Genomic DNA, 65,936 nt, shown 5'->3' with positions numbered 1-65,936 from the left:
TTTATGTACGCATTCCAGAGATGGGAAGGGGGAGGTAATTATTTACTGGCTTGGGGAGGCAGGGAGCTGAGCTGGCAGCTCTGCAGTGGGTCGGCACAGGGGCAAGGATGGGACCTCACAGGTGCAAAACAAATGACACCCCATAGCCCCCACCAAAGGTGGGAGCTCCTTCCCTGGCTAGGGAGGAGGAGAACGTGACTACCAGTTCCTGGCTCCTGGTCAAATTCCTCCCAGCATAAATCACCTGATTAGATATCCTTATCGTTTCAGAGCTGCCAATATTCTGGGACCATTTCAGCCTGAAAAATAAAAATGACACCAGGTGACAGCAGGGTAGCACATGGCTCAGATCCAATTCATTTTCCACTTTGCAGGCCCAGAGAATCAAAGTTGAAGGGAAGACTCAGAGGCTGGGCCAGCCACTGGGGCCAGTTGAAGGGGCTGGGGGAATGTGGTGAAGAATGAAGCCATTGTGATCCCCTTTCCTCTTCTCCTGGAGCTGCCACACTGGCGACTCTGCAGGGATCACTGCCCCTGTGTCATGGTCACTCTCGTGCTGCTGACCCTGACTGGCAAATCAGCCACAGGCTCCTGGTATTTGGGAAGGGTCTGGGCACTAATGGAGCTCCCACTAAATGGGTGGTGTGGGAGGGAGAACTCTGTGGTAGGAACAGGTGAACGTGTGTTATTGACATCATTTACGATTCAAAGTGCTCTACAGTGTCAGGAAAACATTTTCCCCCATTAAACAAACAATCTGCCAGACAGTTTCAGGCTCTGTCACTCCCTGTCAGTCTCCCCAGCAGCAGTGTGGCAGGTTCTGGCACACTCCCTCCACTTTGATCTTGCAAAAAGAAGCCTAGCTCTCCAGGAGAGGAGGTGGCCATCCCTGTTCTGTGACAAGCCTTCACTCACTGTGGTCAGCAGGAAGTCAGAGGGATGCTCTGTCAAAAAGCAAGGACATGATCTGCACTGGATTCCTGGAGCAATACCTGGCCCATGGCAAAGGCACATGAGCAAGCCCAGGGAAGCAGTACACAAAGAGAAAAGGATTGACTACCAGGATAAGATGTCCCTCCCTGTATCTCGGGGCTGATGAGGCTTCAGTGACAGGAGCACGGGTCTTAATCCCAGCTCTGGCACTTACTCTGTGCATGACCCCACACTGCTGCCTGTGTTTCCATGCCCTGTCTCTACAGCCTGTTCAGGGCAAGTGCTGGCACACGCTGGTGTTTGCCTGGCAGGGCGGAGCCCCACTGCCTCCAGGCAATACCTCTGCTGGGGGCCAGGCAGGGCAGCAGAAGGGGTGGGCATGCTCTGAGGGGACACCCAGCAAGGCTTGTCCTCTGCAAAGGGATGGTGATGCAGCAGATGAAGTGGTTTTTCTGCAAGGACACAGCATCCTTTCAAAAAGTAGCAAATACTTTCTATGAGTTATTCAGTTACAGGTTCCAAACTCCCAAACGACACAAATCTCCTGAGAAAATGCAAGTCAGTCAGAGAGGAATCTTGGAGCCACTTCAAACGTTTTGCCAATAATTCATGCAATGAGATTAAAAAAGCCATTTCTTCCTTTGCCAAGTACACAGAGAGCAGAGTGTTCTCTATTGTGTAGGAACATCACAGCCTGTAGCATTTGACAAGGAAAGGTCACTGGGGAGGGGCCACAACTCCTTTTTTAAGAGGTTGCTACCGGTGTCCTTTGGAAAAACTGGTTTTACTCTGTAGCAAAGGCCATAATTGAATGCCCAGCTAACTGGGCTGAAATACCGGCCTGTGGTTTAATTTAAGGAACTCTGTTGGAGGGTTCTCTGCTCTCAATCCAACTCAGGCCCAGTTGTTTAGTAGGTATATCAGTGTGGATTTATCACATCTGAGTACTTCAGTGCTCAGCTCCAAACTGCAGCTCAGGAAAAATACCAGGAAGCAGAAATGAGCTGAGAGCAGAGGACTGGATTCAAAGAAATCTCAGGGAATAATACTCCTGATTTCCCCACACTTCAAGGGACATACAGCATCTTTTTCAAGGGACTAAGAAAGCTGCTGGGATCTAACCCTTAGTCTGATGCAGTAGTACAAGGAAAGAGCAAAATAGGAGCCACAAGAAAATGGCCCCAAATCTAGTCATGCTTCCTAAACTACTACTTCTCTTGCACTGACAGGTGGATGAGGAGCAAATTCTAGCCATGCTAGTCTTCACTAGATGATCTATCACTTTCCTCATTCTCTTACACAACAATTGTGGCCCCACAAAAATCCAGCCAAGCAAACAGGCTGCTACAAGATGCAACAGGAAGGTCTTCTCTGGAAATGCTCAGAAAACCCCTGAAAACTGTTTGCTGAATCTAGTGCCAGGATACAGGATGGAACAGGAGACTTCAAAATACCATTGGAAATTTTTGGCAAAAAGCCACTGGTGTAAGCACAGCTCCTGAGACAACACAACAGAAACATAGATCCAAAATCCCATCCCGCTGTAATAAAATTGGAGCCATTTCATCATGACCGATTTCATTGTGTCATTATCAATTTATCCCATGTAAAGTGAGAGATGACCCTCGGCCCCAGGGAATTTAGAAAATGCTACAGGAGTGTGAGGAGCAAATCAGGGGGCTCTGAAAATACCACTAGAATCTGTCTGCAGAATTCCCCCGACAATCTCAGACACAGACCATCCTCGCAGTGAGACACAATAGCAGGACAAAGCCAGGCAGCAGGGCTATTAGAGGATCTGTGTTAGTAAGAATGCAGGAAATACCAGGCTGTCCAGGCAGTGGTCTGTCTAAGCCCATAACCTGTCTCCAACAGTGACTGTAATTCAGAAAAAAACCCACACTCTGCAAGAGGTAATTATAAAACAAGGTACAAGTAACAAGATTTTCATGCAACTTCCTCCCAAGCACTGGCAGTTTCCAGCTGGCTCCCCCACAGAGCAAATCCCATCCCAGAGCTGACTGTACCTTTATAATTCAGGATTTCCTCATGATCTGCCTGAAACAGCCCATCTCTTTTTGCATCTTTCCAAGATCATGGCCTCATCAAATCATTGTGCTACAGAGTTTCATCACTAACAGTGCACTGGGCTGAAATAAAAAACAAAAAAGTATTTTTTCTACCAGTGGTGAGCTACTGCTAATTCAATTTCAGTGGCTGCCAATCACTGGTTTCTAGAAAGGGCCATGAAAGGCTACTTGTTTTGTTACCAAGCAGACAGAAGGCATTCTGGTAGTTGTTAAAGAGTTTCTAGGAAATGGCAGGAGAATTAGAAAACCTATAGCAATAGCAGGATGACTTCCATTTGTGTGTGTCACTGGAGGGACAGTCTGGTGACTGCAATTGACATTAGACCCCCTGGCATGTAGGGAAGGCCTGTTTGCTTCATAGCTGTGAGCACAATTAATGCGTGGGATTTGTTCTCACTTGTGAACCTAATGAGCTGGGCTAATGCAGGGGTGTCAGTAAATCCCACCAACTTCTCTGATAGTTACAAAAAAGCCACTTCTTCACCTGAATCAGTGAAGCTTGCACAAGTCCTGTTTGCACCAACATCCGAGCATCCTTCCCACTGCAGCTCACACTGTTTCATTTTTTGTGGGGCGTTATGGAAATTCCCAGTGGAAATACTCATGATTATATTGTGGGAGGTGACTGATTCCTGAGAGACAGAAAACAGATCCCCCATTAAAAATTATAATTTTCACCTTCATGAGGAACTTTCTTAAGATGCACTGCAATGAAAGAAGATACTGCAGGACCATTCATAAAATCTGTAATCTGACGTCTAATTTCTAAAGGTACGTGGTGGCAAAGTCTCCCATGAAGCTAATGAAATTTTAATGCTTATGGCATGTACTTGTCACTGCTGGCCAGCAAATTCTAAAGGTAAAATGCACCTCAAATTCCAGAATTTCACTTGATGGCAAAGTTTTTCAAAGCTCCAACAATAGCTTGTGGCATGATACAAAATGGCAAAAGGATCAGACCCGGTGTAGGGATTATGAAGTGGAGAGTGGATGAAAAAAGCCCACAGAACTGCAAAGGACCTCTCTTTTTTTGTATCTGTGGATATTGTGTATTGTGGGACCTGCAGCGCACATAGGGAAGGACTTGCAGGACTCTTGGAAGATACCATTTATTATTCAGCTGGAAACACAGTTAACACCAGTGGGATTTGGTCTCCCTCATAAATGTGAGCAATTTTTACTTAGAGCAGTCAAGTGACCAAGGGCTCCTTCAGCATGTGGGACTACAGAGTACAGTTTTAAGCAGTTTTATTAACTTTAGTTTAAATCACTTCCAGTACTGATCCCCCTAAAGATCAAAGCTGCTCCATCATTTATACCTGGCAGGCAGTAAAATCCTTACGTAAATCTGTAAGTCCCCTTGTTAAGTTTAACATTCATCACTTAACACCACTTAGCAGCCAACCAGGGAAGAGTGTGCCTTCCAGGCCCAGCCAGTGCCATCTGCATCTTGTGCAGCAAGGATCCAAGGAGTCAAAAAGGAGTCAAAGGCTTTGTCCGATATCTGCTCCTGCAAAAGACACAGATGGGAGACGGCCCTTGGAGAGCACATCTCTGCTCCCCGTTTCATCTGTGCCCCCACAGTAGCTATGTCTGAATTCCTTAAGTTACCAGGAAATCTCAGAGAGCTGCAGAAAACATTTTGTGCCTAATGATGCCTTCTTGGACCACAGTGTCATCAGACACTACCATGTCCTGCTAATGAGCTTCTCTCTGTGCAGCATGGAGCTGCACTGAACTGAACTCTCCCCATAGGACAGCACGGCATGAACTGGCAGATTAAACTTTCCACTGGACCAGGGACAGTTGCAAGGCACTGGGATGGCATCCAACTTCAGCTAAGTGGAGTAGGGATAGAGAACATGAATTTATAACCAGCAACCATCAATGAGGCGTAGGGAGCCATGTGTACAGCATACACTTGGGGAAGAAGACTGGGGACTAGGGAAGAGTTGATTTCACCTAATGTAGGGCAGACAGGACATGAAAGGCCATATCCATCCACTAGAAAATAGTGTAGGAAAATACAGAGGCAAGACCATTATGACTAGAAGAAAAAAACCCAAAACCAGTCAGAAAATAGGTATGTCTGACTAATACTTGAAAGCAATGCTTCCCCACCTTGGATTTAGAAAATGCATCCTGTTAAGCCAAGGATGTTCAGAAGGAGATCCAGCAGCCATAGGCAGGAGCTGTAGTAGCAATAAGCTAAATGGTCCATCCCTAAGAGATGGCAAGTCTGGAATGCAAACTCTAAGAGGGAGCAATGAAAGACAGTGATCTTTAGAGAGTGTAGCAGGAACTACACAAGATAACACGAGAAAAATTACAAGATGAAGAGATGGATACCTTCCAGAAGAAAACTGCAGCTACCTCATACAACAGTTTCCAGTCCACTTGGACTGGTACAAGTGTAGAGTCTCTGCTATGCAATGAGCCAAGCCTTTTTATTTTTGGGAAACACTTTTTCTTGAAGTTCTCCTCTTCTTTTTATGTCTCACTTTGCCTTCCTTCCTCTCTGCCACTCCCTGCCTCCCTCCAGGCAGAGATATGTTTCTCTCAGCTGCTTCTGCGCCTGTGACTTTACTGCATGGGGGAAGTCAGTCCGGAAGGTCACCTCTTTCATCAAGTATTCTATTTGCATCCAAAATTGTATGTACATGAAAAATGTGGTCGTGTGTTGCACCTAGCTGCAGACGCAGATGAAATTCTGTGGAAAGCCTGATGCACACTAACCTTTGCAGATGGTGCAGCTATTGCTGAAAAATGGATTGCTTAATAAAGCATATCATCCGACATATTTGCTGCTTGGCTAGCCAAATAGAAGTTGTTTTTTGCACAAATTTCCTTGTCAAATTTGTCAATGTTCATGTCATTTTTGCTTTAGGTCACAGAGCAAGGTGCAAATTCTTGGCATCTTTACTAGTTGCAAGCCAATTTTGGCTATTTCTAACAATGAAGTGAATTTCTCTGAGGATAAGACACTTGCTTTATGGGGAGGAAAGGAAAACTGCAGGAAGTGGATAAATTCTTTTCTGGGATTTTTTTTTTTGTTCTTTTCTTTTTTCCTTTTTTTCTCTTTCCTTCTGAGGGATAATGTTTGCATTCATTTGTGGACCTTGTTTAAATTCACAGCAGAAAGAGGCCTTTTAGCCCATTAAATCATTTATTTTGCTGGACTATTTGGTGCATGATGCACAGAGATTTTTTGAACTGGTGCAGAGAAAATTTATCCCTTTTTGTAGGAAAACTTGGAAAAGAAGAAAAGATCCATACCTTTGGCATTCTTAAATGTGGAAGTCAGGGGATTCTCTGCTTCCAACTGTCTGCTTGAAGAGTAATGTTTTTAAGTCTCACAACAGCTTAGACTTGAAGAAACATAATATATTTTTATTGTTTGTTCTTCTACATCCTTTGGCTCTGCCTACAGACACATCCTGTTCCCTGCTCAGGTTTTCAAGACTATTCCCTTCTTCCTGGGTTTCAGATGTTTTTGCCACATGGTGCCTTCCAGACATAGTCACCACAAGCTGCTCTACTCAGAAGCAAAAGTAAAGATTGTCATTTCCATGTTTGCTACGATAACAACCTCAGCAGGGGCAGCTTTTAAAAATGCGCTGCACTGCCACGAGGAAACAGTACCAGCCTCAGGCACTGGGGCACAGTTCACCAGGAGAGCCACAGGGAACATGGGCATGAAAGCAAATACAGAGCATGTGTGAAAGGGCTGGAGCCCCATTCAAGCCTTTCCTCCACACCGAGTCAGGTCGAAGGGAACAGGGTGCTTCTAGGCCTCAAAGATCCCTCAGAAGACCAGACCCTACTCCTTCAGAGGTGCTGCATATGCAGTGTTGGCAGCATCCACTTTGGGGTACAGAGCCCTACATCCAGTCATCCACCTCAATATACCACCATATGTACACCAATATAGCAGTTTATCCAGCCCTCTACAAGGACGGCTGCAATTTTGGTGTCCAGCATGCTGTTTAGTTTGCATTTCCATTCTTGTTCAGTCACTCACTGGATATGGTGTTTTCCATTTACTAGTAACAGATGCATTCCTCTCTGGGCTGTACTGCAGCAATTACCTTTCTCTTTGGAGGATTCATTTCTCCCTTTATTCCCACACTGTACTAAGTCCTTTATCAGGCATACCTTTTCCAAAGATGCACCATTTGCCAAGTGCATCCTCCAATGATCTATTCCTGTAAAAAGAGGACTTTGCTGCAGGACATAGCCATTTGACATAATCCCATTTGCCCCCCATAAGATCCCCTTTCAAAAAGAACATTCTTCTGCAAGGAACAGTTTGTTTACAAGGTTTGTTTTGTTAGCAGGTGTATTCCCACTAGTAACTTTTCCACTGCACCATTTTTTTTTAAAGGTCTTGTTTGGTAGCCAGATAGCCGAGACTGCCTGTGATAAAGCCAGCACAAGTGATTAATAGCAAAGTCTCTGCCATTTTATTATTAATAGCAGTGTGTTGACTCAATTAAATCCAGCCTGCTTTTTTTGGCAGGCCTTCGCAATTATACATATCATTATGGGCTGCAGCCCAAATGCATCCTGGGAGCAGACCAGAACTCCACATTAACTTTTTCTGGCTCGCTCTTTGCAGGTTGGCCACTGTAACATGTGGGCTATAACCAGTCCAGGCTGCTTCAGGGATGGCAGAATGGAGGAAGAAAGACAAATGGTGGAGGTGAGGATCACACCTACAAAGGGCACGCTCCCCTACAGCCATAAACAGCCTGGCAAGGATGTCCTGTATCCACCCCTCCACACTGAACCCCATAAACACAATGTAATCTGTCTGGACAGTACCTGTTACGAGCAGGGGTGATTTTCCAGCACACTGAGGGGTGTGTTCAGTAATCCCTTCCAAAACAGACCTGCAAGCAGCTTGGCCTAGCTTGAAGAGGCACTGAACTGAGGGACAACCCTTTATTTTGAGAAAGGCTCCTGTAGATTGTGTTTCCTGGTGTGAGCGACTGATCTCCTGGTAGAGCTGGAATACTCTACATTCAAAGTACTCCAAAGCATGCAGTAGGCATATTCTAGTGCTGAACATACTTGCTTCTACCTTTTGAAAAATTCCAGCTAGACTGTTGGGAGGAAAGCCAGTCATGGAACTAAGGCATAACACTAGGACCAAGTTAAATTCTCAGCACTGATAATGGACTCCATGTATGATTCCAAGTGATCCTATATATACAAAGTCCTGGGGCATTTTCTGTAGCCTTCAAACTCAAGAGATCCATGAGTTATTCAGGTCACTTGTTATTTGGGGGCACCAAACTTGGGGTGCCTAAATTGTCAACAGAGATGCACAGACAAGGGTAGGTTGCCTTACCTTGAGTTTTGAAAAGAGCTGGAGTCTGGAGACCCTGAACTGCTGGTGAAATTAAGCCTTGTGGTTTTCTCAGAGCCTTTTGAGATAGCCTGTCCAGAAATAGATGTTCTGTTAATGGGAGAAATCTGTTAATGGGAGAAGGCTCTTTTTGGACCTGAATCTCACCAGACTTGTACATAAAGCTCTTAGCACAAAGATAGTCTGATCTGAGTTGTAGGCCTTGCCATCACTCAGGTAACAAATCACAGACATGAAGTGCTAGAGGAATAGCCAGGTCTGGCCCTTGCAAGAGCAGCATATGTTGATCAGAGGCACTGACCCATCACTGTCCTGTGCAGACTGGGTGGGCTTTATCTTTCTGCAACCTGCTAACCAGAACAGGCAACTGCAGTGATACACTCTAGCATGCATACGGTCTGTGATAGCTCTCACTATGACTGCTGGGTTTTTCTTCCCAAACATGCTGTTCTTTGCACTTGTAGGTCTGGATTCTTCTCTCCAGGGAAGCCTGGAAATATCCCACTTTCCTGTAGGCACCAAAGACATCACCCTTCATCCTGTGGTGTTACAGGAGACCCCAACAAGCCACATCTGAAGTCCCACAAAAAAGAGTAGGCCCTGTTTCCCATTACCTGAACACAGGGAGCTTTGCAGCTGAAGGCTCTTTCCAGCTTGTGCTACTTCATCTTTCAGAAGCCCATTAAGACAGGAGGGCACACTATGCTTTCCATCCCAGCTTGGCCTGTCTCCATCCTTGTCATCCATCTGGTTTATTTGCTGGCATCAGACAATCCACAGCTGTGGAGCTCCTGCTAACCAAGGTGGAAGAGTTTAAGTGCTTGGCCTATAATCTCCTCCCAGTGCCTACAGTGCAGTTCTGGAAATAATTCTGCTGCTGGACAAGGGTGTGTGGAGGAGCTCTGCTCTCTATATTGCCTGTAAAGCTCTCAGCAGTACAGAGGGGATTTGTTTGTACCCAGCTCCAGGCAGTGCTGGAGCTGTAGCTGCAGAGTGGCACTGCAGCACTAAATATGGGTAACAGACCACACACGACCCACAGATCTATAGGTCTAACAGATCCTCAAGGAAAGTTCCCTCCCCACTCTGTACAGATGCTGAGCTCTAGAAGCTGTCCCAAACAAGTAACAATGCAACTGGCACCCACAACTGAATCTTCCTTCGTGAAGGGGGGCATGTATTGCTATTTCTGCAGACCCAGATGGTGGTGGCTTCCCACCATCTCCTCCCTTGCTTCTTCCATCTCAGAGGATCAATTTGCCAAACCAAAACTAAGCTTTGGAAAACTCTCACCTGCTTTTCTGAGGACCAAAGTGAAGCTTATGACAAGCGCTTCCCTGAGGAACCTCAGCAACATAAGCAAAGCCACTTGTGACAACACTGGGTTTAACTACCCTCAGCATGCCTGGGAAAGAAACCAGGGAATTCTGCCAGGTAGGATGAGATGTACACATAGCAGTGGGGAAGGGGGGACCAAGAGGATTGATGGAGATATTTGAGCGTTTTGTACAAACTTGCTTTCTTCCCAGACAGAAGAGGTTGCAGATCCATGGCTTGCAGAAGTGCCTGTCCTAGCAGAATGCCTGCTTGGCTTATGCCTATAAGTGTAAGAAGGATAAACATAACTCTGGATGATGGTGTTCAGAAACCTGCTTTAAAATAATGCACCTTTCATGGACTAGATGGACACATCCACAAACGGCCTGGGCAATGTCACTTTCTTTAAAAATACATTAAAAATCTAAGATATTTGTACTCTTCTTGTTTCAACAAGAATGTAATTTTGATTTTTAGGTAGCACAAAGGAAGGCAATGAAGATGGTGAAGAGTCTAGAGGTGAAGCCACCTGAGGAGCAGCTGAGGTCACTTGGTCTGTTCAGCCTGGACAAGAGGAGACTGAGGACAGACCACACTGCAGTTACAGCTTCCTCTGACGGGAAGAGGAGGGGCAGGCAATGGTCTCTGCTCTGGGGTGACAGTGACAGGACACAAGAGAATGGCCTGAAGTTGTCAGGGGAGGTTTAGGTTGGATATTAGAAAAAGACTCTTCACCTGGAGGGTGATCAGGTACTGGAACAGAGTCCCCAGGGAAGTGGTGACAGCACCAGCCTGACAGAATGGGACTGGAGCATTATTCCAGAGAACCAAGCCACGGTTCAGTACAACACAGTTTAATTCTCTAGAACAGCACATATCTTGTTCTAGAGATTGGACTACTGACTTCCAGTGTGATGTCAGCAGTACCCTCACTTCAGGGCCTTTTTATTTTTAAGGGCAATTCCAGAGATTTAGAGAGGCTAAAATTAAGCCTACTGATTACAAACAAGTGCTTATTACCTCAGTGACTAAGTGTGCTTTCCTCTGAGATTTCCCTTAACCCCAGGATGAGTGACCACCTCAGAGGAGAGGGTGACCTCTCCTGAGAGAGATGATCAGACATTAGTAAGGCTTGTGGCTGTCGCCTCAGGACCAGTTAGGGAACTGAGCTGTTATTGCTCCCCTGTTATCAGTTACGGCAGGAGATTCCTTGCCTTGTGGCTGAGACTGCTTTGTACCAATGACTCACAGAACATAACTAAACCGTGTAAAATGTCATCCCGTGTTTGCCATTAATAAGCTTTCAATTAATAACACAAATTTCCAAGAATACCCCAAGCTTGAAACTCTGTGCTGTGCTGCCTAGCAGAGCCAATCAGGGCACTCTTAAAGCCAAGCCTTAATAAAGCAATTTTGCTTTCCAGGAAAGATCACTCCTTGCAGCTGCAGCTGGAAAACCCCAGCTCATGCACACATGCAGACCATACTACCCCATATGGGAAAAAACATCCTGTTACTTGGAGGATTGCAGGAAAACTTTCAAACTGAGGAACAAAGCTTTTCTTTTTAAATATCACAAGACCTGATTCTGCTTACTTGCTGATATAAGTTACCCCCTGAGGTACATGGGGCTGATCAGCTGTACAATAAGGAAGACAACTGGACCTATGTTTAGGAGGGCCATAGTCAAAATCAGAGGTACTAATGTGATTCCAGCTGACACCAGTTTTTCCACCACATGTGCAGTTTTTCAACAATCATTGTGTACACATAAGCTTTTTCCTGTTGTAAAGACAAGTACACAGGAAACCATGGGAAGGTTTAGGCTTTTATTAAACATATATCAACTTTTCTGGAGGTAGATCTAACGAACATGACAAGTCTGGCCATGCATACGTCCCTCACACAAATAAAGGCAAAGACAAGGCATTGCCACCTACCCAGGCCCTGCACCCTCTACTACCTGTACACAGCTGATCTGCCTGAAAGAAAATACTTCTCTTTCTGGTATGCAAAGCCACTCAGCGTCGCCAAGGCCACTCTCTTTCACAGACACACAGAGCAGGGCATCTTCCTTATTTCTGCATTATTTGTGCAATTCCTTCCCTGTATCTGCAGTCAGGTACAATCTCTTGCATCTGTGTCCACAACACACCATGTTGATACACAGGCAGACAGACAAGCTTGCTCTCTCTCTCTCTCTCTCTCTCACTCACACACCTCTCCCATTCCCAGCAGGAACTCCAGGTATTGAAAGGTAATCCTCTCAGCTCACAGAGCCTGCTGAATGGAATAATTAATTTTCTGATGAGCATGAATATCACGCAAAGGCAGTCACACGGATATGGTGGAATGCTTCCAGCCAATATCCATGCAATCCGGATATTTGGATTCACCCATCCTCAGCCTCTGCTCTCAGCAGTGCTGACGGCAGCAAAGCTGAGCTTGCTGTGCTGATTGGGAAGGCCTCACAGATCTGGCTGGCTGGCCTGGGTGCTAGAAGACAGCTGAGCTGTCGTGCATAGCCTGCTCCTCCTCACCACCAAAGACAGGGAGACCTTCCCAGCTCCCATTCCTTAACCTGCTGTTCCCACAGGAAGTTGGCACCAACTGCCTACAAACACCCAGCCCCTCCCTGGTCTCTGGGGCTGGGGAGAGAATTGCATGAGCAGCACCAGTCTGCTCAAACCTAACAGTCCTTCCCAGTGGTGAAGTAAGGGCAAATCCCTGATGCAAGGACACTAATTCTACAGATCAAACTTCTCTCACTCCTAATCTCCACTCAACCTTAAGTCAACTTGTTCTCTTCTGTTTTATAGTTCAGGGTTAAAAATGCTTGTGGAGAACAAGAGCAGCTGCAGACACGAATTCTAGGGAATAGAGGAAAGGGAGCTTAAAGAACAGGGGATGCGAGGCAGAACAGTATTCTTAGACAGTGCTTCAAACTGCACCCAAACCCAGAGGATTCCCAGTTCCAGAGCTGTGATACTCCTAGAAACTAAGATATAGAGCTATATGCTTCTGTGCAAATGTTCAGCCAGTGTTGCTTTAGCATAACTGACCAGTCTAGACAAACAGAAATAATGAGCTTTCCATGCTGGACATGTGAATCCCATTCCCAGCTCTGTCTTCAGCTTTGCACATGTCAGGGAGATCTGTTCGACGGCTGTAAGATTAACACAGAAATATTTGGCTTGACTGTTTTGCCTGTAAGCTCAGATCACAAGCTCATCAAGAACTGTGATCAAGAGAAAGACCAAGACAGTGCAAGTTGCCATATAAATCAAAGGATCCCTTGCTGCAGCAGCAAAAACACAAGCATGTGTGGCTAGAGACTAGCAGGCATGGGTTTTTGCACATTGCATGTGTATCTATGCTCCTTGCATGGTGCCACACCACATCAGCAGTCTCTGCACATATCCCACCTCTTAAGTGCTTTTATCTTGGAATTCCCATCAGGGAAGAAAATATCTGGCACAACTCTTTCCAGAAACTTAACTATATAGTCTTAGATGGGAATTTGCTGAGGATTTTCACAAGAGTTGAAGTCTGAGTTAAACTTCAATGTGATAAAATCAACTTTCCATTGCATAGGTTTGGGTTCTAATAACCTTGTGGCTCTGATCCTTCCCAGTACACTTGGTTCTTTGAATTTTTTCATCTACAGTCATGATGCTTAGAAACAGTGCTGGGAACTGGCAAGTCTAACTCTTCTTTGTAGGTATGAGAAATCTTCTAATCTTCTGTTTTTTCTCTAAGAGGAGATAGGAAAAGAACCTAGGGGAATAATCTTACTGTAAAATTGAGGCTTACAAGTAAAAGCAGAGTCATGAAATGAAACGGTAAAGGCCCTTAGTCATGCTGAACTTGCTTTTTCAGCTCCCAGGCTTGTTGCCCATCCACAAGAGCTCAGTATGTCACTATTTATATTTGCTAATAGGTCCCACAAAAGAGAGAAAGGATTGTTGTGTAAGTCATTGCCCCAGTCCAGAACATACTGAGAAATTCCCACAGATATATACAATACAGAAGCAAACAATGACATCCAAATATCTGCCTAGTAAAAGATACATCTAGCTTTCCAAAGGATGACATACAAAAGTGATGAGGAATTAGTCAAAACCCTGGATTAGATATGGGTTCAAACTCCACTCTCCACATGCTAACAAAATTTCCCAGCCTTGCATGGATGGGTTTGCCCTTCCCAAGACACTGGGATTAAAAATAAAACAACAAAACAAACACAAAAAACCCCAAGCAAGGAAACAAACAAACACCCCTCCACCCCCCCACCCCAAATCCCACAAAACAAAACAAAAAACGAAGGAGAAAAAACCCCCACCAATTAAACAAACCCCACAAAGGTGGAGTTTTCAAGCATACCAAGAAGGCTTAGGGGTGCAAGTCAGTCAGATGGGTGCTTCTTAGTCCCTCCACTGCTTTGGAAGACTTCCAGCCCTAGTAGTAAAATAAAAGGCCGGGGATATATAAGGCTGGTAGGCTAATGAAGCTTAATTTTATCCAGCTTCTATTTGTTCTTTGGTTTCGCTTCAGAGCATTGATTTCACATTCCTGCACCTTTTACATATGCATATATATTTCATAAATAGGCAAATGTATATACACAGACCTGAGCATGGGAGTATGTTTATACATGTAAAGCAACTGGGTATTTACAAGCTGTTTCTAAGGTTATAATATCCATTGCTATTATGAACTGCTTCATTAACCTGTCAATCACATTGCTTTCTCCCTTTCAGCCCTCTCCCGTGTTACTCTGTGTGTTGGAAGTGAAGCATGTGTGTTTGTGTCAAGTGTATTATTTCAGACAGTACAGACACACAGACACACATGGACGCACGCCCAGAAATTAATATGGTTTCATTGCTGCCTCCCCAGAAGCCTGGCTCTGGCTGACCCTCTGGACTCTGCTAGCCATGGAGATGCCTCATGCAGTCATTTATCACCCAGCCCCTGGCCAGTGGCACTGGGCTCCTGGCGTTGCATCCCCAGGCAGCCTGGTTGCCGTGCAGGAGGAGGGGCATGTCTGCAGCGTGGTTGCAGTTTGGAAGCACTGCTGATGGACTAGTCCCCAATAAACCCCCCAAAAGTGCTGATGTGCTGAAAGCAGCTGACACTGATGGATCTGCTCTCATCTTGCCTTTCAGTCGGCTGCAAGAGAGAAGAGAGAGAGGAAGAGAAACAAAGGCAGAGATTAACTCTTTTGTCACAGAGCTCTGCAGTTTTACAAGGCAAGATAAAGCTGCTGTCCAGGTTGGGTGCAGATGGGACCAGCTCAGCACAGTCTGTCTGATTCTCTGTGGAATCCAATAGGGGAAAAAACAGCCTGAACTGCACAATGATTTACTGGCAGGGCCCGTGCTGCCTAACTGAGCCTTATAACTTTCCTTGCAGTTGCAACCACAGCCAGGAGACCAGCAGGGATGCCTGGACATGGTCCTGGGCAACTGGCTCTGGGTGGCCCTGCCTGGGCAGGAGGCCTGGACAAGATGACCTCCAGAGGTCCCTTCCCACCTGAACCATTCTGTAATTGTATGATTGTCCCAGACCTGCACACCAGCCATTAAACCAACACTGCTTTAAGCACCACACTGCAGCATCAAGTTCCCCCAGTGCTGACTCCTGAGGTGTGACACAAGCTGCTCAGCCAGCAAGGCACACTCCTGTGGGTGCAAGCTCAATAAACACAAATGTCCAGGGGGATTAGTACACTCCTGCATATGAAATCATGGGATGAATTTTGTCTGTGATGCCAGGCATCAGAATCCCCAGATCAAGTCTCAATCTGCCACTTGTGATACTCCTCACTAGAACCAGTCAGAATGTTTTAATATAATTTCATTTAATCAAACCGAGTTTCACCCAAATTGAGTTATCTGGGGAATTAGATCCATTTGGCTTAAGTTTTTCTCGAGAATACCTTGGTTCCAAGGGGCTCAGATATGAACCTCCAGTCTGCATTGTTATGTCATTCAACTGCACAAGAATTTGGAAGGTTTCCTTCTTCTCTCACTGTGCTAGAAACTTCAGCAGCTGCTGAGGAGCTTCCAGATCTCCTCTCTGAAGGACTAGTGAAGTATCCACATGGATGTGTCCCCATCCAGTCACATACAGAGTTCAATGCAAATACAGTCAGAGATTCACCCAACTCTTTCAATGCCTTTGCATCGTTGAGTTTAGCACTGACGATGTCACAGGTACAACAGGACCCCAAATTCTCACATGCCCAGCTGGAGGGCCAAACGTCCTCAGAAAGGCAGTCTATGTGACATTAAGCCTAAGCACACAAGGAGACACAGTTAAAAATACTTCTAACAAGAGGCTAACAACAATACTACTGATGCTAATCCTTATTAATAAAAATGTTAACAACATTCTTGTTCCTATGCAAAATGTCATTTCATTTGTAATCTCAATTGTCCTTGATTTGAAGAGAGGAGGTAGGATCTTTTTCTAGGTAATTCTAAAAACATATTCCAAAACCCATATTGACAACTTGATCATTTTCCAGTTACAAGAGAAACTTCCAAATATCATATTTCACAAACAAAGTTCATATTTTCAATCAAGAGAAAGAAAGACACCTTGTCATCAGAGAACCATTTTACAATTGGGAAACAGTGCTCTAACTCTGCACAACACCAATTCTTGCCTGGATTTTTTCAAGCCTGGTTTATCATGCATTTGTGTGACACAGTTCACAAGGGTTCCCAGGTAAACAAGCCACCAGGTGAAGTACAAATTACCATGAATAAAGGCAGGAGCCAGCCCCAGCTGAATGTTAGGGTTGTTCCAGGGATTTTGTCAAGACTGGGGTCTTCTAGTGCTGAGCCCTATGCAGCTTTACAAACACACAGAGAGAGCCTGTCAGAGGTGCAATCCAGCATCATAAAGCATATCAGTAAAGACAAGTACATTACATTTGGACATGGGCACACTCCAAAACACAGGCACATCACCACAGCACAAACTCCTGCTCTCACATACACTCTGCTGAACATGCAATCCTTCCTGAAATACAAACAAGATCTCCAAGTCAACAAATGGAAAATGCGGGGCTGGAGGGGGAAGAGTCTTGAGATTTACCTTTTTTTTTTTCCCTTTCTAATTCCTAGAGAAAAAAAGGGCCTTTTAAAATAAATTAATAGCAAATGCAATGTTTCCTGAGGAAATCCTGATGTGTTTTTTGCCACATCATTTCAGTTTTTGCCTATTGCCCTCCATTTCCTTTTAATGAAAAACTGTAAAAGCTAAGTCAGATTCCCAGACTCTAAACTTGGCTTGCAGAATACTTTTCCTGTCCAGAGAATGATTTAAAATGAAACCTGAAGTAGAGATCTGCTCTAAAGTCTGAAAACAACTTTGAAATGTAAAGTTTTCCACCACACACAAATAACAATAATAATGTCACCATGCCAAATGCAGACAGTCTTGGAAACAAACCCACCAAGGTATTATCGATCATTTCTTCACATGTCCTTAATAAAATCTTGGTCTAAAATCTATCCACAATATGCCATCTGCCACACACTGAGATGAAATATGGTGTGTGCTCTTGGCATCTAACACTCTGATGAGCCATTTGTGAAATCTCTGCAGAATTTCACATTCTCAGTAGCACACTTTTCTAGAGAACTGATTTTCAACTTTAATTTTATCTGTGTGCCCCTAAAAAATATATCTGTCTCTGAAGGGCCTAAAAGGCAATCTATAGATTGTTATACAGCTGGTTTGAGCTTGCCTTCCTCAGTAACTTGTGCAGACTCAGGAACAGCTCAAATTCCCCAGGGAGTTCTGTGAACGCTGTAACCCAGATTTGGTGCTTTAGGGAAGAGCTACAGGGACTGCCTAAATTAAGGTCATGGAGGCTTCCAGTGCCAGGGTTAGCCAGCTCCTGGCTATAAACACCTCTGAGCAAAACCTGTCTTCCTCTCCATCTCAGAGTGCTGACAGGTGCTGAGAGGTGCTTAAGCAGGACACTTGAGCAAGTGTTTGCTTTCAAGCACCTGAGGACTGTTGGTGGGATTCCTCATATGCGGCAAGTCAAGCACGTTCACAGGCTGTGGAGAAGTGAAGCCCTTGGCAGCCACCTCAAAGCTGCTCCTGCCAGTGAGCACTGCCCAGGCACCAGAGCTCTGGGTCCAAGGAGTGCATCCAGGCAGGAGAGGACTCAGCTTCCCAGCCCATGCACCCACCTCAGTGCCCTCCACTCCCAGTGAGTCCACAAGGGCCCATTTATTCTAAGATATGAAATTTGTGTTGTTTCTTTATTGTTCTTTAATGAAACCCTGTTTATTCTAGGCTTTTAATTCTTTCCATCTATTATGTTTAGACAACTCATTAACAATCATTTGTTATCATTAGACTTCAATTTTAAGCTCCTTTTCCCAGAGGAGGCAAGGCAGTACTTTTAAACATATTTGCATCATAAACAATTTCTGGGCCCCGTGTGCCATCTATTACCCCAGCCTTTCCTCCCTTCTTACTTGTGCTGGAAGGTGCTGAAAGACCCTTAGCAAGATTTTGGTGGAGTCCAGGGTAATTAATGTTTCCCCCAGTCCTGGAGCCATGGAGGGTTCTGCATTAGGACAGCAACCCGGGGCATTAATAGCAAACTCTTGAAATCCTAGGTCATGTAATGGTGAGCTGCTCCTTCCACTGGGATTAATGACTACAAGCTGCAGCTGAATTCATTAGGGCCTGCTAAAGATAGCATGCTAGCCCGGGATAATGCTTGGGCCTCATTCTGCTCATTTATGGTTGTTCAGCTCCACTGGATTTAGTGAAGTCATTCCTGATTTGCAGCAGGGTCCCTCGTGTGCATGCTAGATAAGCACTACGTCACACTTTGCATTCATTGACAGTTCCCAGTAGGCAAAAATCTGATCCCTGTTATGTTGGTTAAATCCAGATCAACATTCACTGAGGCTGCAAGGCATCTTTTGGATATGAAGTAGCATCAGCATGCATGGAGTGTGGCCTGCATGATGCAATTTTCTGTGGTAGAAGGGAGGTCCCTTAAGTTGCATAGAAAGCAGGAAAATAGTAGCTGTTCTCCTCATGGTTTTCCTAAGTTTTGCTTGGAGCTATATTCATCACATACTGGTGTCACAGTTTGACATGGGAGGTATTTAGGGAAGAGATGCAAAGCCACCGAGTGATCTAAAACCACTACAACTGGTCAGCACCAACCTTGACCAGTAAAATGCAGAAGAAAAAAGAAAACACTAAGGTGGCATCTTTTAATGTATGTTTCGATCTCCAAAATCTCATTCCAAATTATGCTCAAAAAATGTTGGACGTGGCAGCCATGTCTCCTGTTTCCCACATCCCCATGAGAAAGCCAATGACACATCTGTTCAGAAGAGGTTTAGCTCTTTATTAGTAGCATTGCTAGATAATCTCTGTCAGTGCCAAGCCTTGTGTTGGTGCTAATGCATTGTCATTGTCTTGATACCCTAGTTTTTAAAGTTCATCTGGTGGGGCTACCCCAGGCCCAGTAACATGACAGGAATGCACATTTTGGAGCTGCTGTCTTTCACTACAGCCTCTGCACCCTTGAATGGTAGTTAAAAAAACAAATCTGCTGTTCAAAGGCCTCAGTTCTGCATAGCTCTAAGCTTGTGCTCAGCTTCAGGGACTTGGAGGCCTTTCATTCACAGGCATTTCGCTTGTCCAAAAACCCTTTCACACCACCAAGTGCAAAGGAGGTATTACATGCAGCCAAATTTTGCTGGCTAGAGCACACACACAAGAGAACGGCAGGCTAGACTACCACACCTATTACAGCTTTCCATATGGATGCTTGCAGTTTATAAGGTGAAAAAACTTCACACGTATTATTGTGGACTGTTCATGATGTTTTTACACCTCCAATGAACTCTACTGCCTCTACAGTGCTAGAGATCATGATGATCCTTGCTGCAAGGCTCTACCCTGCATGCTAAGTAAATTCCCGTAATTTTCTATTCTTCCTTTGTTATTCTGATCCAATTAAAGTCACTGCAGCTAAGTGAAAAGTCATGATTGGCTAATTGGATTTGGGAAAGCAGAACACCCATCAGGGGCCAGGTTTAATTTAGGTTCCCTCAAAATTTTTAAGGCCACTGGTAGGCTAGAAGAGGCAGCTACACCGTTGGCTGGCTGTGGCTCGGGATTAGCTGGTTGCTGAGTGAGCTCCCTGCTGCCTCGTGTCCATGGAGCTCTCCAATTCCAATGCCTGTGTCAGAGCCTTTTTTTTTTAAATCCAATGCAATGGTCCTTTATATATCTCTCCCATGCCCCTTCTGAGTCTCTTGTCCTCAGCCTCATCCTGCACCAGTCACCAACTCTCGTGACTACTCCACACATCAGTGCAGTCCCCACCCCAAAAATGAGCCTGCCATGGTCCTGAGGGGCACTGCTGTGAAAGGCGCGTACGTGACTGGACCTGTGCTCCTGGGTGTGGTGTGGGACATAAACTTCTCTGAAGTCAAGTGGAAGTTTTACCAGTAAGGTTGAAGTCAAGTGGAAGTTTTACCAGTAAGGTTGAAGAGGTTCAACACATGGAGAGCTCTAAATACTTCTCCAAACACCAAGTGGCCAACTCCTTGCAGCTGCCCTGGATGCAGACCCCCTGGGATTCCAGTCACACAGTGATATGAATACAATAAAAGTTCCATTTTCATGAGCATTTATAAGTGTCCAGAAGCCTATCTGTGATATTTCCAGCATAAGCCATTAAAAAATGGTGTGCCATATCTGCTAAAATCAGAAGTTTCACTGAAATTCATTAAAATAATTAATCATACCATAGATTCTAAATACCATCTGACTTTTAAGCTTCTAATAAATTCTTAGCCTATTTATTCTGATTTAATGCTCATCTTAGACACAGAAACATTGAAAAGATAACAAACTGAATGGACAACTGATATTGTCATATGCTTACCTGATTCTAAGAGCTTCAGAAACTTCATAAAATGTGTAATAAAAACAAGAGTTACTAACACTACTACCCAAATGCACAGTAAGCCACTTGCATATGACCAATAACAGTCAAGAAATGTATCCTAACAAACATTATACAAAAAAACCACAATATTCAAGGTGGACTCTAAATTATTGGGTTTGGGACCCTTTCAAAATACTTTATATTTTGGCTTGTCCATTTTACTTTTCATTCTTTTTTTCTCTCTCTCTCTTTTTTTTTTTTTTTTTAATAAAGTCATGCCTGACAATTTAGAAAATCTCATGTATTTCCAACCTGGCACCCAAAACACCAGACTAGCAAGATCACTGGGCATGTTAAGAAGCCTGTCTATTAATATTTGTAAGCATTTGCAGCATCAAATACTTGGAAGAATCACTTGAGCCATCACCTGACATACTTCTGCTCCTACTGAAGTAGAAGAATCAAAGAGCATCAGTCAAAGAAACAAATTCTTTCTCTCCTGCCTGTTACTTATTGGGTTTTTTTGTTGGTTTGTTGTTTTTGGTTTTTTTTTAAGGAATCGTTGTTTTTACTTTGTTTGTCAACTGCAGGGAAACATACTCCCTGTTCCACTATTTCTAACCTCCCTGAGGACTTTTCAGGCCCTATTTTAACTCAAACCTGTTTTGCAAGTCTGGCCCTTCCCCCCAATAATGTTGCTACTGAAAAAAAATGTTGTGTCATCACTGTTTTTACACAAATGCCTAACACTTGTTTCTTTCCCTATGGTCTTGTCAATACTGGACCATGAACTAGAAGTTGCCAGGACCTGAGTTCCCAGTGTCTCCAGATCTTGGCATTGACTGGCTTTCAGAATCTGGCCCCTGAGGCTTTGAAGTTGGCTCAGAAAAAGAAAAAGGGCCCGTCCTTAAAATCACAGTCCGTGCAAGTCTGTGTCTTCCATGAAAATTAACATGCTGGACAGCAGATGGGACAAACACATGCTAGAGGCCAGATCCTTATGCTGGTTACACCAACATCATCTGCAAACTTGAGGGAACAAGGGCAAACAACAGAACTAAAGCAATTTACATGAGCAGTAGGTCTGCCTTCCTGCTGGCTAACAGTAACAGTTTGGATTTTTGGGCAGAGGCAGGGATAAAGAGAGAAATAACTACATTTATACAAAATTTTAGCCTGCTCCAAAGCTGTCCTAACAGGGCCCTTGCTGTGACACTTGACATCCAATTCAAATGCTCTAAGAAACCCAAAGAACAACACACCACCACATTACTCTGCCAAGCAACAGGCTTCACAACTGCCTTTGGAGAGGCAAACAGCCCACATGGATGCAGAGGTGACTTAATTTTCCCCTCTCTTCTCCCAGTCCCTCACTTATACCTCCTCAAAATGCCCGTGGTGAAATAATGACAGTGCAGTCTCACGGAAGATTCTGGCAGCATCCTGCAAAAGAGCAAAGCCCATGGTGTTCAAACAGTGCACAGAAGAATGATGTGTAACACTTTGCAAAGCACTGCCTCCTTGGAAAGTCGTGGCCTCTTTGAATGGAAGACGCAGATCCTGAACCAATTTTCTTCCCCTGACCCAACTGTCCCCTTGATTCCTGGCCTCTTTGATTTGAGGACTCAATCTTTCATACCATTCCTCTTTCCTAGCCACTGTCTGGTGATTCTCTGGGCGAGAAGGACCGTGCAACATTGTGGTTCTACCCGAGTCTTCCTTTTCTGATAAAGTTTTCACACATCCTTCTCTTTAGGGTACAAAGTTCCTTCCAGTAGAGTTACACATAAGCAGTTTTTATGCCACTGTTCTTTTCAAATGGAATTGGCACTTAACTTCCTGAGGATGCTGTGAAAATTCCAACTGTACCCTAGGAGCAGCAGGGATTGTGAGTCTGTACAGTCAAACCTAAGAGATACTCGTGGATTTCTGACAACAGTAAATTCAGAACAAGCACCTCTGCTTTTGGATCCTTCAGCAAGTACAGCACAAAGATTTCTGTGCTCCCAGGTCAAATGAGTCTCCTTCATGGAAAGGCTCTCTGGACACATCTGGCATGTTATCAGATTAATTTCCACTGAGCTTGATCCAATGTTCATCAAAGTCAATAGTGACATTTCCTGGGTCATGCCAGAGGTCCAGTAATACTTCATACCTTCCCATATGTAATCATTTAATTACTTCCCGCTAATTACTTCTGCAGGGAGCTTTAAGATTTTCATTTCTGCAACACCTTTTCCTGATGGTCTCTGGATCAAGCCTTTGCCCACCAGAAGGTGACTGGCCGGACTCATGTTAGAGGAAGGACTCTGCAGGCCCCTCTTTGATCCACAAGAGGCTCAAGTGCAAACAAGGGGAAAATACATTCATCATTCCTTCTCTTGATCAGGATCTATTTCCTGCAGGACTCTCAATCAGGAAAATCCAGTCCCATCTCTGTGCATACACATGCATGTCTGTACATATGTGCAAAGACAACTGACCCCAAAGGTCAAACAGGACTGCCACTCCAAAATACAATAAAGCTCTCAGCTTAACTTCAAGGAAGAGGAAAAAGCAAATGATCAGAGAGAGCAAGAAAGCAAGAAAGACAGAGATAAAGAGAAAAAACCAAGGGGAAGATGATTTTCTATCAACAAAACAGCAGGGATAAATTCTAGTTCATCTCATCGGAAACATCTCCTTCGTGTGCAAACACTGCCTGGAGCCAACACTAATCTCCCAGATTAAAGCCTTTTAATAGCAATTAGTCCTCTCTGCACTAACCCACTGGACACTCCACTGCATATTTGGGAAAGGGGGGAGCTGAAGGAAGTGTCACCAACAGTTTAACTCATAAGTCCCCTGATCCGTCTAAATCCTTATCCTACGTACACATTTGTGCACAGGCCAGGAAACCGTGGCAGTGAAACCTGTTTGGCTTGCAGCAGAGGATGAGACCATGACAGCTAGATGTGGGTGTTACATGTGTAAATACTTGGGTGAGCTGGATTAAGCCCAGACCCAGGAGGTGGAATTTCAGAATGGCATTATGGCAAGCCAGAAGCATTAGCCAGCTACAGTCAGAAGCACTGACTTACCACCAGCTCCAAGAGCTATTCCAGCTGGCAACAAGAGACAACCACAGACAATAAGGTGTCCTTAGAGCTACCTTCATGCTACCAGCCTGCTGAACAGCCTTGGTACTGCTCCTCCCTGAGACACCTTCCAGCATCCCTGGAGAAAAGGAAGAGAGGAGACTTAGAAAAATTGTTTTTGTTTGATTCATCTCCATATCCCGTCAAAGGTGTGGGATCTCTCTGTGAGTGCTTACAGGAAACACGAGCTGCTGCCCCATCTGGGTCTGGCAGAGGGAGCAGTTCCCACCTCCTGCACAGATTACTACACCAAGAAAGGCAGATCCTACAGAAAAGAACATCAGATTGCATACGAGTCCCTATTAACAAAGTTAGCAGCTTGGCTGAAATGGCTGAGAGGGGGAAGAGGAAAGCAGAGGACACTGGTGCGAAACAATAGTCTCTGCACAGAGACTCTGAACTTCCCAAATGGCAAGCCAAGCAGAATTTCTTGGAAGGAGCCACATCAGCTGCCCTTCGAGCTATTAGACCACACAAACAGGACAGAGGAAAACCTTCCATAAGGTGACCGTAGAGAGAGGAGGAAAAACTATTTTGAGTGGCTATTATCCCTTCCCCTTCTCTTCCCAGCAGTTGGAGCTGCCAAAACCCCTGCACAACCCTGTGGTGCCCCCCGCCCTGTAACACACACACACACACACACACACACACACACACACACACCCCATCCATAGGGGTAGTGCAATTACTATTCAGGCTGGGGGCTGAAGATAGTCTCCTGGCCCTTCTTCTAATGTAAGGTTATTGTAATTGATATGAAGGTAATTGATAATGTGTTACGGTGAATAATGTCTTCAATTTTCTGCTAAATCCCATTTTTGTAGCCATCTGGGCTCCTCCAACTGCCCCCCTGGGACGCAGAGTAATAGATAGTAATTATTCTCAAGTCATTTACTTTTTCAAAGTGTTTAGTGCTTATCTGTTTTACAATTAAAATGGAAACGACCCTGATTCACTTCCTTTCTTTTTTATTTAAATAGCATTCACACACACTCACACACACACACACACACACACACACACACACACACTCCCCTACACGCCCTGGAGCCTGGAGGGTGTGTGCATATTATTGTGTGAGTGCATGTGTGCATGCATATAATTGTCATGCAGAAACACACACATGGAGGTATGTACTTCATCATGCACCTTCACTCTGAGGTACTGTGAAAGCACACAACACTAAGAAATACAAACTGTATTCTTTTCCACCACCCCCCTTGTCCCCATGGTGATGCAGTGTGAATGCCTCAAAACACCCCACAGAAACACCCCTAGGGAGTGATGCATCCAGCACACAACAATGCACACCTCAACACACCCAGAAACTACACACAACACTACACACTTACCTGACCTTATCTGGGAACAAGATATTTCCACAGGACCAGCCAGTGAACAAGAAATCAACTGTAAGTACATCAAAGTGATAGCATTTTACCCCAATACTGGGAATCTGTACGAAGTTTTAACAACACAGACACAGTTACACCTAGAAGAACACAGCTAATCATATAAATGCAGAGCCCGATATACAGTACATTCCAGAATATACATGTAAATAAGGTAATGCAAGCTATTAAGGGCACCACCAATGAAAACTCTGCTTTGCACAGCAGCTAAACCTATTTCAGTATATGATCCAAACCTTCCCAGTGAGTTCTACCCTTTTGAGTTCTTCCTCAGCTCGTGGTGCACCAAGTGAGACATAAACGAGCAAATCCACCATGTTCATGGGGATCCACTGTGCTAGATTTAAGGATTTTTGCAACAGTTGTAGCCTAAGCCTTGGTAACTGATGCACAGGAACATCTGCAGCTACAAACTACCTCAGTGAGAGCCTAACAAGGAGGGCTAATAGGAAAATGGTCCAAGAGCTTTCCTGAGGCCAATCTTTGGGTGAGAAAATCCAACTCATCTGAAGCATGCAGAAATAAACCCAGAGGAAACGCTGCTGTTTGTGTGATGGTTTGAGAAGGAACCTGAACCAGTGACTGTGTCAGACCCAGGCAAGTGTGTGGCCCGTAGGGCTTCAGAATGAGATTCTTCAACTAATCTCTGCCAGCCTCTCCCATCACCATCTCTGTCCCCAGCCTACAGGCCATTCTCACTGCAGCAAAAATTACCTCACTGCTATCTGAAAGTTTCTGCCTTTGCCCCAGTCCTAAAAGGACATGTTCAGGCAGGTACAGACTGCCATTGAAGCAGAAGCTGAGGGAAATTAAGATGGTGAGGATCTTGGGACAACCCTCCACAGAATTTTACCGGCTCCAGGTTGCAAGCACCCATCCAGAACTCAAATATCAAGCCTTTTAAAGGTGATTGACCATGTCCAGTCATGATTCAGAACAAATGAGTGGCTGGCCTCTGAAAGAGCCTAGACTTCTGGATCTCAATACAGATTCAAAATTTAGGCAACTATTTGGTGAAAACCTTTATGGTACTGAATTTGGATTATAAACCAGATCTTCCCAGACCAGTCACAACTCCATAACCTTGGAAGGCAAATCCTCCTGAGAGACAGGACAGGAGGAACCAGGTGCTCTATCCCATTATTTTGCTCCCCAGAACAGTTGCTAACAGAGGCTGATACTTTCCCACAGCAAAACGGAGGGCAGGCACTGCCCCCCAGGATGGCATCTTAGATATTATTCCCTCTCGAAAAGCCAGGATACCAAGCCATTGCCAATTTCACCAGATGGATGAGTCAACCATGTGTAATTAATTTAATTCTCTCTATATATTTTTTTTTCCACATCTGAACAATTGGATGACAGCTTTCATAACCAGCCCTGCAACCCATATCACTACCATCCCAGGAGAAATACAGCCAAAGCGTTCTTCCATTCTCCCAGTGGCTGGAGCACTGCTGTCCTTCACAGTCAAGGGTGGCCCAGGGCTTTGAGCAGAAAGATCCTGTTGTTCTTTTGTTCAAGTTTATAACTGTTTGGGGCTGTGGTTTTTTCCCCCCTTCCGTCTCTTTCTGTTTCCTTTTTAATTCTTTCTAATGACTTTCCCGATGCAATCGGCAGAGGACCACGCAGAGACTGCTTCCCCCTGCTGAGAGGGAAACAAGAGTGAGGGAAAAGGGCACCAAGGGAACTGTTCATATCCTCTATTCATCTCTGCCAGCCTCTTTTCCCTGGTGACTAGCCCCACACAGCCCAGCTGGGTGGAGTTAACATGGAACAAAGCAGAACCTGAAGGAGGCAAATCTCATCCAGCACCACAGGATCTGGCTGTGCCAGCCATGTAAAAGAAATCTGGGCTATCCGACCCATGAGTGTGGCCCATATGGTCCTACCACAAGGGCAGCAGTGTGGGCTGAGGAGAGGAAAAATTGTGGTTTCCATGAGTCCAGCAGAAGTCTCCCAGACAGGGAGAGTGGCTGGAGCCCACTGCTCAGCTATCAGAGAACACACATGAGAGCTGCAGCTTGGGAAACCTGCTGCTGGGAAGCCAATGAGCATGAAAGAAGCAAGTTTAGGACTCCTACAGTACTCACAAACTCTCTAGTCCAGGCACTCCCAAGCAATGCCATCCTTTGTTCCAGCAGCTCCCCCAGCTCCAGCCTGGGAACGAGCTCGGTAGAAGCCAGATGGCACTTCCTCCATCTGCTCCCTGGCACTTGGCTGTGTGAACATCAGGGAGCAGGGTGACTGGCTGGACAGGCTGGACTGCAAGGTGGAAGCACTTTGCAAGGAAGAAAAATTTGCTCCAGCTGGTTGCTTTTGGTGAGGACCTACCCCTTCTCCCACAGGCTCCATCTCAGCCTGCAGGGAGTGCCTCACCTTGGCAAAGAGCCTCTGGGCTGCACTGTGCCTGGGACAGCTCTGGAAAAGCAGCTGCTGCCATAGCAGGCTCTCCGGATTGCCAGGCTGCTGCTAACAAGCCATGCCCATTCCAGGGTTGCAGGGAGAGGGGGAGAGCTCTGAGCTGCCAGTGGCCTGGGCTGGAACACCAGGAGCTGGTGGCTGCTGAAAGCATCATGTGTTTACTGTACTACCTCTCTGCAAGGGACACCTGTCCCAAAGCATCCCTCCTTTAGGAGGTGCAGGTTTAATCCTTAGATTTTCCAGCACTGAATGGGAGCTATGATCTCTGTTGCACAGTATAACTGTTGTTTGATAATCAATTACCTTCCAATTAGGAAATTTCAAACATTTTGTTTCCAATAGCTTGCTGCATTGCTTTCTCTTGGGGGAATACATAGCATATGCTATATGTTTTCATTGATTATGGAGGTTTTCCATGGGGAAAAAGGAAAATCCTCAAAGTACTAATTCCTTTGAAGTTCCTACTGCCCTGACAGCTTTCAGGCAGATGAAATGGGTGGAGAGAAATGTATAAATGTAGGCTGTGAAAAGCAATGCAATGACCCAGGTACATCCCTGTTGAGACAGACACATCCAGCCCATCTCTGTCTGAGGTATCTTCTGCAGCACCTCCAGCCAAGATCCCAGCAGCTGCATGGTGATCTCTGCTGGTGCTTCTATGCTCCATGAGTTAGCAAAGACTTTTACTACATTATTTCCCTCCATTCCAGCAATACTTGTTTCTTTCTGTTTGTTAGCAGGTGGGCACAGAAATCAGCTGTTTACCTGCTTCTTGGTAGCATTTGTTTGTACACTGAGAAACAGCATTTGTGCACCCATAGTGCTCTCTACTTTCACATAAACCAGTTCTTTAACCTTTCCTCACAGGCCATGGCTTCCAGCTCTACGTCAGCCTTCAGCACTACACAAGACTCCACTGCAGGCCAGAGAGCTGCTGGGATCTCTTGTGTCTCAGCAGTGACCCTGGCATTGATAAAAAAGCAGACCCAAACATTTTCTTACTGCAAGGGTGTGACATTACTGACTCCCACTCAGTTTGAGATCTGCCCTCCCCTTAGGCATTGCACTAGTTCCTTAGTCACACTGAGCCTTTGCATCTACTGATTATTACTCACCTAAATTTAGTTTATTTCTCCAGAATACCTACTTAAATGTTTTGAGGAGCAACCTTGATCTCCAAAGGGCTTGCAACCTTCTTCCAGTTTGCTACCTCTCAGGTAGTTTTTAATTTTATTGTCAAAATCTCTAAAATATTGATCAGAAGCAGTTTCAGGCCAATTCCTTGCAAAAACTCCTCCCTTTCCAAGCAATAACTGTATCATAGTTTAGAGACATGTTGTGTCCAGACAGCAGTAACCAGCACAAGTTAACCAGCACAAGGGAACATCTCCTGACACAACTACACCCCACATGCAAAGGAGGCATTATAAGGGGAGCAGGCAGTGGAAATTAAGCTCTGGAAAATCAGAATATAAGTTCAGTCAAGAATGACTGATAGCTGGAAACTGGTCTTAAGCTCAAGCTGGGGTAAAATTCTAGGGAAATCCCAGGGCTACACTTCCAGATGAAACACTTGTTGATAGCCATTCTCTTTCTGACCTAATGGACTGGAAGAGAGGAACAGAGAATCTGAAACCCTCAGCAGATTGCTTCCAGGTCTTGCTTTTCTTTTGCACTACACAGTATGTGTGGATGCCAAGCAGCAGCAGGGGAGAATCAGGGTGGTTAGATGATGTGCTTTCCTTCTGCTCTGCCATCCTACAGCAACTCATCCTGGTGAAAGAAACCAAGGAAAAATCTGAGGTTGACAAAAGACAAAATAGAAATGTGATATAGCAAAAGCTGTATTTCTTGAAATAGTCTTGAGTAGAAGTGTTCTTAACACTTGAAAAAAGACATTGGCTTTATCAGAAGCTCTCTTCACAATATCTTAATTAATAAATCACATTTTTCGTTTTTAAAAGTATTGGACATTTCAGAGGAATCCTCCATAAAAGAAATTCAGGAACTGCCAGATGTACAGAAAGGAAGTACCTTGAAAAAAAAATCCCAGTGCAGAAGCCTCTCTGCAAAGATAGTTACAGAACTGGGTTGAAATAGCAGCACCACAACAAAACATAGAAGAGTATTTACACAAGTGACTATTTTCTGCTTACTGCAATATATTTATCAGTCAGTCTTTTCCTTGATATGTGATGCAATCTCCTGGTCTCCTGCAGGAGTTTTGGGGTTGCAGATTGACAGACTGTTCTAGGTGCAAAGCCAAAACAATTACATCAAGGTGGACACTGCACAGACTCAGAGTTGCACAACCCCATGGCCCTGTCCAAAGGGAGCAGAGACAACGGCAGTGCAAAAGTCCAGGGAACAAAGCAGCAGGGAGATCTGGCAGATACTGGGGCAGTGACATGCTGGCTGTTAGCCACAGGGTCCATGAGCCTGGCAGCTCTGGTCTATGCAGCACAGCAGTGACCACTCACACCCACGGAAGTGCTGAGGCCTTTGAGCCAGGACAAGGCTCTCAGCATAACTGTTGCTCTCAGTGCCCTCAAGCAGAAAGTAACACCAAAACTTGAGTGTTCTTAGCACCATGGAACAGGCCAACCAGGACTGCTGCACAGCAACCTGCCACTTCCAGGCACTCCAGACCTATCCTAAGCAAAAACATCCCACATCTTTGTTGTCCTTTCTATTGGAAGTTCCTCTAGTGAGTAACTTCTGTTTTCAGCATGTCACAGATCACAAGGCAGAACAAGATCAAGCTGAGAAGTCAGTGCATACCTTGGCATCCTGATTAACAAGACCCATAGTGGGTACGACAGCCATACATCGACCTACCAAAAGCCACTTGTCCAGCATTACACAGTCAGAGACTGAAGGGCCATGGACAAGCTTAAATAAGCCTTGGGTCCATGGGTGGAGCTTGCAGGACATTCTCCTCAGGCTGGTTAAGGCCTATAAATGTACAAAAAATGTTACCAAGGATGGATACCTTTGCTGAACTTTACCAGGAATTCAAGTGAAACTCAAAAAGGACCAAGAAACCTGAGATTGTTGCTTTCTAGTGTCAAGAGCTGGACCAACAGATATCCACCTTGGAAGGTATTGGGGACTTCAGAAGCTGTGAAATAATCACAAAAAAAGTGGCAGTCTCCAAGATACCCAAGTTTTGGGTACAGTCCCATCCTTTTACCTGTTCTTCGGTTTCCACAGCCTAGCAAATAGGCTGCTAACACTGACTTTAGGGGTTGCTGTTGGAGTTATAGTTCCCCAATACTGCTTCAGAGAGAAATGAATGGTAACCACATGTGCCAAACCAGACCCATGTGGCCTAGGAAGGATGAAAGTCTTGGCAATGCCACCTGCTCCATTCTGGTGGGAAGGGTGAGGCATAAGGAAAGCTGAGACAAAGTGCAGCAGTGAATTTGTGCTCCTGCCATGTGTCATTCCACCCAGGACATCCCCATTCCATGTTCCCTGAGAGATGGGTTGTCTGCTGAAGTACCTTCATGATGAAGGGATGGCAGCATGAACACAAACTTGGTCTCTCTTGTCACTTGTAAAGAGCAATACATTCCTCAGAGTTATGTCCAGCCCTGGAGCAATATTCAGAGTCCTCCCTTTGCCAGTATGATTCCAACTCTCTCCCTCAGGAGCCTAATGAAGCCCATATTTATCTTGGGAACACATCCCAAATCCAGCTGAAGGCCACACCTTCTGCTCTGCTCTATCACTTGATGGAGCAGGGCAGCGGCGGCCAAGAGTCAGGGCATTGCACTGGGGTCAGCCGAGGTGAGGCGGGAACAGAGATAGAGCGGGGCCCCCTTCCCCTGTCAAGGTCTGCACACGTCTCTGCTCTCCTCCTGGCAGAGCAGACCCAGAGGTCAAGGGGCTCTCTCTCAATCCCTTTTCCCTGACCTCCATCCTCCTCCACACCTGCCCGGCCCTGGACACCCCTTCCGGCTCACGCCGGGGGCAGCGCAGGGTGGGGATCTGTCCCGCTCCTGCAGCCGGGGGAGCCCGCTCCAGCCTGCCCAGCCATGGATCACCCGGGGCGGGGGCTGAGGCGTGTCCCCCGAAGATGACTTCAGATGCATTCCAGCGAGCCTGGCAACCTCCCGCACACACAAATAAAAGGAAATGAGAAACTTGGCAACAAAGAAACTGGCAGGGAAGCCACAGAGGCACACAGGAACGGGAAAAGAGATTAAACACAGGCTCAAGAGCCCCAGCGTGCTGAGCCTTCCTCTCTAAAGCCTCCCTTTAGCTTTGATGGGGGGGCACAGGAGTCTTCTTTTCACTTGAAAGGGCAAGAGGAGGGGCTGGATAAAAGGGGTCCAGCATTATCCGGAATTGAGAGCACAAGAACGCGCTACAAAGCTTAGAAAAAGAAAAGTGCAGGCACACAGCTTCCCTGTATACTTTCCTTGGTGGAAATCAGGAGCTGAGATCTGAATCTGGCCAGAGAAGACATCAAAGTGGAGATGTTACAGGAGGAAGTTTAATAATGCAAAGTAGTTTGCTGAATGCTCTTCCCAAGTTCTTGCCTTTTTTTCCTTTTTTCAACAATACAACAACATGTATTTGAGGCCCTCCAATTTATAATGGCAGACACTGACTTATATTGATACTACCTGCTATCTAGGAGTCCATCCCAATATATTAGACCACATAACTGTGTTTCTTTGTGTTAGGATAACTCATAAACCTGCTGTGGTACTTAGAGTTTTGTCTGGCAGTGGAACCATTTAAATCAATCCACTGCAATACTGAGACAGAATTCACCTGCAGGTTGTACCCCAGAGTCTACAGCGTACTTTGACTCCTGCGTTAAGACCAAGGGAAAAGCCCATGCTTTGTACCTCATGAGCTGTGTGGTTTCCTGTATGGAGTATATATGTTGTGGAGCTGACGGACCACAGATGTAACATCTACCTTGCTCTTCATGTATCATTAAACTTCAGGCACTTAGCTGGATCTGGAGCAGGGAAGAAGACAACCCTTGCTATCAAACATATAGAGCCTTTCAGAAAGTAAATGGGAAACACCCACAAAATCGCCACACAAACCCTTCCCTCCGGATGAGAAAGGACACACAGCAGTACAGAACTACAGGTTAAGTATTTGCATCAGGCCTGAGAAAAGCCCAAAGCAGTTGTTCTTCCAGAGCTAAAGTCTGATTCCTTGGATGAGCTAGTTTCCTTTTCTGGAAAACAATGGGATGACAAAGTATTGTTAGTAGAGAATCAACTAATTCCTTCCAGACACACAGACATCAGGCACTTGGAAGATGATCTTTTTTTCTTATTCCTTAAACAATCACAGCTGGTAGAAACAAAATGTCAAGGGAATCTATGGGGCGCAGAGGCCCTGTCCCACCCCTGAATGATCTGGCTGTATAGACTACCCTGCTCTGTGTCCCAGGACTCCAGGAACTACTTTGCAGGATCTTCTCCCAAGCAGACACTGTCTCCCACTGATACACAGTGGTCTCAGTTCAACAGCAGTCCAGCACCACAGGTGCCTGACATCCAGATACCATGAACCACCTTAGTAGGTGGGCTAGGACAGCAGTGAGAAAATGGATTAGGACAGACAGTAAGCTCCACTGGGACTTGAATACTGGATATCTTCTCCACTGTCTGTGTCTGTGAATGAGAACCACTGCCAAGGAACTGGGATCCCAGTGCACTGGGAAAAGTCCCATCAGGTATACTTGCCTGGTGACAGAGTGGACCGTGGTGACTGCAAAGTTTAAAGTGCTTGGCCATTCTGCACAGAGGAATGGAAGGCTGGTCAGATATTCATGTGTCCTCTTTTAAAGGCAGAGAGCCTCCCCATCACAATTGGTTCAGACAACATGTCAGAGGTGTCATTCTTTCCAAGATGCTTGAAGTCTATGTTCAAGCTTCGTCTGCTGAAAAGAAGGGAAAATGAAGCACAGAAAAGCAAATTTTTCAATGGGGCCTGCAGCATTCAGCATCAGGGGAGAAATTTTCCTTCATAAGTTCATTCACAAAAAGTCAGTAAGTCCTTCTGGTTCTTTTAAACCCCTAAACTCTGAACAGACAGAGGATTTCCAAGTCAAAGGGATGGATTCCTGACTATATAAACACAGTGGTTCCCAAGACAGTCTTATGCTGAATCAATGGACAAAGAATTTTTTCCAAAATATCCATACATTGTAAAGTTCAAGCAGTGGGACAGTCTTTTTAAGATACTAGGAAGCAATCAGAGTAAAGCACGGATATTTTGTCTATTTCAGCTACTGTATTTTGGTTCCTGCTCTGGACCTGAATTTCCCCATCTACAGAATGAAAAATAGGTTCCTGGGCTTCAGACTTGGTCTCCAAGTCTGTCTTGCCCAGATCCCCATAGGAACTTTCATCCCCAGCGAATGGATGCCAGTGACTCTCCATATTGACACCATATTCCACCAGGACCCATGTGCAGGGCTGAGTTCACCTTCATGTGGTCCCACCCTCCATACCTATGCTTACCTGTGTTCAGGAAACCTGAGCAAAGAGGTGGGAGCCTAGGACAGAAAAGAGGAGGAGCTGGGCCTTACCTCTGGCTTAGATTTTCTACAAGATGTAGGGACAGAGTTCCAAAATGCTCAGTTTTCCTTTCTGTGAAACAGATGAGCTGTATTCTGAGCCTCCTTTTGCCAAGGAGTAATGCTTCCTCTCCCACCACCTCAGTCCCCACGGCATGCACCAGCAACCAGAGAAGTTGAGAATTGCGACCACCTTGTTCATGGCTTCTGGCCCTCTTCACATCTTACTTAATCTGCAAAAATACCAACCTAAAACTGAGCTCCCTGGCCTGGAAAAATGAGGCTATTGGAGCTGCCCTGGCAAGGCTGTGTGGCAGTACTGTGGCATCCCATCTCTGTCCTCATAGGATGTGGGCTGCAAGCTGACTCCGCTTAGAGAGAACATTAACTACACCTCTTTATTATTGAGAAGAAATTTATTGGAGACATCCTTCCCTCTCTCCAGCTTCTCCTTTACCTTCGCAGAAAAGTAAACATTTAATTTTTTTTGTTGTTAATAGATTTAATGTTCATTTGTCGGTAGCCTAGGGGCAGGAACGCATGACATTTCAAATAATTGTTGTTTCGGGGGTATCCTCTGGAGGAAAATGCTGCAAAAGTGTGGAGAAGATTTAAGTAAATTACTGTGTCAGCTTCTATTTATTCCTTACATGATTGCCAGAGGCAGGGCTGCGAGATAACCATTAGACGCCCAGCCATAAAACAGGGAAGCAGAATTTCAAAAAGCCAGAGTGCCATTACTGGAAAGTTAGTGTGTAACATGTTAAATTATCCCCAAAGTAGGGGGATAGAGGAGGGGGGAGCCACGTGTCTAAGAGTGAGAGAAAAGAAAAAGAGAAGAAGAGAGACTGCATAACTGCAGGGAAGGAGTTTCTCCATAAGGAGTGGATGGTCGGATGGATGGTTGGATGGTCGGATGGATGGTTGGATGGATGGATGGATGGATGGATGGATGGATGGATGGATGGATGGATAGATAAAGAGGGGATGAAGACTCTGACAATTCCCAAGTCCAGCTCTGAGTGTCTGCCATGGTGCCTAAGGACCTTTGGAGCAGGTGAAACCACTCCTTTTCCAATAGCCAGAATATGTTGCAGTCAAGGGAGGTGATTGTCTCTCTCTGCTCTGCACTGGTGCAGCCTCACCTCGAATACTGTGGGCAGCTTTGGTCACTGCAATATAAGATAGACATTAAGCTATTAGAAAGCATCCAAAGGAAAGAAACTAAGCTGGTGAAGGGTCTTGAGGCAAAGCCATATAAGGAGTAACTGAGGCCACTTGGGCTGTTCAGCCTGGAGGAGAGGAGACTGAGGGGAGACCTCACTGAAGTCACAACTTCCTCTTGAGGGGAAGAGGGGCAGACATCGATCTCTACGTTAGGATCTTCTCCAGCCAGAGGGTGCCCAGCAGAAGCCCTGGAGAGGAGAATGTTGGAAATGTCTGGAGCATGCCAGGGCAATCAGGCCAATGTCCACACGTTGGGGGCAATGAACAGGCATGGGGCTGAGGGGCTGTGGGTCTGACCGCATTGATCTCTGCTCTATGGTGACCAGTGAGAGGATCCAGGGTAATTGCCTGAAGTTGAGTTAGGGGAGATTTAGGTTGGATATTAGAAAAAGGTTCTTCCCCCAGAGGGTGGTCAGGCACTGGAACAGGCTCCCCAGGGAAGTGGTCACAACACCAGCCTGACAGAGTTGAGAAGCACTCAAACAACACTCTTGAGCACATGGTGTCACTCTTGGGGTGTCCTGTGTGGGGCCAGGAGTTGGACTTGATGATCCTTGTTGATCCCTTTCTGCTCAGCATATTCTGTGATTCTGTGACAGGTCCCACTACCCAGAACAATCAGCTTCAAGCTTTCCCTTATCAGATCCTTTTCACCTCCCTCCTCGTAACTGGGTGACAATATGTCACTCAAAGGACTGGTGAGGACCAGAGACAGCCCCAGCTCTGCTCAAGGCCATGAACACTGCTGCAAGATGATACTCAGGCTGAAAATTAAGCAAGACATGGAAACAAAAGGAAGAACGTCTATCTGGGAGGAGTGGGAAACGCTCAGGTTCTGACGTGGAAGCTAACAGAAAGGGGCTTGCCCCCCCACCTAACATAGTTTGTTGTGTTCGTTTGTGCTGCTCTGGATAGATCCAGCTTGTCCTGCACAAGCTTCTTCATCAACCTCCCTCCACTCCTGTTTATTACTCACACTCTATAGCTCAGCTCTGCCCTCTGACTCATTGCCCAGAAGCTGATGGTTCTCCTTTACTTTCATTGTAATTTATTTACATCATGAAAAACAATTAAGTTCCAAACAGTCTTATTTATCCCAGAGATCTGGTTTTATGTTCCCAGAATCACTCTTCCTTTTTTCCTGCCACTGCTTCATTTTGCCTCGCTTTTTTGTCCAAGGGCTCGGCTGTGTGGGAGTTAAGGGCTAACAAACTTCAGACTCAGGCCCTGTGGCCCCAACTCTCCAAGCCAGTGTCTCTGCTCCCACTCTCTCACATATGAGGGTGGGAGTCCAACCACACACTCAACAATAAATAACCAGAGAGATTCTTTTTTCTTTTTACTTTTTTTTTTAATGACTCACAAGGAAGACTTGCTGGTTAAATCATTGCTAACTCTCAACCTCCTCAATATTTCTTTGCTAATAGACTTCAGGTTTAATTGAAGGATCTTCTCTGGACTCTGTCTAAGGCACCATTTTCTCTTTAACCCCACCGCTCACAGCCTCACAAAAGCCAATCCATTAAGGGTCTTCATTAGTTTGAGCACCAGCCAACCACCCAAGCGGCAAAGGTCAAACACAGTCACCTGTCACAACATGGCAGTAAAACTACTAATTGTATGGGAACAAATGAGATAAAAAGATGGTACTATTATGCTATTTGATTTATTTTGTTTCCAAAGAGTCATTTAAGACTAATTTACTTTGCAAGCTATAGAGTGGGCCTGTGTGGATACAGCTTCTTCTGTGGCCAGTGTGGGTATATGTATGTGCACACGTGTGTCTCTCATGGATGTACCCACATGTGTGCACATACAGGGGTCTGAAATGCAAGTCTAGGGAACCATAAAGTCATGGCACCATAAAGACTTACATTTAACCCTTCACACAGGCAGAAACCCACGTCACACCAAAACAGCTCTGCACACTGCAGAAGTGGCTCAGTCACATCAGCCCTCCTGCTGGCAGCTCTGTGTCCCAAACACCATTCCAAGTGCAATGGCAACGGCCAAGGCAGCCAGTGCAGGATCCCATTTTGGAAGGGCACTTGCTTTGGAAGCCGTTCTTTACCTCTTTGCGCACGGGAGGAGAAAATGTCCCACATGCCCTCTGGTGGACACGTGTCACGTAGCAGCTCTAGGATCAAAATGGGAACCTGGAAGAGGCCATATTTGTAGACACAGAAAGAAGTTGTCTTTAAGGAGCGTTTAAAAGCTTGCTTTCTCTCCAACTTCTCCTGGGAATCATGTTCCCAGTACATGTCTGTTATTGCCAATGGAAAAAATCTGGGCTTTCCAAGACACAAAAAACATAGCCCAGCCTCACCTCTGTTGTGGGTGCCAAAACAACATGGCCATCTTCACTACCAGTTCCCCATTACCAGATGAGGGTACCATTTTTCCTGGAAGAAGACATAAATAGTACTTCTCCTGAAATAAAGGCCTTTTTACTCAAACACAGGACCCAACCTCAGGCTGTGCAGCCACTCAGCACAGCAGACCAAACATCACCCAGGATCAGAATAAAAGCTTCTATGGTTTTTAAAAGATACATAATGCTGATTACAGCTCTGATTTTGAATACAAAATCACCAAGAATTCTCTAAGTAGAGATGAAACATTCAGGTACTTTTAAAAGAACAGATAATACATGCTCATGCATTAGGGACACTGCCTTGGCTACTTTGTAGCTCAGATCAACTGTTTCAGGGCAATGCAGGGAAGAAAGCAAGCTCTTGCAACATGCAAATATGGGGAGACGTGACCTCCTCATAGGAATGAGATAGCTCCCTCCTGTGCAACCAGCTGTGTGGTGTGATACAAGTCCAGACTTCATGAATACAGTTGGCAGAGTGGGAGTACTTCCATGAAGGCAGAATTGTAATTTCTGCTTGTCTCTGAAGGCTTTTGACCATCTCTGTTCATCAGGGAGTCATGTAGATCACCACAATTAATACATGCCATCCTTCAACAAACAGGAAGGACCTTGATCATAGCTTTGTGTGCCTTTGGTGAGCATTTACATTAGCCAGTACTATCACTAGGGACCTGAATTGCACGTCAGCTGTGCTTCTGCTCCCTCTTCTCCTCATCTTTTCTCAGTTTGTTCCCAACCCCTTCCTCTTTGCTCTGGTCTCACTTCACAGCTCTCCCAGTGCTGAGATAGCCATACCAGACTGCTTGTCTTCAGCAGCCACCAATATGTTACAGAGGATCCCACCAGCCCAAACTCATCAGCCCCTAGCTAACAAAGGGCTCATGAGAAAGATAAATTCCCTGAGCCTGTATTTAGATACAGACATTACCTATCATGGGTGAGAAACAGGCTCCACCAAGCTTGTGATGCATTATCACAGCTACCAGCAGGACCCCACAGTGGAGCTGCTTTCTGTGTAGAAGGGAAAATCAGAATTTTTTTGCTGGCAGCAGATCATTTGCACCTTTAAATGAATCCAACTAACTCTAAATTTGCTCCAGAACTGGAAGAAGGGGAAGGGAGGAGGACGACAAGAGCATTAAAAATTTGTCCCTTTTTTGTTGTTGAAAGATTATATTTTAAATCACCTTTTCTTCTGTCAAAATTTGAAAAATAATAAACCATATAGAGCTTGTTGATACTTTTTCCTCCCATTCCCCAGATATTCCCATAACATGAGAGGGTAAGCAGCATTTAACAGCTCCAGTGGAGTCCAAATTGGTTTTTCTGGCAACCAAATGCAGTGACTCCTCCACTATGCACAAACACACACACACACATCACTGCCTAAAGCATTAACAGATCCTGCCCAAAGCACAACGCTAAGGAACCAAAAGGATGCAATGCCTCGTAGTGTTAAAGCCCCTAAATACACATTACATTATGTTATCAGCTTCAATTACACCATTTCAACTGTATTTCCAAGGAAATGGCTCCTTAATCTAGGGCTTAGGATGGTGTTTCCTTAACAAGCCGCTCTGCCCTTATTTTATTTTCTCTTTGCTCACTTAGGTGCTAGGCACTGCACAAACCCTTTTCTAGAGACTAAACTGAACCTTTATTTCTCCTGTGGTGTTTTTTACTGGTGTTCATGATGAAAGTGGCCGACTGCCTTCCTGAGCTGAACCCACTTTATCTTCCAGAAATGGGATTTGTTTTTTCCATTCTAAAGACAAGAACTGAAGCACACAGGAGTTAAGATCCAAAGGCATCTGATTCATTTTGGAAACCCTTTATGTTTTCAGTGCACTTAACTCACTCTGCAAGCTCCACAGCTTCCATTATATTCAGAAAGGACATCTGTGACTCAGAGCCACACCTCAAGACAAAGCAGGGGAAAGCACGACCCTAAAAATTAGTGAGTTATTACTGGGGCAAAGTGACTCATCCAACAGTTCTTTGGAACTCCCCTTTCAATAACCATGCAATGAGCATTTCTTCACCGGTCCCTGACTCATTGCAGGTTGAGTAAGTAAACAGGCAAAGACCATACAGATAAATGTCTTTCACTCTGCTCTGCTCCTGGGCACATCCAGGTTGAGAAGTATAGAAGCTGGGAGAGTTATTTAAAATGCTTGTAACAACAGACCTATCTATAAGGAATAGATAAATATCTCAGACAGAAGTAATCAAATCTTCACCAGCACACTGAAAGTGTGGTGCTAACCACAGTGGAAAGAAAATGCTGTTTTGCTGCTACTGCAACTATTTTTTGGGGGGGGGGGGGGTGCTGGGGAAGACATTCTTAGCTAGTTTTTCCAACACATATGAAAACTACACACAGTCTCTCCTCAAATTAAACCAAAAGAGAAAAGAACAGGCACCACACTGTCAAGAATAATTGGCAATGCAAACACAATTTAGGAAGCAGCAGATTTGCAGAAAAGTATCTTGGAGTGATGATGAATCACATCCATGAGTCACCTACACCAAGCTTTTCAGGGGGGAAAAAAAGCAGTCACCACACCAGGAGTATGAACAGCAGAGTCCTTAGCCAGATATGTGAGTTACTCTTCCCACTATGATCTATCCCAGAAAGGCCTCCTTAGGTGGGCTGCTTCCATAAAGGACAATCTAAGCAATGTGTAAATTTACTCAGGACTCCAAGTCCTCAGAGTGGGGAACATATGATCAGACATCTGCGAAGATGAGATGGATGACTGAAAGAACAGGAATTGTTTAGTGGGAAGAAAAAGACTGAGGAGAGACATGGCAGCAGTTTACTAATAGGTGAAAGAGGGAAGGAATATTTTTTTTTTCCATGTCACTCCCAGATACAACGAGAAGTTATGGATTTAAACTGCAACAAAAAAAGATTTACTCTGGACATTGGCAAGAATGTTAGAGGAGTAAGTACTGCAATAGATTTGCCTGGAGAGAGAAGGATTACTTCACTGGAGATTTCTAAGGATGGATTAGACAAACATCTGTCAGAATTGCTTACATAGCTGTGATCTCTCCATAGGAACAAAGATGTAGGCTAAAGATCTCCTAAATAAAGCTCAGCCCTTATAAAATTCCAGCACTTTGATCAAGAGCATGGCATGCTAGCTCTGCTCAGGGAAACATGTATTATTAAATTGTTTTAAAATTATATTTTATCAGAATATATAAATTAGTTAATAAATATAAAACTTGAACTAAGCACCAAGCTTGCAAGATCTGAGACCTTAGGGTTAGTGGTTGACAACATCATAAGGAACTGTAAATAAGGGTAGATAAACAGAAGACTGGGCAGATCCTACCAAAAGCTGGCACTTTCAGTCTCCATTGTAGCTCAAGAGACTTGTACTGATTGAAGAAGCAGTGGCTGACGAGAAAATCCTGGAACTACTTCTCACAAAATGCTGGGATGGGTGAGAACTCCAGTTCGGGGCCAGTCCATCCCAACGATCCCGTGAATTCTAATCTGATTTTCCCCACGTATCAGTGGCCTGTTTGCAGCCAGCAGGCCTCTCCAGACCACGGGCTCTTTTGTGTTGTGATGTTCCGGACCACCGGAAAGCTGACAGGGCAGCTCTCGCCACGGCAGGACGGGAGCGCTCCTTCAGCACCGCGGAGAGCGGCCCCGCCACCGGCCGGAGCCCAGCGCCCGCCGCCTCCGGGGAAAGGGACCAGGCTCTTCCTCGGGGGCACCTCCATCCCAAACCGCCTTCCAGGCACTTTGTTACGGGGTAAAAAATCCCTCTTGATTTATTCAGGCTTACTTGTGTGGGCTGAAATCGGTTCCAAGGAGACAAATCTGAACAATGGCCAATTCCAAAACAGAACTCTAAATTATAGTTTAACACCGCAACAATTCTGAATCAAGAATTATTATATTGAATAAAATTGTTCCTACCTTTCATTATCTTAGAGAAACAAAAGAAAGGGGGAGTAAAAAACCAACGAACCCAAAACAAACCACAAAACTCCATACTGCTGAGCAGAAATGTCCTAATATGATTTGGTTCCCATTGTAAATGGGACCAGGTCATTAACCCAGCTAGTTAAGTAACTCACCAATTTTCTAGCCATCCTACCAACCAGAAAACCAGCCTGTTACTTGGGCAATCAGATAATAGCATTTTATATTTTCAAATAACCCTTAACAATCGGGAACAAATTAATGTCCATGACACTTCAATGAGCTATGAATGTTTACTTCCAACTTACTGATAGGGAAACTGAGGCAAATATCTTTGTCCCAGACTGCAAAACCCATCCAGACAAAGAAGTAGGTAGAAAAACTTCTGTTTTCCACCCTTGCATCTGCGGCATTCCCTTGGAAATACATGAAGGATGCTTTTATCCATATGATGAAGCTACCAGCAACCACCGAATCATCAAGTAAACCATCAGTCAGCCTAATAATTAGCCAACTAATTAGCAACCACACAAAGCAGATTCATTTACTCGGGGTGCCATCAATGCTGCACTAGCAGGAAAGTTGGATGGCAGACTCTAAAGAAGGAGTGGAACGGCAGAGCTTTACCTCACGCCAGGCCCTGGCCAGCCTGCTGACAGGGAGTCATGGGCAGCTTCAGGCTCTAGCACTGCAGCAGAGTTTCTTGGAGGCTCGTGCACAGAGGTCCACATTCCCAGGTCTTGCTGGAGGAGAAGGGGATCCTCTGGCTAGGGAAAGGGAAGACTGAAAAGCCAGTTTTGAGTCCCAACATTATTTCCAGGGCACCAGAGGCAACACACACCCCTTGATGAGTACGGGGAGAAGGCAGAGTTTCAGCCGTACCTTCACAAACTGCATCCAAGTGGTAAACTTCCAGTGTAGTGCACTGTTGAGAGCCCGGTAAAAAAGGTATCTCTCTTTATGACACAGGGCTCAATGTATCAGCCATCTTCCTGTTCAAGTGCTTCCTACTAAATCCATTTTCCTACATGGAAACTACCAGATCTATACTGAACTGAGAGGGATATAAGAATATTGAGAGCAGGGAGGGAATCTCCCAGTAGAAAATGTGACAAAGAGGAAAAGCTGACCACTTGCATTCAGAGTGGCTGGGGAATACCAAGTGCCCAGGATTAGTCATTCAAGCAGTCTGGAGTCAGAAAGCAGCTGCAGTGAAAAATCAAAAGGTCTTTATCAAATAGAAAGGTTTTCTTTGCAGGTAAAGTCTTCAGTGTGAAGCACCTAGAGATATTTTAAATTTTTTGAGGACACAAGACTGTTATTTTAATTCTTATTACAATTACTAACCTCTGAACTTACAGGGAAACAAAATTTGTGTTTTCAAGACCACTCTATTCATTAGCCAAGAGACCTCAAATGTCCAGCTAAAAAGGTTTGGCTTATAATGGAGTGAAAAGAAAATAGCAGTTTAATTTACATTTAAAGCCATTTTAGATCCTTAACTCACATCATCAAGGAGTGAAACATTAATCGGTAGCACTGGGAAAGAATTTGTTAACCCTGAAAAAAAGTGGGTGAAAACCAGAATTTTGTCATCACCTTCATGTAAATGTAAAATTTTCCTTGGCATTTGAGGGATTTCAGTATAAATTTCTTCCAACAGGGAAAAAAAAAACTTAAATCACATGGACTCCTGAAAGACCAAGGCCACACCACCAATAACTCTGCAGGAGAGAACAAGGTATATGATGTTGCATATTTTCCGCTTCCTCCTCCTGAAAATCAGTGAACTTTTCCAAGTGTTTAATGCAAAAAGGTTTTTACTGTGCTAATCAGCTGAATCAAATAATTATTTTCCTCATTTCAAAGCAAGATATTTTATTAAAGCATTTTGATCGGGCTTGAAGATGTAAGTCCTGGCTCATAAAAGATGTTGTAACTGTGCCTTGATCATTTGAAATGTGTTAGCTGAGCTCTGCAACTCACTTTTAACTCCTGTGAAATGCAGAGTGCAGAGACTAAAGGTGGGGTAAGCTGGTTCATTTTGCCTCCTAGCTAAGGCAGGCTGCAAGTGGAGCTCGGAGCAGCTATGTAGGTTTAGCTAATGGGAGATGACTTCTTATATTGTGATGCACTTGCAATAGTGACTCCAAGTATTTGCTTTAGGCTTACCCTCATTCTAATACCATTAAAATGGTGTGGCTCAGCAGTTCCCAAAGGGATTATCATGAGCCTCCATTTGAGGAGCTCCTCATTTGACCAGCCTCTGAGAATGGGTGTTAGGCTCACCAAGTGCCCAGTAGACTCATCCCCACTCTCCAGCTCCTTCAGCCTGTTTTGCAAGAGAAAGTGAAAGAAATATTGACACAGATTCTCTCCCCTTTTCAGCATGCATAACTGCCAGGACTCTCTCAGGAAGCCCAGCAATCCCCCTGCACCTCCAAGGCCCACAGAGATGTTTGTCCATAGTGCATGAGGAGCAGGCTAGTAGGGAGGCCAAGAACCACAAAGTGGACTCCTGCAGCAGGAAAACCTGTATGAGGATATGTGAAAAATAACCCTGACTTGCTAATCCTAGCTGTGAGCAAACAATTAGCAGGAAGCAGAGGCAAACAGGAAAGCTGATTTAATTATGTGACACTGATACAGCCAGTGAACTGGAGGGAAGGGAAGGGGGGAGGCAAGGGGGGGCACCGGGGATGTGGGGTCAAAACAGTTTGTAAAAATCTGTTTCACAAAAGCTGTTGTTCCCCTCGGGGCAGAGAGAGATTACCGTGGCTCAGTGTCTATCAAACACGGGAAGAGAATAGGGCCAGGGGCAATGAGACAGCTTCCGAGTATGAAGGGCCCTTCTTCTTCTCCGCAGCAACCAGCAGCCTGCCAAAGAATTCCTGTAAGCTCTCGGCGGCTTTGTGTGCCTGCCTGGGCTGTGGGCAGCTCTGCAGCAGGCCTGCCTATTGTCGGCAGGGCTCAAAGGGAGCAGGGGAGAGAAAAGGGGAGCTGGGGGAGGAAGAGGGTTTAAGGGGGCTTGTTGTTATCAAAGCCGCAGAGGTTATTGTGCTGGGGCAGAACCACGCTGCTTCTGAGCCCCTTCAGTGGGACTGTTAATGGAGGCACTGCAGGGAGACAGAGGCTGGGATTTGCTCCGTGTAAACTCCCTGGGGTCTGCCTCTGCATGCACTCTCCTGGCTCCCACCTCTGGCCAGAGCAGGCGTGTGTGGGCACAGTGAATGGCCCAAAGACACCTGCCAAGGGAGCTGGGCTCACATACACTCCCACTGACACACCTGTGACGGGCACACACCGAGCACAGAGCAAACACTCCTGCTCAGCACAGATGCACCCACTGGCCACTCTTGGCTTCAGAGATAAATGAACACCTGTCCACATCTGCAAAGGCAACAGTTCATCGCTGGAGGCAGCTACAGCTGGACATACAGGTACAACTGATGGCTCACACACATACCCTCAACATCTGGGTCCTTAACCCAAACACACAGTCACATAAAGGCCCACACAAAAATATGAAGGCACTATTTTCCTGGCAGGCACGAACAACAAAGTCTCAGGGCACTGCCTCAGAGATCATGAGCACATGGCAGACAGCACAAGGGATGCTCAGCCAGGTTGTTTTCAAAGCTTCATCTGCATTGCAGGAAGAGAAGCTGAAGGCCCTTGGGGAGCAAAAGCCTCAAGAAGGAGCATGTGAGCAGGGGTCTGTTGTCAGCAACTTTGCAAACACCGATGCCTTGTGTAACCGAATCTCCCAAAACACTGTGCTCGACAGAGCCTCCAAATGCCATGACCAACCAGAGGAAGGGCCTGTTCCTGAAAGTGGGACATGCCCCAAGATACCAGAGTCAGGGTGGGCAGGATGGAAGAGCTGGATCCCTGCTTGAACTCTAGGTATGACTTGGATCAGGACAACTGAGCCAGGCAATTCCCAGAGCCTGGCACAACAGTGCAACAGAATCTGTGACAGATCCAAACTCTTGCTATGAGAACCAAGCCATCCAATATGAAATCACAAAAGAAACTTATAATGGTAACCAGAGTCTCTATCTCCTTATCCCCTTAAACTTTCAGGGGAAAAGTAGCAAGCAAAGTCCTTCCAAAGCACAGAGGGAGGTTTCACATGTGTATCAGACTCACAGTCAAGATCTTGATTAAAATGGGAAATCACAGAGGTCTGGCCCTTTCCTTAAGGTAAGTTTGGCTATAAAAGCTTATCACTCTGAAAAAATCAATAAAATTTTTTTCCTGGATCAGGAAAGCCTCTTCATGCTCATGTTAACCGGGCTGGTAGAAGCTTTACTTCACAGTAGCAAAGTCCACACCTGATCACAGCTCAGGTCAAAACAGCCTTCACCTGCTGAGTATAGATGGTGGAGAGTTGGTGCATTACACAGCAGCCAGACCCTCTCCTACTCCCAGGGTGGCCCCATTCATCAGTCCCAGAGAGAGGATTTGTCCCAGGGCTGAGTCACCACATCGGTGCTAACCGTGCCTGCCCAGGCTCACAGGAACACCCACAGGTAAGAGACCCATGCACACAAACACACACATGCATGTGGGGGTGAGAGTAATTCAGTTGCATCCAGAACCATCTTCTTCCCTTCTCCTGCCACTTTCACCCCATTGCCCAGCAGATGCTGCTGAGCCAGCCAGAGAGGCAGGAGGGAAGATGGGAAGAGGGATGAAGAGGTACCCCAAGAGGGAGAGCAGCAGCCTCTGACAACCATGGTAGGAAAAGTAGGGGGGCTGAGACTGTGGGGGAGGGGATGGAGGCAAGGCAGGGAGGGCTTCTCATTGTGAGGGAAATTTTATTTTTAACAGATGCTAAGGCAGATGGCACAGAATTAACAGAAAATGGGAGAGGAAAAAAGAGGAAGAACATTACTGGCTCCAGAGAGAGTGGACATTAAAAAAATAAAGAATAAGGGAATGAAAACAAGTTTAAGTACTCTCTCCAGAGGAGGGGGGGATGGAAAGCGCGAGGCAGAGCAGGGACGAAGCAGCGTGATAATAACCAAAGGCGTGAAATTGCAAAAGTAAAATTTGTGGCACTCGGGAGGGGCTGATAAGGCCCCAGCTTCATTGCAAAACTCACTCAGAAATTACTGATGTGATGTTTTAGCCTTTATCATTAATAATAATCGAGAGTGGGGAGCGGGGTGGGGGTGACTGAAACAAAGAGGGAGAGAGATTGCATGAGCATCTGAAACCTGGCGAAGGAAGAAGAGGACACAAGAGGAAAGCTGGGGGAGAGGAGAGGTGGTGGAGGGGAGAAAAAGGAGTCCAAATGAGGGGAAAAATGGATGAGAAAGCAAAGTTGAAAAGGAAGCAATACTGTCCAAGAAAAAAAAGGAGGAGGAAAGAGCAAGGTTAAAGGACATGAGGAGAACAAAGGGAGAAGGCAGACAAACAGGAGTTGGGGAAGAAAACACCAAAAAGTGAGAGGGGGGAAAAAAGCAGTCAGGGGGCGAGAAGAGGATGAATGAATGGAGAAGTGACAGCAGAGATGAAATAGTGGGAGAAGACAGACTGTAGGACAGGGATTAAGAGAGGGGGAGACAAAGAGATATGGCCCTGCCGCTCTCCTCCCAAATTAATCGAGGATACATCAACCCAAGCCACTAAAACAGAGCTATTATGAATGGGTTAGTCACAGGTGGAGTTAAAGGCCTACAGAGGGATATTAGCCAAAATTGAGTGGCTTTTAATTTCTTTCTAACGAGAGATTGTGGCTGGGGAGCCAGACACTGCCTCGGCTTAGCTAGGCCTGAAGGCAGCTAAACACAGGAGCCGGCAGCTTCCCACAGCCACGCTGAACCACAGGCGAGCTGACCTGTGCCGTGCACGCAGCGAGCTGGAAAAGGCACACACGAGCTGACCTGCCTGCTCCGTGTGAGCAAACAGCACAGCCACACACACAGCACGGGACACACACAGCCAGCCTGGCACGGGCCCACAGACCGCTCTGCTGACAGACAGACGGACAAAGTTCCAGTGCTCCACAACCCATCAGTGAGCTGAGGTGATTCACCGTGCCCATCAGGGCTTGGCTTTTTACTGAAAGATCCCCCAGCACTGCAGCCTCCTCATAGCCCTCCTGTAGAGACCAGGGAGCTTCAACACAAGACCAGGACATCTGGGTTCTATTTCTGGCTCTGCTGCTGGCAATTCACCACATTTCTCCATTTTCCCATCTGCTATCTGGGAATAATGCAGTATTGTTAAAACTAAGCGTTTAAAAATGATGAATCAGACCATCTCCTCATTCCAAAATCATGAGATTGGTTTAAAAAAATCATGACGTCTTCTAGAAGGATAGGGCCATGTACAGAAGGACTCACACACCTTTGGACAACTCACTCTACTGCACTCTAGTTTCATAAAAGATTTAGAGAGAGTTTAATTTTTTTTCCCCTGAGCTTAGAGCTCACAATTCATCAGGACATAATGTTGGGGCCGGGGTGGGGGGGAATATTCAGAAATGTTTACACTATGTAATATAATTTTTCCCCCTATAGCTGTGTTCAGATTTTCCATGAAAACCTTGTACTTCTCAAAGTGTAAGTTCATTAAAACAAAAGGCAGGGGTCAATTTCTAACAACTCTCTCTCTGTGAAGCAATTTCAGGAGGGACCACAAAAAAAAAAAAAGAGCTGTGGAATCATCACAACATCCAGCTCTAACATTTTATAAACAAAAACATTTGTTTTATGATTGAAAATTACTTTCATTTTTAAGTTCTAGACCATTTAGGCTTAAAAGTGACTTTCAAATAGTGAAAAGTTGCACTGGGAACAAAATATTTCATTTTATCCACTACAAAATTTTGGGACTAGGGTATAGGAAAAGGGAGATAGGTTCAGGATGAGAATTAAATTATTCCTCTGTGAAAGCATTATCTTTTTTTAGTTCTTATCACATTTTGGAGCAGAACTGCAGTTTACAAATTCTCATGGAAAAAAAATATTTCCTGCCTAAATACAATTTCCATCTATATGGAGGTGTTTTAAGGCCGCAGATAGAATATGCTAAGAATTCTTAATTTATGTACTTATTTCACTCACTGCCAATATGTCCTAGTCTAAATAATCCACATACACACCTTCACTCAGTGCTGTTCAAATACTCACACATCTTCCCCTTTTTTCAATCTGAACCCAGGCTCGCTCATGATGGCTGTGGAATTTACTCAGAAGTGGATGTGCTTTCAGGTGAAAGACACAAATCAGCTGAGCTGGAAAGTGTGTGTGACCTCTAAGCCAACAAAAACACTTCTGCAAAATATACATGAAGGCATCCCCACAAATCAAGGTGAACTCGCATGACGCTGGCTTAGGAGCACAGTAGGACATGCTATGATACAGGGGTGCTGTTCATGGAACAGTATCACATGTGCTAAGTCACAAAACACCAGAGAAAGTGCTCTTAGTGCATGGAACATCACATTAAACCTAGTAACAACAGCCATGTCTAATAAGCAGAAGTCACAGCCGGAAATCACCTGCTAATACATCTGAGAATAATTCATAAATTTAAGAGACAGACAATCTTAGTGGTGAGGTAAATCTGCATCTTCCTTGGTCCTTACCAACACTTGGATGAAGCAATGTTATCCTTCTAATGAAAGAGTCTGCAAAGAGATGGGACAATGCTCACGTGAGGATGTTACTCTCTGCTGAGGCACAGGACCCAGAGGCAAAGTTGCTGTGTTCTGTGCTTAGTTCATCTCAGCACTTTCTCTCCAGCTCCACCAGAAAGCAGGAGTACAGCCAGGTGCCTCTGGTTTGGGCTTTCAGTCATTTGAAATTTTGCAGGCTGTTTTTCTTTCAAAGACACAAGAGAAGGATCCTGCACATTCTTCTTTTACTCATTATTTGAGTTCAACTGGGAGAAGTCAGCAGTGCTGGAGTCTGGCTTGTCCATCACACCTTCTTTCACATCTTCAGCTGGAGAATCTCTTATCTGCCCATCAGGGAAACAGTCCTGTGGCACAAAGTTCAGCCCACTGGCATAATTTAGTTTCTCACTGAGACTGAGGGACCTCAATAAATATAGTGGACAAAAAAATATATCCTAGAGTGAGAATGTCCCATGGGACAAAGAAAAGCAGGCGCAAGTGAACAGACCACATGGCAAATGCACATGAAAGAGACAGGAGGGGGATATGGCTGCAGAAATCAAACATCAAATAATGCCAGTGTACATTCTTTTTCAGAGACCTCAGTCTTCCACGTGAAAGTTTTCCAGCTTGCTCACTCACGCAGGAGCACTGGCTGAGTTCAGTGTTTCCTGTTGATAATTTTTCTGCCTCGTCTGTCGGCACGGAGCTGAGACCATTCCCCGCTGTTGCAAAAGCCTTTTTCAATAGGCACTGTCCCCCCTGGGCTGCCAGCTGAGGCTGTTCCCTGGAGAGCTACACCCCTCTCAGAGTCTATTAAAGCTCAATTACCCAGGGCTGACTGGCCTTGTTGTCTGGCAAAGGGAGGTGGATGTTCCTCTCCCTCCCAGGGTCGGGGCTGCTTTACTATGGCCCAGCCAGATCACATCTATGTATCAATTTAATAAGATCAAATCACGTACAAGATGTGAGGGGAGGAAGGCATGAAAGGAAAAGCTGTGAGAAGGCAGCTCAGAAAGTGACCAGTGCCTGCCTAGGCAGGTCTGGCCAGTCCAGCGATGACAAAGGGCACGTTGCTGATTTACACTGCAGGCCCAATGGAACATCTTGATTTACATCAGCATGGACCTCCTGGCCTCACACACCCTGTCCACCAGCATCTTCCTGTGCCAACCCAGCACAGCATCTGAGTCACTGGTGCTTTCTCAGGGACCATAACCACTCCCTCCTATGTCCCACTTCCATTCTGTTGTCACACTGTTCCCAAGGAGGTTTTGCATCTTCAGCAAAGTCCTGGTCTTCCTCACATGCTGGGAAAGAGCTGTCATCAACGCCAGCACAGAAGTTTCTATCAGTGATAGATACCTCCCACCTATACCCTCCCTCTTTGGATGTGTCTTCTGGGGTCTGAGTCCACAGACAGAATTATACAAGTAGATCAGTCATAGAGATAGCAGTCGTGTTTCATTTATTACTCAGAATCCTTATGGGCAAAGAAAATAAGAGAAGCTGAAAAAATGTAAATCCATTCATTTTGTTCTTCATCCCTTAAGGACCCTTATTTTCCAAAGCCGCCTCACTGGCAGAGAAGGTGGGGGTGAGGGAAAGGAGGACACACTGACACACACAAGGTCTAACTTTGGGTTAGAATGTCTTGATCACAGTCCACAGGAGTCTGAACGTCACACAGAGATCAAGAAGTAAAGTCTCAGGTGCCTCTGGAAAGAATCCTTTATCCTCATCACATAGGCAAGGAAACTGAGGCAGGGGAGAAGCCTGGCAGCCGCTTACAAAACCTCTCAGAGATGTGCCTGAGAGGTGGAGACAGGTGAAGCAGGGTCCCTCAAGCACCAGGCTGCCTGTCTTCTTTGGTTCACTGTGACACATGCCACCAACTGAGGAACGGGGCAACAGAGGAGAGGAAACTCATCAAATGCAAACTATTCACAAGTGTCACAGACATTTATTCCAGAAGAGTCAACACATTATCCCTTCTCCAAACTGCAAATCACCACTCACCTCCAAGACAAAGCTGAGACCTCTGGTAGAAGGCATATATCAAGCACATTGAATCATAGGGCAAGAGTAGGCCCTGCTAGAACCTCCTCTATTCCCTGTTTCTGGTAGAAGTCAGAATCTGTGGGAATGCACTCCAGAACTCCTTGTGAAAACTCATTTCAAATACTGAGCAGGGAGAGTATGATGTAGCAGTGCATGGAAACACAGATAGTCCAGCCTCTCCAGCTCAGAGGTTCACAGAAGAGCAGGGCTGGTGCATTCACAACACAAGAGCTCTCTTAGGTGCAAAGATGAGCTGAGAAGAAAATGTCTGAACCCCAAATCTTTTTCTCTTGCCTTGAGTTAATCCACCTGCACAAAGAGCATGAAAAATCCCATCTGTGTCAAGGCCAGGGACAATGGAAACATTTTGTCCCCCTCCCATTTAGAGCAAGCCCAAAGTGAATCCCTGTAGACCAAACTCAGACTCAGATACTTCAGCTAAGAGGAATTGTACCAGTCTGGTGATTCAGAGAGAGATAAACCTTCATTTAAGAGGATTTTTTGCATTGTGCTGTCTATGGTTTAAAAACTTCAGAGCCTCAGAAGTGAAGATGTTCTTGCTGATAAGAGTCCGCCTGCCATACAGTGATGCGGGAGACTTCCAAGGGGACAACATGTAACAACAGAGCTGCCCAGCTTGATCAGCCCCATACTTGGTGTATTGAAACCCTGCTGAAGAGTTCCTTGACCTGCAGTGGACTTTTGCAGTGGCTGAGAAAGTCCAGCAGAGCACCAGTATAAGAACACTCTGCCCCACAGTGTAAGGCAGTGAAAGGCAGGTGAAGTGAGGCGAGGTGGCTTGGGCTACCCAACAGGCTGGTGGAAAAGAAGGACTGAATATTCCCTCGTGCTGCCCACGTCCATTGCTCCAGCTGCCTCCCACTGAGGAAGCAGGATCTGATACCACCAAGCACCTTATCCCTGGCATTGACACCTGACACAGCCAAAATGGGCATCAAATTTATACTCAGCTAAAACCATGGCACAGTGCAGTGCACAGGAAGCCCTGGGTGCCACACTCCTAGATGGAGCCTTTAGGCAGCCTCTTTCCTAGAATACCAAGCAAAATTACCCTCCCTGCCCCCATCCCCAGACATCACTCCCTGGAGCTTTACAGCAGGACCACAGGCACCTGAGGGAGGGATGGGGACACAGAGAGACAATCTCTCACCAGAAACTGTGTGTGGAGGATTAAAAAAAGAAAAAAAAAAAAAAAAGGAAAAAAATGGAAGAGAGACTGTGAGCAGAGACAGAGAAAGAAAAAAAGGAGTGGGAAGGGAGAAAGTGAGAAAAAGAGAGAGAGTGAGAAAAATGACAGGAGCTGAATTTTCGGCGCCCTCACTTTAAATCAAGATAAAAGACTGAAATGGAAAATAACAGTCCAGAGAAACCCCTGGACGGCTTTGGGCGTTAATGGAAACACATGGCTGAAGGCTGTAGTGTTGTCAGCTTCCCCGTGCTCTGACATTCCTTTCTGATAATCCGGCCTGCCATAAAATTAGAATAGCAAATACCTCCTGACAAAGATGCATGTTTCCCTCTATTGTGCCATCATAAAAAAAACTCCGCTGGTGACTCGAGGAGCCGCAAACTTCAATTTAAATTTACAGTGCGGCGGAAGGAAAGTGATATGCACTCAAAAATTTTAATAACCTATTAAGTTACGACTTCAATTTCATTTTATGAATATTTTCCTTGGGGAGCAGTGCTATCACAGAGAAAGATAGAAATTTAAAAAAGATAAATAGTGCCATTAATCTCCAACATTTCTCTTCCATTATCCTTGAAAATTAGGAGTTATTTTTGTTCAGATCTTCATGTAATTAGCTCCCTACACTTGATTCACTAGCCAGAAAATGACCATGTTCAGAAAATTAAAAATTTGTCATTAAGTGGAATTTAACATAATATCATTTATCTTTATCTATTCCCCAGCTGACAGCAGGAGCCTTGGAAGTGATACAGGCTTCTGTGTCAGAGTAGAGGCAAGTCCTCGACATGAGAGGGAGAGTGCAGGAGTGTGGGGGGAGGCTATAAGGATGTGGGAGAAGGGGAGCATGTGAGACAAAAAGGAAGCAAGAGATGGAGTCACAGGAAGAGGGGGAGAAAAGAGGGGGAGAGTGGGCCATGGGAGGAGAGGGAAAATGCAGCAACCAGGCAGAGGAGCAGGGCAGACAGCGAGGCAGGGCGAAGGGTGGAGGAAAGAGCAGGAGGGATGAGGAAGAAGAGGGCAGGAAAAGCAAGGTAGAGCTATCTGCTGAGTTCAATGGCAGAGCTCAGGAAGTGCCCCCATGAAGCCAGCTGGGTGTCACTATGAAAGCAGAATCGGTGGTCTGGTGAAATCTTGACCTGGCAGGATTCCTGTGTGTGTGCACTGGATGAATACCAAGGCACTGGCTCCTGCTGATGGCTTTCTCTATTTCTTCCCCTGTCCAAGCTCATCAGTCCCCCATGAAACACAGGGCAAGACCCAGAAGAAATCCTCATCAAGGTCAGAGGAAGGCTTTTGCTGCCTATTAAAGACCTAAAGCCTATACTGGCAACAAGAACCAAATGAACATTGGCTGTTAGCAGACCTCATCCTCTTCAGGTGCTTCCGAGTGATCCACAGAGTTCCCTCCACCATGCCACTATCACCTTGTAGAGGAGGCAAACTGAGGCATAAGAACAGGTTTATGACTTGCCCAAAGCGGTGAGATTGGAAGCAGAGCTGGGATCAGATGTTCTGCTCCAACTCTTACTTTCCACTCCCTTCTCTCAACCAATCTTGTGTGTGCACCAGAAGTGCAACAAGACCAGCTCTCCAGTATGGACTGAACTACAACAAGAAGCCTCTTCAGCTTCTGAATCTCTCTCACTGGCCGAAAAACATTAGCCTCCTAACCATCTCATTTAATCTGTCTCTCCTACTCTCAGTGGCAAGATCTGATAAAATATCTCTCTGGAGAAAATGAAAGAGAGTAGGTGGAAGGAAGGAGAAGAACACCATAAAGCAAACACTATGGGCAGGAGCTATTTTAAATAACTGGCTAGCTAAAAAAGCCAAGGACATTAGCTACTCAGCAGTTCCATCACAAGAGCTTGTGCTATTTTAAGCAAATCTCTTTGCCTCTCTATTCTGGGTTAAAGTTTGGGGATTTTTCCACTCATCTCAAAGAGGTTCTGGAGAGATTTATTTAGCTGGATTCCCTTGTCCTATACCTTTATTTTCAGACTTTGTGCATAATTTTGTTCCTATTTTGTCTTAAAAGTACAATGAAGTGTATTGGGGAAAAGCTATAAAGATTGGCATTTCATCAAAAACAAACTTAATAACCTTGTGCTCTACCATATACTCTTCTGCACTAAACATAACACAGAATTTTGCACAAATGTCTACTGGACAGTGTGTGTGGTATGTCACAGATCTGTAAAAGAGGGCATAAAACAGCAGAGGAGCCTTCCAGTTCAGACACTTATCACCATGCTCCATGGTTGTGATTTTTTAATGCAACCTAGGGAGTTATATATAAAAAACTCTCCTCACAAGCCACAGTTGGCAGCTACAAAGTACCTGCCCGTGTGCATCAACCTATTCCTTTCTACCTATAAAAAGACAAGATAGGTCAGGATGATTGTGCTTATCCTATAGCAGCACACAGAGGCACTGAAAGTACCCTGGGTGCTACAGCAAGCCAGCGGCAGATCCAGGCATGAGACCCAACCATCCTGCCTTGTTTCTACAGGAAACCACACACTGACAGCTCTGAAGTTTTCCACCACCACCTCAAGCAACTGCTGTATTCTGGTGCATGTGTAGCTGGAGTCAACAGCAGGGCTGTGTACTGGGTTCTGCTAGGTACTGGGTGTGGCTCTAGATCGGATCTTAGCTAAAGGAAAATAGCAGCTACTACAGCACTTGCCCCAGTGGAGTGGAGCGCTGTCTCTAGGGATCTTTCTGGGACCCATTTCCTCATCTTAAGTGTATTGCACCCATGTCTCTGGTCTAAGCACCAACTGGAAGTACCCAACACTCATCACCTACCAAATCAACATCAATGCAGAGCAAACTCTTTCCAATCAGTGATCTGAAATGTCAAGAATCACCTCATTCCTTCAGTAGGCCATGTCCAGACAGTTAGCTCGGACAGTCACCAGGCTGGAGGGCCCAGGGTGAACTGCAAGGCTGACTATATTGGCATAGGAGGGAAAAGTTGTTCTTTGATCTTTGTGGAGCTCCTCTCTATGGCAACACAGATCTGATCCACAGAAAGACCTGTGAAGCATTTCCTTCTGTCTGTGTTGGGGTGGGTTTCTGACTGATGCAGAAATCAGGAAAGTGGTTTCCTCTCACTGCCATGATGCCCAAACCATTTTGTTGTGCATCCCAGAGCATGTTCTTTCCACCCTGAATCTCAAACAGCCCTTTTCCTCAGGTCTCCTCCCTCCCACCCTCCCACTCAGACTCATGCTCCTCCTTTCCCATCCCTCCACACACTCTTTCTCTTGCAGTTCCCCTTCATTTTCTGCCTTTGCTCTGTTTCCGCCCCCTCTTCTCTACTGCTAGAGCTATTTGATTCATGGTGCTCTCAAAGCAGAGGAGAAGGCCGCTTCTTCTCTTATCCACTTATAATACAACTTACCAAAGTGCCTTCTATTTGTTTCCCCACTTCTTGACTTAGTGGCTATCCTTGCTCACCTTAAAATCAGTTCTCTTCTTCCCCCCCACTGTCTTCCTTTATCCACTTCAACCCTTTTTTATGCCCTTACAGGCTAAGCCAGACGGTTCTCCTGCTTTCTCTACACACAGACTCTGGCCCATCCCCTCCTACTTCTCCCATTCCTTTCTCATGCTCCCCCTCCTCACCAGACCTTCAGCACTGCAGCCTTAAAGCAGGATAAATGGATATGGATATCGTACAATAAAACCTTCAGAATGGAGAGTTTTGTGCAAGTGAACAGCAGCCAAGCCTGAGAGACTGAAAATTGGATAAAGGGATTAAAACAGTAGCACATTAACAGGAGATTTAGAGTGTAATAAACTCATTTCATAATAATATGTGCGTTGGGGCTGGTAATAAATCATCGCGGGATCCCTGCCTTCCGCAGTGCCGGAACGAGGCAGTGACCCGAAAGCGGGGTAGGATTTCAGCGAGATGTGGATTAATTTCACAGGGTTCTTGGCCAGGAATAGAGCGGCTGTGCCATTCCTGTACAGCTGCTGCTGTTACTGCTGGCTTTTGGAGGAAAGAAAAAAATCCACAAAAAGCAAACAAATGAAACCAAACAAGAGGACCTGCCAACACTGCCTGGCACATGTTTGTGGAGAAGGGTACTCAAGTGGCCTTCACTAGCACCACCCCAGAGGCCAAAACACTTCTCAGTCACCTCCCTGGACAATGTCCCGCACCCGTTCCACACCATCCTGTGGGTTGAAGATGATAAAACAGCAACAGTAAAGAAGCCAGCTAGACAGAAATGCTAGGCTAAGTTACCACATTAATGGCCCAAATAACCTTGTCTGAGGCACTGAACTCAAAAAAATCTAATGACCACATGCAGTAGATATTTAAGCCTGGTGGGCAGCCCAAGATGCAACCTTAGGACAGGTAGGGATGGGAAAAGGCTGAGACTCCAACTCAACTCTGCTGCACAAAGCTCATGAAAAGTTTCAGAAGCAGTGAAGCCTCAAAGCAAGAAAGGGAGGAGAGCAGCATGCTGGAATGTTCCCAGAGAAAGAATACAGATGGATCCAAGCCATATTGCAATTAGGTAAGGCAAGGACTTTGCAGCAAAAGGTAATAAAGAAATAAAGAGCAGGAAAATGCAGTACAAGCATCCTGAAACAAAGGACTTGAGGAGGGGACAGTTTGATGGTATCTTAAGAGCAGTTGAGTAGCAAAAACCCTCCCCAAAAGAGAGTTATGGAGAAGCTCACAACAATCAAGGCGCTGGATTAGATGACATGGAATCTGGGCTCTACTTCTTGCCTGTGCAGCCATGGAGATTGCTCAGGACAGAGAGTGCTCAGGGAGAGTCCTGCCTTGCCTTACCATAAGCAATAGGAGTGTGGCCCAGTGTGTTTGGGAAAAATATGTGTTGGTTGACATCTAATACAATGTTGACACACTTTAATACAATTGCACATGGAAACAATTATCTGTATTGAATAAAAGATAGGATGGGCCAATCTCCAAGGAAATTCTCTAAACGTAAGCCATGAGTAGAATGGCATGAAGAAAGGGAGGGTAAATTTAGGTGAGCAGTATGGGACACTGAAGGCTGAGGAGGAAGTGAATCACTAGCAATGTAAAATTCAAATCTCAAAAGCAGACTTAAGAGCTTGGAGACCTGCAGATTCACAGAGATTTGTCTTTGCTGATATGGCTAGGGTGAGAACCACAGTGCTTATTTAATCAAGGCAAAAGTCACAACTCTGGACTTCAGTGAAAATATTAACCTCTATGCTGTACTATCCAAAGGCATAGTGGTAACAAAAGTCATCAGTTCACAAATCAGCCATCCGCCTGCATGAGCAGATGGAGGATGTTCAAACCAAACAAGCCATATAACTGTTCCTCTAATGGAAGCTTAAGCCTTGCCAGAGGCCTGGATCTGAGGAAGAATGCTACTTTTGTATATAGGTTTTCCAGCTCAGCAACACTGCACAGTAAAATGACGGGAGCTCCAAGACTCCACCCAAAGAGGTCAAACAAGGCACAGAGAGGTACCAGGGATATATCAGTGTCACAGATACTCACTGAGAGGTGACAGTGCTGGAGAGAAGAGCACAGAGCCTGATGCACAACAGCATGTGGCCCTCGTGGCATTTAAGCCAGCTGGGAGGGTGTCACAGTGGCAGTGGCAGCAGCAGGACTGCTGCTCACCTAAGCTGGCTTTCCCTCATTACCATAGCTCTTGCCACACCACTGAAGTGTAAATTCACTCAGTAAATCACACTGGCTTCACCGTTGCAAGACAGTACTCAAGAAGCACTAATAAAGAGGGAAAATTGGATTTGCATTGAAGTCAACCTTAAACTTCATCTGTCAGTCACTGCCAATCAAGGCCTGTAAGCTCCAGACAGACTTCCCTGGTAGCAAACTGGCCATGGAGACTTGGGAAGCCAAGGCACAGACGGGAATACACTCAGCACAGGGCCTTCATATTCCTTCACCCCACAAGAATGAACAAGACAAAGCCCTCTGTAATAAAAGCTGCTGGACAGTGAACCACAACAGAAAGTTACTCTGAGTAGTGAACTAGAGAGCCAAGGGGCTGTAAAGTGCCTTGATTTCTCTCCTGCTGAATTCAAGGGAGGTTTTTCTTCCCGCTACCCCTACTAGGTGATATTTAAGAATAAGAGGACAATTCCATAAACCCTCCAATCAATTTGACAGATCATTTCAGCTGGAAAATACAGGTAGCTCTGAAATAGCTCTGAAAATGCTGGAGGACCCAAGTTCAGTGTCCTCCAAACACTACATCACAGCTATCAGTCAAAACTATTTCTTTTGTGTAAAAAAGGACTAATGCTAGCAAAAGGGCTGAACATGGCTAAAACAAAATATGTCATTTTTTTGTTAATATAAAGACTTGGGTTGTCCCAAAATGACCTTCTCATGAGAAAGTAAAAGAATGAGAGAGATAATAGAAGAAAATTTTTTAAGTTTTTCTCTCATTTAATAAAAAACTTTTTTAAAAAGGAACAGTGAAGAAAAGCATAAGGGATTTTTCTACATGAAAGACATTGTCTGTTTCACAACATCCCCCCTCTTTACTAAGATGAAAAATTAAATTAAAGCTATCTAATCAATTTCCCCACAACTGGTGCATAGTTACACTGACTTGCAGTAGTTTTAGGTCTGCACTGCTGCAAAGGGCCACCACCTCCCAAGACACACTGCAGGCATATGGCTGGTGAGTTAAGGTATGCCGTTGATTTTTTATTTGTCACAAAATATCATTGCAATGCAGTTGTATGATACTTTGTTGACCAAAAATCACCTTCAAGACAGTTCAGTGGTATGACATCGTACACTGTCAACAGTAAATCTGGACTGGAAGGCAACAGCCCATTCCAATGCTGATCATTGGAGACACCAGAAACAATTAAATACCTACTGTTAATCATGCTACCTGGCTTACAGACAAACCACCTTGCTCTGTAACCTTCCATAATTTTATTAGCTCAAGAGGCTCATATTAGGTTGTTTTTTTGACAGGAGACCTGCAAAGACCATGCAATGTTGGCAGAAATGGCATGGCTGAAGTGAAGTGCTGACACTATTCACAATAGATGGACCCTGGACAGCTCTAGTGAGTGCTGATCAGGTGAGCCCTAAGCTCAAATATAATTTTTACAGTCATAACACTTTCTCTTGGAAGGACAAGTCACACTTACCAACATTTCCAAGTTCCTGCACAGACAGTTCCTCCCTATTTAAATTCCAACAGGGCAGAAGTGTCTTCTTCAATTCTATTGCAAAGGAGTTATTTAACATTTCTTTGGGTGTAAATAAATGCAGACACAAACATGTTGCCTTACTCTTGCATAATAATCAATGGCACAAATATGAGATTGAGAACTTTAACTGAGGCAAAAATTCTGCAGAAAAAGCTCAAGTTGAACCAGAGCCATCAGTGTAAAGTAAACCGAATTCACTCATGGACACTTTCAAAGAGAAGCACGGATGAGCAGGTATGTCAGACCTCTCTGTGTTGGTGGGGTTTCAGCTGGAACATTAAATTTAGGCCTGGATCCCAGATCCAAGAGAGATGGTGGAAAATAAGAGCCCTTTGTGAAGAGAAATACAACTGGTCTGAGACTTAGAAAGCATGACCTCTAAAGGTGAAAAGAAATTAAAATGTTTCTTCTAGAGGTGTGAAGGCTTGGGAAAGATATCTTTCTAGTAGGTAAAATACCGATGAAAAAGGAATGTAATTTTCCATGTTAGCATAGAAAATGGCTAAGAGAAGAAGACTTCAGCTGCAGCAAGATCCAGATTAGACATGAGGACCAGGTGTCTAGTGCTGTGAACTAGTGCTAGAGGCTAGTGAAGTACTGAAACAGATTGCTGAAGGGAAGCTGTGATATCTCCATCACTGAAAGCTCTTAAAGACACAAAATTAGCTAGAAAGTTATAAAATACTCATCTGAGGTAGAATGGGTGTTGCCCTAGGGTAGGGAGATGGATTGGATCATCTCACGATGCTAATTCCAGGCCTAATTTTTCTGATAATCATATTCAAATTAAAGAAACCAATTCACAGTGAAGCTGACTGATATGTCCAATGCCGTATATTAGACCAGTAGCAGGAGAGTATTAAGACCACCAGTGACTGGTATACGCACATCAGTGACATTTGCTTCAATACTAGCTGCAAAAAAATTTGAGAAGCAAATGGGGAGAAGGGTAATTTGCTGTGATTTCCCTTCCTTAGTGTCCAAAAATATTACCAAAATAGCCTAATCAAAAGGCTGTAATATATATATCTATACTATTTCTATAAGTAGAAAAAATTCTCAATTAAAAATGATTTTTTTTTCTTCTTTAGGCTTGGGGGTGGATTAATGTTAAGCATTAAAATTATCATAGTTTTCATTAAGGAATAGAGGCATTTTGTTAAAAAATAAGAGAAATACAGTATTTAGACTTGTTCAGACCTTTTTTCTCTAAGAAAATGCAATGAAAGGCAAATGTTTTTCAGGTCATTCTATATCTACCTTCTCTTCAGAAAGAAAAAAAAAGTTTTAAGCAAATTACTTCCCCACTTTGGCATTTTGAGTCTAGATTTCATAATCAATTGAAGCACATTTGTGTTGCTGTCTTATGGAAGGTAGCAACAAGAATTTGGGGTTCTTCAGATATGTAGAGAGACATAGTGTAAATGGTCTTGATGACTTTTTGGTGAAGGACCAGCAGCACTGGTGATTAGCAAGTTTGTCTGGTTAGCCTGGGGTTTGTCTCTGATACTTTCTCAAAGCAGGTCTCTGTGCTGCCTTTCTGTAACAACACAACTCCTAAACTGCACGTGCAGAGCCATGTTTTGGGGAATGGGCCTGGATCCCTCACTGCCCCAGCTCATCCTGCTCAAGTCCTTCCTTGTACAACAGTAGCACCTTTACATAGTACAGTGTACTTTGTATGCTGCTTGCCAGATCCCAGCTTGAACCATGTACTCACTCCCTATCACTCCACTTCCAGAGTCACACATTCCAAAATTAGTTCCTCCTCCACCTGAAATTGCAAAATCTGTTTACCCTTCTCTCACAGAGCCAAAGACTTTGCTGGTAGAATTTAGTTGGATCCACTGCTCTTCACTTAAGCTGCCAGTTCTGCACGTTGCTGTTTCATTGACAGACTTTATTTATTGCATGCAGCTGGTATAATATGCACAAAATCTACAGGGCTACATCCCAGGACTGTGTAACCAGGACAGCAAAATAATTGTTTTAGGGCATGAACAGAGTCCACCCAGATTCTTCTATCAGATCATGAGCAACAGTCTATAGTGAACTGCCAGTGGCATAAAGAGAAATTAGGTAAACTGAGTCATTAAACTGACAGCCTCCTTCCAAAGGGTGAAGAGCACACACTTTCATCCAAACACAACATATATGCTTCACTACAAATGGGACTTATGCGGGTTAAACTTTGCTTCTGTGTAGGACCAATTGTCCCTTCTAGGCCACATTCTTACCTCATATAAGTTGATGTCTTCATGTTATCACCCCAAAGCCCTGTTGAGCTGAAGTTTCACCTCCCTGCCCCCCAGGCTAAGGATCTGGAGCTTTCCATCCAATGACAAAAATTCCACATTTTTAATACTGCTTTGTTGCTACCATCACCAAATAAGAGTCTGTTCATCACATGGTCTGCCTTGTATTTTTGTCAAAACAGAAATACATCAATTACTCTCATTTCTCTCAAAGGTCCTGTGCATACAGTTCTTGTTGTGAAGTAGGGAATATAATTTGTCTGAACTTCACTTGAGTATTGGTCATTTTCCATATGCTTCTGTTGCATTATTGGAAAAATATGGGAGCCCTCCCAATGGTAAAAACAATACCTTTAATTTCCCATAGATGATAACCAGAGTCTGCAACCTAGCAAAGTGCCTACTTCAGCTTTTAAAGATGCAGCTGTGAATTCAAAACTGTATTTTCAGTGCCTTATCTGTTCATTTTGTTCTACTAGTGCAGTTTTACCTTAATACCCATTGATTATCAGAACCATAAAAATCACAACAGCTACCATCACCAATGGGTCAAATTCAGACATGCAGTAGGGTGTGCAAGTGCTGTGGGAGAGCTGAAAGGACAAGAACTTGGGGCTTTTGTTAAAGAAGAAAATCATGGTATCAAGACACTGATTTTCACCAGAGGTCAAGCATACCTGATCACATTCAGCTGACATAATGAAAACCTCAACTTCAAAGAAAAGCTTTATTCCTCATAGGAACAGTTTTAAAAGCTATGAATGTCCAACACTGAACTTCTATCAGCTGTGAGGACAGGAATGTAAAGAAACACCTCATTAGATTCACTCAGATCTACTTCTTAATGGGGCTGTCTCCGCCCATAAGTTTCAACTGTAAAACCATATACTTATCCAAAAAATAGTATCCTCAAAATGGGGAGAAAAAGGAAGAAGGATCAGTCTGACAAGTTTTGTCTTGGCAAAACAAAAAAAATAAAGTGTTTCACAGCAACCAGAATGCACAGTTTAACTTCAAGCTAGTCCTTGTGATACAGTATTAGATTTTTGTTTCTACTATGCTTTAGAGTTCCATTTAAATTTCAAAACAATCAATGTAATGGGAAAAATGAAAGTTTATTTTCCTTCTAAATGTTAGGGAAAAAAAAAAATCTTGAGTTTCCCTGCATCACTGTTTTTGGTTAAAAATTTAGTTTTCAGCCAGAACGCAATTTGCCAATGATGACAGTCACAGAGTCAGTGGTAAGAGGCAAAAAAAGTAATCATACAGCAGAGTTGTAAAACCAGCAATGGAAATTACTCCTTTATTTTGCTACATATGGGGAACTGAGTGTGAAACACTCACAGAGCTGTCTCAAAACCCTTCCTCTGGTGTTCATAATTGCACCTGAAAGGCAAATGGAGACCCCTGTGATAGCAACACGTCATTTCCTCATTTGGGAGGTAAACCAGCTGTCTTCTTTCATCACCCAAAATAAAGCAGAAGTAGGGATGTTGACAGTGGGGAATTCTCCAGAACTGGCCAACCCACCCTGCAGGTACCTGTAGTAAAGGGTGTGGTAGAAGCTCATGGTGGTGGCTTGCCCAGGTCACACCACAGTCCCACAGACCTGCAGAGCTGGAGCTCAGAATTTCTTGCTGATTGCTCCTTCCTGGCAGATGTCAGTCCATAACACCATGGAGCATGGTACATAACACAGCCTATGGTCAAGTGATTGTCCATCACATGTACGTGTCTCCTTATTTCTGGTCACAAGGATCAAGGTCTCGGAGCCAGGACCCAGCCTCACATCATGCAGCAGATCTTCCTCAGAGGTTTCACTTTCGAGTTACAGTAACTACTACAAGCTACAGCTGTAGCTCGGAAATCCTTTAGTGCTTTGTCTTGAGCAATGCAGGAAAAGCAAAGGTAGTTTTCTAGAGTAACCCAAGAATAATAGATGCTCTGGAAAAATCCTCCAAGGCAAAATAAAAAGCTCATCTAGAGTACATAAGGGTTAAAGAATTTCTTTACCCAGCATAGAAGCGTACAGTTCAGAAAGCATGCTCTGAGAGACAGACCTGCCCCCTCAGACATGCAAGGACCTCTCTCATCAGGAAAGCAGAAGGCAAGATCCACAGTGCAGATCTGAGAGCAGAAAACAGCAGTGGCCCTGTGCAGCAGCTGTTCTCCCTGCTAGTAAATAGGTTCAGCTCACCCTGACTATCTTCAGAGCCAGTTGCCTGATGCAAACACCGTAATGTTTTGCATCAAGGTCTTTCTTCTGTACTGTTCACAGTGCTGGAAAAGGAGTTTCCCAGTTCCCCTCTAGTCTTTTCTATCTGTGCATTAAGAAAACAGAGTAAAAGATGCTGAGAGAACTTTTGGGATGCGTACCCCACTTTATGAATTTTCTTTTAAATACTTCCTTTGTCAAGTGACATCTTGGATGGGAAGGTCAAGTTTTCCACCTGTCCAGACATCACCTGTTAGTTGTCAGAGATAAAAATTGTCTTCTTTAGACTTCAGAATTAGTGGGTCATTGAGATGAAAACAGTTCACAGCTATATTATACATTAGAAATCATCATTCTACTTTTGTGTTATTCTGGATCTACAATCCTGGGAAAAAGAAAAATTAAAATCAATAGAAGAGGGCTCTCCAAGAGTAAAAGACATATAAATGGCCTCAAGTTCATAGCCAGATTTAAAACATCATCTTGCATAATCAAGAGTGTAGCCCAGGAAGCAAGGCAAGGTAAAGCAAAGAGGACATTTGCCCTACACACTATTATATTGTAGATAGTCTTATTTATGGGAAATGATCCCATAGTCAGTCATTAATAGGAAAATCACATCCAGTCTTGGTTTGACTCTCCATGGATGGTACACAGCTGAGAGTTTGGTATCTTCAATCTTAAACCACATGCAAAATGTTTCAGAAATAATCTGGGCTTCCCTCTTTCAATCTCAAAGATAGATTTCCTCAAAACTGGCATCAGTGTTGACCAAAAGGCAACAGCATAAAAGGAAATTCTTTCTGAGGAAGCAATCTGCTAGATCTCTAGCTCACATTAAAAAAAAAATCTTGTGTTGATTTCATCTTCCTCAGATCCAGCCCCACATTTGGAAAGCCACTTTTAATAGCACTGCTTTTAAGCTAATCAGATAAACACTATGCATGCTGCTGCTTAAAAGCAGTCAAGCATAGCATGAACTTCAGCACTTCAGAGTTTTGTGCTGCATCTACCCTGGACCATCACCTGCTAGCACTGGCAAACACAGAGAGAGTGCCTGTCCACAGGGAAGACTCTTGACACTGACTGTGCATGGACTTGCGTTCTCTCTGCTGCTGCTCATGGTGTTTGAGGAAAATGTGACCAACTATAAGCAGAATGCCAAGCATAAGCAGAACTTCTCGTGAGCAAATTAGCTGTCTCCCCTTCAGAAATTCAGATCTCTCAAAATCCTTATTTACTAGAATTCAAGCAAAAAAATTCAGAAGCAAACAAGTGTCTCCATGTCACCTCTTGACATTGGAAATGGGAAGACTAAGACTAACTACAAGTGTTCCTCTCCACCATATTATTTCTTTCTGTGACTGTCAGGCCAATGATACAATGACTGGTTCCATAATTTCTGTCATTCTAGAGCCATGTCTATCATTGGGGTCCTCTACTTCTATTATGTCCACATAATGGTCTTTACCCATTTGGAAGATCTCTATGGCCGGCTGTGTAGAATTGAGATTATTTGCCAGTAATGAGAATAATGTCCAGCTTCCAGCGCTTGTCCCAAACCTCATCTTTAAAGCCCCAC

The 65,936-nt window shown here is 44.7% G+C and overlaps 1 long non-coding RNA gene across 1 annotated transcript; it reads right to left on the bottom strand.

The window, feature by feature from the left end:
- Positions 1–26,505: 26,505 nt before the first annotated feature.
- LOC132329568 (uncharacterized) lies at positions 26,506–27,487 on the bottom strand. Its single transcript, XR_009487103.1, has 2 exons — positions 27,308–27,487; positions 26,506–26,862 (listed from the first exon to the last, which is right to left on the bottom strand). It is a non-coding gene; the product is annotated as an uncharacterized LOC132329568 (long non-coding RNA).
- Positions 27,488–65,936: the final 38,449 nt, after the last annotated feature.

The sequence above is a fragment of the Haemorhous mexicanus genome, chromosome 7 (genome assembly GCF_027477595.1).
Source record: "Haemorhous mexicanus isolate bHaeMex1 chromosome 7, bHaeMex1.pri, whole genome shotgun sequence".
NCBI classification, from domain to species: Eukaryota; Metazoa; Chordata; class Aves; order Passeriformes; family Fringillidae; genus Haemorhous; species Haemorhous mexicanus.
The sequence above is the reverse complement of the archived record's forward strand: the minus strand, read 5'-3'. Positions and strand labels throughout refer to the sequence as shown.